Here is a 71,942-nt window from a genome sequence, read left to right on the forward strand (position 1 = left end):
ATAGGATTTGCACAAATTAAATAATGAAAATTGTTCAAAAATACTTCTTCCCTTCATAAATCATGTTTGTTAATTTCATATACAATTCATCCTTTGGCATATATATGTTGTAGTTGCTAGAATCATATTTTTATTTTTTTTCTTTGAACTTGAATAGTTGGGCTGAATATAATTTATATCCGGAAATTATAATCGACGGGCAACATTTAATAAATTGTGAATTTCTTTTAAAAGAATTCAAAGACATCCCTTGAATATGAATTTCTCAGTATTTTCATATAAAATGGGTAGATATAACAAACAATTTTGTGAAAATTCATAATATCATTAAGAATATTTGGTGTAATTAGGGATACGTTCACGTAATCTGATTATACTAATAAAAGCAATTCGATTTATGCGTACGCGCAATTTCGAGTGAATATGTAATATAAGGGATTTCTTCGAGGACGTTAAATTAATTTCATAAAACCCGAGATGTGCGGTTCACTATTTAAGAAAGACAAATATTCTTGACTCGACACAATTTCAAAAAAAAAAAAATTTCTTGTAATAAATATATTATCAAGATTATCGTGTACACGTGCGCGTGACACAATTCCGCATTTTTAAATTTACAACACGAATATACGTACGCGTAATTCGTCATAAACAATAATTAAGAGCGGTAGTAAAATCATGCAATAAGGACATATTTAGTAAAATCAAGATAATTAAGCCAAGAATGAAAGCAGTTGAGCGACCGTGCTAGAACCACGGAATTCGGAAATGCCTAACACCTTCTTCCGGATTAACAGAATTCCTTACTCAGGATTTCTGGTTCGCAGAATAATAAACAGAGTCATATTCTCCTCGATTCAGGGATTAAAAATTGGTGACTTGGGACGCCTTAAAATTCCCAGGTGGCGACTCTGAAATAATTAAATAAATCCCGTTTCGACTGTCCTTTAATTGGAGAAAACTCCCCACGCGCCCCGCGGGCGCGGTAAAAAGGAGGTGCGACAGTTGTTGCTCTACATGGAGTTCCTTAAGTGGCGTGTGTGAAGAGTTAAGCGTGGTCTGAGAGGTTATGTCTATTAGAGTTGTAGTAGGTGTTAATGTATTATAATTAGAAGTAGGGTTTGTGTGATTGGTGGAAAGGGACGGCCAATGCTTAGTAGAAATGTCATCTAGTGAATCTGATTTGGGCTTGGTCATTGGTGAATCCTTTATTGGGTCTATTAGTAAGTTAGTGTCCAAATCCATATTAGATTCATTGGATTCATGCAGATCAGCTAATTTGTCATATTTATTAACAACGTCCTTAATATTTGGGTTGTTGGTAGGGCTTTTATGTGCCTTAGTAGGCCCAGCAGTAAGCCCAATACCAGGCCCAATAATAGTAGAAGACTTACCAGGCCTAATAGCAATAGGAGACTTACTTAGATGTTGTCGTATCTTGACTGACTCCGATGCCACTCTATTATTGGTTTAATGTCGGTTAGGGTTGTATCGTGGTAGGTGTTTCTTCGAAAAATCTACAATTTTCCATGCAGACTCTTGGGCTGTTTCTAGAGTTGATGGAGTAGAGGTGGAACTAGTGTTAGACTGTAGAGATATGTGTGGTGTGTAGTAGCAGTTTATGTTTGCATGTCCAAATCTCCCACACTTTGTGCATATCAAATTAAGCCCCTCATAGAGTAGCATCTGGTGATGGTGTCCAATGAGTAGATGTGTTTTCATAGGTTTTTCGAGGGCCACTTCAATGCATATTCGAGCATACTTTCCCCTAGCAGTAGAGGAGGTAGATGCATCAACCTTTAGTAGTTGTCCTAGTTTAAAACCCACCTTTTTAGAATTTTCTCATCGTAAAATTCTGTTGAAAGTTCTGGTAGACGAACCCATATGGCTGAGTACGTAAGTTGTGTAGAGGATGCATGAAATTTAGGCTCTTATTTACGAACAGACAAGAAATGGTTTAAAACAAACTATGGACCCTCACGCAGTGCCTTAAGCATATTTTCCTCCTTTTGAAATTTGATTAAGAAGAAATCCGAGCCCAAATCTATTAAAAAAATATCCTCAATTGGATTCCATAGTCCAAGCAGTTTAGCATGCAATATTTGGTGTGTTATTTTTCGATCAAATAGCTTAACAATTACTAAGTATTGCCATGGCATATATAATCGACATTTATCTTTAGCAGTGATAGGAATAAATATGTCTTCATCTTGGTTTGTTGCAATACTCTCATCCTCTAAGTCAAAAGAGTGTCTAATACACTGCTGGATATGAGGAGTTGTTGATTGATGTTTATCGGAGATTAAGGCTTGAAGGAAGGAAGTTGGAGGATTGGTTTGAATCTTATGATTTGCATAGTTCCAATATCGGGTGGCTCGATAAGTTCTTTGGTAGAGAGACTTGGTGGTATATGATTATTCATGGCTAGTGAGTTAGTTAGTGGTTGTTGTGTATGAGATATGAAGAAAGGAAGAAGGCTAAGATGTGTAGAAGTGTTTGTCATGACCCGGTTTACCCACCCTCGGGAGTCGTGATGGCGTCTACTAGTGAAAGCTAGGCAAGCCAACCAACTGAATTATTTACCTTGTTTCCATTCCAAATCCGTTAAAATTAAGAACTAACAGTTAATAATCAATAAAATTTAATAAGCAGAAGATTTAATTTCAAGTTTTAATAACACTGCTAATACCATTCCATAACAAATCTACTCAAGACTGGTATCACAACTTCACAGACTGTCTAAGAGTACTACAATTAAAGGTCTGAAAGAAATAATACAACATTGTCTGTGGGAATACAAAAGAAATAGGAATAATAGATGGAAGGAGATGCCAAGGCCTGCGGATGCCTGCAGGACTATCTCGGGTCGGCTGATGAACGCGAAGCAGCAATCTCACTGCGGTTCGAAGTCTGCACCACTGGGATCTGCACAAAAGAGTGCAGAGTATAGTATCATCACAACCGACCCCATATGCTAGTAAGTGCCTAGCCTAACCTCGGCGAAGTAGTGACGAAGCTAGGACCATACTACCAAATAAACATGTGCAGTTAAATCGTATACAATGGAAAAGAAGAACAGTAATGTACAGTTAAGTATGGGAGGTAGCAACATGCTGTGGGGACATCGAATAATAACATAAGAACAACAAATAAGTACGAGGATAACCACAGTTCAATTGAAAATAGGAAGGGGGAGTCATGCTACGGTGTACAACAAGTATCAACAGGAAACCAACAATTAAATGTAGAGAAACTGTAACTCAATTATCAATAAAGAGCAGGAAATCAAAGACAGGTGCACGACATCACCCTTCGTGCTTTAACACTCTCTCACCGAAACAATGCACGGCATCACCCTTCGTCCTTTAACACTCTCTCACCAAAACAATACACGACATCACCCTTCGTGCTTTACACTCTTCCTCACCCAAGCAACAATCACAAGGAAAATAGGGTAAGGGAATCTATAACATCGAAATAAAATCAAGTAACAACAAAAAATCAGAAAAAAACGTAAAGGACAACATAACTCCATTATCAGCAAGAATCAGGAAAATCAAGGACAAGTTCACGGCATCACCCTTCGTGCTTTTACTCTCGTCCTCACCATAAAAATCAATATAAACTGCACGGCATCACCCTTCATGTTTTTACTCTCATCCTCACCATAAAATCAATATAATCGGCACAGAATTATACCTTGTGTGGCACAACATCACCCTTCGTGCTTTACACTCTTCCTCACAAAATCATACACGGCATCACCCTTCGTGCTTTAACACTCTTTCTCACAAAATCATACACGACATCACCCTTCGTGCTTTAACACTCTTCCTCACTCCAACAACAATCACAAGAAATAAGGGCAAGTTAATAAATAAAATCCCGGCAAGGGAACAATAGTACAACAATCAAATCCCGGCAATGGAAACAATATAAAAACAATAACATCCCAGCAAGGGAGACAATATCATGATTCTCTCTCTCCTTTCTTCTTTCATATTTACTTCACAATTCAATTCACAACTTGAGCCAATGCTCTATAATGTTCAACAATTCCATTCTTAACTTGAGCCAATGCTCTACAATGTCCAACAATTCAATTCTTAACTTGAGCCAATGCTCTACAATGTTCAGCAATTTAAATGTCAACTTGAGCCAACGCTCTATCATATTCAACAATTAAATTCTCAACTCGAGCCAACGCTCTACCATGTTTAATTAACAATAATACTTCCACAAGTCATATTCCTCAAAAGAAATTATCATAGAGAGCATGAACAATACGAAACAGAGTCACATTAATCATAGTATAAGACTCACGGGCATGCTTGACACCAACGTATATATACTCGTCACCATGCCTATATGTCGTACTCAACAAATAACACATAGAAAATAGGACACAACTCCTAATCCCCCAAGCTAAGGTTAGACCAAACACTTACCTCAAAGCCACGAGCACAATCAAGCTCCAACTACTGCTTTAACTCTTGGTTCCACTTCCAACTCGCTTGTATCTAGCCACACTTTACTTAATAACATTAATAAATGCTAAATATACCAATTCTAATGCATGAAAATAGGTTTTCTAGTGTTTTCCCCAAAAAGTCAAAAATCGCCCCGGGCCCACATGGTCTAAACCCGAGGTTCGAACCAAAACCCGATTACCCATTCACCCTCGAGTCTGGATATATAATTGGTTTTGGAATTCGACCTCAATTTGAGGTCTAACTCCCCAAATTTCAATATTCTTAGGTTTTTTCCCAAAGTTCCCAATTCCACCATGAAAACCCTAGATTCAAGGATGAAATCTTGTAAAAAGAAGTTAAGAAGTAAAGAAAATGAGTTAGAAGTCACTTACCAATATTTTGGAGAAATAAAAAATAACTGAAAATCCCGTTTTGATATACTCCTCTCAGACCTCCTGTACGGACCGCACAAAATCGAGTGCGGCCGCACAACTCTCCAGGTGGACTGCAATGACATGCTTTAGTATTGTGGCCATAACATTCTCTACAGATGTCCAAATTGTGATTTCTTTACCTTTATGAAAACTAGACACAAAGAGCTACAACTGTTGTTTCTAAATCATCTCAAAATTCCTTGTAGATCAAACGATATAGGCTTCCGAAGTTGGACTAGTGAACCTGTGCGGACCGCACAAAATCGAGTGCGGCCGCACAACCCCCACCGCAGACAACACTAAAACCAATGCGGTCAGCACTGGCGGGTTCAGAGATTTGCACTTCTCTGAACGTGCAACATCCATGTTTTAAGCCTAAGACATCCCGGAACCTACCCAAAACTCACCCGAGCCCTCGGAACTTCAAACCAAGTGTGCAAACTAACTCAAAGACATCATATGGACCTACTCGTGCAATCACATCATCAAAATAACATGTAAAATCATGAATTAAACCTCAAAACTCAATAATTTTATCAAGAACTCTCAAGGTACATAACTCATCAACCGGAAGTCCAACTCACGTCAAATAAACTCTGTTTTCACCAAATTTCACAGTTATCTTTCAAATACTATAACAAGTTTGTACCGGGCTCTGGAACCAAAATACGGGCCCGATAACAATGGTTTCAAACATGAATTCTTTTCTTCATTTCTTAGATAATTCAGTAAAATAGTTTCTTTCAAAAATTGATTTTTAAGGCTTGGACCTCGGAATTCATTTCCGGGCATACGCCCAAGTCCCATATTTTACCGCGGACCTCCCGGGATTGTTGGAACATGGATCCAGGTCCGTTTACTCAAAATATTGACCAAAGTCAACCATAATCAAATTTTAACTCTAAAAATTTCTATTTCTCATTTTCACATAGAAGGCTTTCCGGATATAGGTCCGGACCACGCACGTAAATCAGGGTAAAGTAAAAAGGAGGTTTTTAGGCCTCAGAACACTGAATTCAAGGTCATCACATTCTCCTCCTCTAAAACAACCGTTTGTCCTTGAACGGACATAAGAAGGAAGCACCTGAGTCGGGAAAAAGATGGGGTTAACGGCTCCGCATATCGGACTCGGACTCCCAGGTCGATGCCTCAGCAAGCTGACCTCTCCACTAAACACGAAATAAAGGAAAATTCTTCGACCTCAACTGACGAACTTGCTAGTCTAGAATAGCTGCCGGCTCTTTCTCATAGGACAAGTCCTTGTCCCATGGGACAGTGCTAAAATCTAACAAGTGGGATAGATCGCTGTGATACTTCTGAAGCATGGACACATGAAATACTGGATGCACGACCGATAAGCTCAGCGGCAACGCAAGTCTATAATCCACCTCTCCCACTCGATCAAGAATCTCAAACGAGCCAATGAGCCTAGGGCTAAGCTTGCCTTCTTCCCAAATCTCATCACGCCCTCCATAGGCGACAGTCGAAGCAATACCCACTCACCGACCTTGAAAGCCAAATCATGAACCTTGAGGTCGCCATAACTCTTTTGCCTAGACTGAGTTGTACAAAGCCTATCCTGAATAATCCTGACCTTGTCGAAGGCATCCTGAACCAGCTCTGTACCCAACAACCGAGCCTTTCCTGGCTCAAACCATACAATCGGAGATCGACATCGCCTACCATATAAAGCCTCATAAGGAGCTATCTGAATACTTGACTGGTAGCTGTTGGTGTTGTAGGCAAACTCTACTAAAGGCAAAAACTGATCCCGCGAGCCTCCAAAGTCAATGACACAAGCTCAGCGCATATCCTCCAAAATCTGAATGGTCCGCTCGGATTGCCCGTTCGTCTGAGGATGAAATGTTGTGCTTAACTATGAGATTATTTACCCTTAGAGCTTCAAAATTAATATAACTTTATCCCTCTTTTTCTTTCATAATAACTTGGCAATAGAAGTTTTCCTTTGACTAATCAATTTTGCGTAAAGATTTTTTTTCTCGTCATTTGTCTATTCCTTCAATTCTTACATATATGGTGATAGGGATGTACATAGATCGGGTTGGTTTGGGTTTTATAATTAGCAGACAAAACCAATTATGTCGAGTTATTAAATCTAAAGACTAAATAAAGACATAAAATCACGTAATATAAATATTGCTAATTAAAAAACCATAATAAAAACAAACATAATAAAAAAGTACTAGGTTATTCTAAAATAAGTAGACTAATAAGGAAGTATTAATTACATGAATAAACGCTATTGAAAAATATAAATAGGTAATGCCTTTTTATCTAAATCATAGCAAAATAAAAAATAGATATTCAATGCATTGTCATTCCTAGTATTGAATTGAAATGTCTTTTGTTAGCATTATTAATTGATTTGATTTTGGTTTGGGATTTTGTTAGTATTGAAATTAATTGATGTAATATTTATGTGTATATGTAGTTGAGTTAGTTAACTATGTAGTTGTGACGACCCGGCCAGTCGTCTCATGAGTTACCGCTACGTTTCTCCCATTTCTGCTTCTTATTGCTTTGTTTATCGGTTCTATATGTAACCGGGTTGGTTGGTTCGGGTTCGGAGAGGTTTTGGTAAGGTTTGAGACACTTAGTCTCTTTTGAGAGAGCTTAAGTTGGAAAAGTCAACCGGATATTGACTTATGGGTTAGAGGGCTCGGATATGAGTTCCAATGGTTTGGATAGCTTCGGGAGGTGATTTGGAACTTAGGAGCATGATCAAAATGTGTTTTGGAGGTCCGGAGTAGATTTAGGCTTGAATTGGCGAAATTGGAATTTTGGCATTTTCCGGTTGATAGATGAGATTTTGATATAGGGGTCGAAATAGAATTCCCGGAGTTGCAGTAGTTCCGTTGTGTCATTTGGGATGAGTGTGCAAAATTTTAGGTCATTCGGACGTGGTTTGATAGACTTTTTGATCAAAAGCGTAATTTAGAAGATTTTGGAATTCTTAGGCTTGAATCTGATGCGAATTTGGTGTTTTGATGTTGTTTTGAGCATTCTGAAGGTTGGAACAAGTTTGAATGATATTATGGGATATGTTGGCATGTTTTTTTGAGGTCCCAAGGGCCTTGGATGAGTTTCGAGTGGTTAAACGGACAATTTCAAGATGTTGAGAATTGCAGAAAATCTTCTAAAGTGTTGCAGAAAAATTGACCTTCGCATTCGCGAAGGGTTAGCAGGTGAGGCTGAGGATTAAGCCTTCGCGTTCGCGAGGGAGGCCCCGCATTTGCGAAGGTCTGGGTGTGTGCACGTGATTTTTGCCCTATACGAATTGCTCCCATAAATTCAAGAAAATAAAATTTTCACATTATTTGCAATTTTATAGATTTTTGTAGAAATTTTATTAATTATTTGCATTTTTGTGCATGTTTAATTTCCATTGAAAATCAAATATACCAAAAACATCACACATTTATATTTAGGACTTATTTTACATCTTTAGTTTAATTAGTAAATTAGTCGCTTTATTAAAAAATGAAAATCACGAAAATTGGCTTATTTTTGCATTTTTAGTCTTTTAATTTTAAAATTTGTAGTTTCCCTTTTAATTTAGGGATAATTATTTTTCATAAATATTTTAGTAGCTGATCAGCTTAGTTCTTCCCAAATTAATTATTTTTAGGAGTTTTAATTTAAGTTTTAATGAATTAGTATAAGGAAAGAAAATTGAAAAAAAAAGAGAAGTGAAATGGAAAGGGGCTGTTTTTTTAAAAATCAATTGGGCCAATTGCTAAGCCCAAACCCCACCCCAATAACCCAATTCTGCCCTAGCCCACGCCCACCCGTCTGTCCCCAAATCCGACCCAACCTCAAATATATACACTCAAATACAGAGCCCTAATCTCTCAAGAGCTCAAACGATGCCCTCGCTGTTCACTCGCCTCCCTCACCCAAATCGGACCCTAGATCGCTCAAGATCCATGGCGAGTGAATCCAAACTCACAACCACGCGTTCCCTCCTTCTCTTCTCTTACCATTTCTAACGGTTTCTGACACCAAAGATTCCCCCTCCTCTCACTAGCCCGATTCGAGATATAGCACGCGATTGGAAGGTCCTGGAGAACGATCATTGGATGAGTGTGAGGCGTTGGATTGATTTCACTCAATATGAGCCCCACATTCATCAAGGGCTCGTTGTCAAAAGGGACCGAATCCAATTTTGTAAGATAAGAGGATTCAGAGGAGGAATCAGAGGGGATTTTTGGAGAGAATTTTGGAAAAGAATTTGAGAGATTTTTCTTCTTCAACTTTTATTGTTCTTTTATTTCTGATACTGGAACAACAAAAAAAATCACTGAGTGTTCGGCTATTTCATTTCATGTCGATTATTGTTTAAAGTTTTTTTTTCGGAATCTCTAGAGTCCGTCTTCTTCATTTCGATTCTGGATTTTGGTTTAAAAATGGAAGTCATTTGAGAAGTTCAAGGCTGTTGATGCTCGAGAGTTGATTTTTAGCTACTATTTGCTTCCTTTTGGTCGATTTCAGTGTTGTATTAATTCTGTCTCTTAATTCCAGGTTCATTTATTTTCTTCCCTTTAGTTCTGGTTGTGAATCGATCTCTGAATGAACTATAAAATGTGTTGAAGTTTAAAGTAATAGCTGAGATTTGTCATTTTTGCTGCTCTGTTCTTCTTGTTTTCAGCCTCTTCTATGATTTCATATGTGTGCTAATGAATGTTCATATGATCCTCTAGTCTTAGAATCTATCGAAACATTGTGTGTTCGTCTGCCTCTTCGATTAGTGTCTGATCATAGTTTAATTTTTTTCTGTGTAAACGTTTAATGGTTGGTTTCCAAATAGCTTGAAGATTAACTTTGCTTGGTTTCTTCTATCATAGGCGTCAAAATTGGTTTGATTGTTAGTCGACTGATTTTTAATGGCTCGTGTATCTTTGAAGTTTCATGCTTATTCGTGTCCTAGGTGCCATACAGTCCAGTTACGCGTATTTTGTTCATTTCTTGATGCTGAAATGTACATACTATTTTGACATTTGAATCCCGAGCAATTTGTATTTTATATCTACTTAATTCCATCTCTAGTGGTTTGTTTTCACCTTTCAATGAGATCATTTCAGCTCTCACACACTGATTACTTTTAGTTAGCTGGAGAAAACTTGGTAACTTTCTGCTTCTCAGTGGTTCAGTGCAAATTTTCTTACTTGAAACGGGATTGAATTGGAACTTTTGTTGGTGTATTGCTAAACTACTTATCCATATAGTTTTACACTCGAAGGAATAGTGATATGGCGAAGAGAAAATCGATCCATGAATTAAGTTTAGCGATTACTTCTTGGTTCCTCGTTCATGCTTAGAGCCACAGAATTCTTTTAGTGTCGAATGCGTAACTGATAAATGTTTTGCTTGGATCAAGTTTGTTTCGTGTTGTGCGAAAGTTATTTGCGAATGAATCTTGTTTTTGCAAGTATATCTCAATATTAGTGTGAATTCTGATGATGTAAGACCCCTAAGATAGAGCTCAAACCTCACAGCCAACCTCCCCGAAATCAGCATCTTAAACTCGACATAACCCAGCCAAAAGCGCAGTTGAACCTCATACCAAAATCCATCGTAGTTTCAGTCACAAAACTTGCATGAGATCTCCATGAAATAGTCCGGAAATCAGTCCCTCACACCTCTAAAGGACCTGCAATCCAAGCTCCATTCTAGCCATGTAACCCTTCTGTAGTATTGCTAAGTTCTGTTGCTACACACTTTTATGGTAAATCTGTTGATTCTTAAATCAAGTAATAATGTACTATTGTGTTTAGTGCATAGATGTGTAGGGAGCATGTTGTTTTTGTCTGGTTCTGAATTCGAAATACAGCTTACATCAAATTTACTTTGTTTGTTTTTAATTTATGGAGGATCATCTGTTCCTTATTTGAGATTTAGTTAGATTAGAAGTTGAGCCTTAGTTTAAATTTTGAAGTGTGATTGTTGATTCGTTGCATTTGTGATTCGATGAGGTTTTTCTCCATTTAAGTTTTAGGCAATGGGAGTTCACGTTGTCATTTAAGCTTTAAGGAAATTGATCACCATTCTTGCACATTCGTAGTTTTGTTTTAGGCATGTAATTAAAACATCACAGCTACGGGTACGGTTCCCGTGGTGTAGTTGTGATACTTAGTTTCAAATTAGTTTTAGTTATGAATATCCGTAGTTCACTTAATTGAATGCCTTTCCTTTAATAAAATTGAGGTGTGTCCTATAATCACCTAGTTTATGACCCTCACATCAATTATCTTAACAAGTGTAGAAAATACCTTGAACTCTCGTAGTTTGCTTTAGGCGCGTTAATTAAATAAATGGTCATAGCTACGGTTACGGTTCCAGTGACATAGTTGTGACACTTAATTTCTAAAATCAGGGGGGTACATTTATGTGATCCGACCACAATTTAATCTTGTTAATAATTTAAATACGTAGTAGATCGTGGGTACGGTTCCCGTGACATGATTTGCAACGTGTAATCAAATAATTAGTTGTATAACAATTGGATTATTAAAAGCGGTTTAAAAGGAATAAAATTCATATAGGTTTTAAAGATGTTTTAAAATCAGATAAACAGGCCAATAATAACAGTTGAGCGATTGTGCTAAAACCACGGAACCCGGGAATGCCTAACACCTTCTCTCGGGTTAACAAAATTCCTTACCCGGATTTCTGTGTTTGCAGACTGTAAAACAGAGTCAATCTTTCCTTGATTAGGGATATAACCGGTGACTTGGGATACCATAAATTATCACAAGTGGCGACTCTGATTTTAAACAAATAATCTCATTTCGATTGTCACTTAAATTGGAAAAAACTCCCTATACCCCTCTCGGGGTAGTGAAAAAGGAGGTGTGACACTGGGGTCTTGTGCATCGCGTTCGCGAGGTATCAGGCGCGTTCGCGTAGAGGAAAGTTGAGCAACTGGGTTCAAGTGGATTTGTTCTTCGCGTTCGCAGAAGGGGAGTCGTGTTCGCAGTGAGTAAGAGAGCTAGGTCTTCGCGTTCGCGAGCAAGGAGTCGCGAACGAGATGAAGGAAATTTGGTCAAAGTCAGTTTGTGCTTTGCGAACGTGAAGCGTTGATGGCGTTCGCGAAGAAGGATTGGATGCCTGGGCAGAATGTTTAAATAGTCATTTGTCCGCGATTTTAGGGTTAACTTCCACCATTTTTGAGCGATTTTGGAGATTTTTGAAGAGGATTGAAGAGGGATTCAAGGGGAACACTTAGAGGTAATATCTATGGATTTAATACTCGATTATAATGTGCATTCTACCTAATTAATCATGGAATTTAAGCCTAATATTGAAGAACTAGGGCTTGTAATTGGAGACCTAGAATTTGGGATTTGAGGGGTCGTTTGTGGTTGAATTTTGATGCTTTTGGTATGAATGAACTCGGGGAGTGATAAGGAGTCTATTGATGTAATTTTTATCAGAATCCGAGACGTGGGCCCGAGGGTCGGGTTTGGCCAATTTCGGGATTTGTGTTGTAATTTGATTTCTTTCGAGTGGGCTTTGTTCCCTTAGCTTATTTTGATAGTTTTGCATCGATTTTGGTTAGATTTGGAGCATCCGGAGGCCGATTCGTGGGGCAAAAGCATCGCAAGCTAGAGATTTGGACCGGGTAGAGGTGAGTAATGATTGTAAATGTTGTCCTGAGGGTATGAAACCCCGGATTTGCACATCGTTGTGCTATATTGAGGTGACGCACACGCTAGATGATGAGCGTGGGGTCGTTCACCATTGAGGATTGTGACTTAGTCCATCCCATATGACTGTTTTACTGCGTATTTGATTGAAAACTATTTGCTATCATCATGTTTTGGACTAAATGCCATATTTGGGCCTCGTGCCAACTATTTGGACCCTTAGGGGATTTTTTCTGATTTTTCCTCACTGTTTTGACTTTAGACATGTACTCAGTCATGCTATATTCTACTGTTTTCATAACTCAGCCATGTTTACTCTGTTTTCAACACTTAAAATGATATTTTAATAATATTTTAGGCTGAGCATCATGTTTTATTATGCCCGAGTGGCTTATATGATTCTGACTGAGTAAGGCTGAGGGCCTGTGTTGTGAGGTTATTGAACTGATTCATGATTATGAGGCCGAGGGCCTGAGATTGTATGCCACGAGGTGGCTTGTTGATATGAGGCCAAGAGCCTACTGATTACGCCACGAGATGACTTGATATTTCATTTGGGCTGTAAGGGGCCCCTCCCAGAGTCTATACACCCCCAGTGAGCGTGGGTACCCATTGTGATATGAGATATAGCCCGAGGGGCTAGTGTTGTCCCATGATATTGCCCGAGGGGCGAATTTTGTTGACATTGTGCCTGAGGGGCGGATTTATATGTGTTTATCTATTCTAGCTGCTTTTTATTTAATTGTTTAACTGTTAAAAAAGGTATTTTAAAGAAGCTTAAACTGAAGTAAGGTGACTTTACATGTTTTCACTATTTCATTGCTTTTACTAGTTTTATACTACTTCTTTATAGCCTGTTGATGTGCCTTTACGTGATTTCTTATCACTCAGTCTTCATTTATTATTATTACTCACTGAGTTGGAGTACTCACTTTACTCCCTGCACGCTGTGTGTAGATTCAATCGCTTCAGGTCCTGCTTGCGAGGGTTGAGAGCTTCCAACAAACTTCGGAGACTCACTAGGTAGCTGCTTGGCATTTGCAGCCCAATGCTTCTCCCTCTATCTTATTTTCTCCTATTTTAGCTATGTAATAGTTGTGTAGACTCTTTTAGACTTGTAGTTTTTATGATAGATGCTCATGACTGGTGACACCCCGATGTTGGGTTATGTCTATTCCGCAAACTGTATTGTTTACCTTATTTTTGGATTTTTATTATTATGTTAAAGACTTAGTTTTATTACTTAATTGCTTAAAAATGAATCGAGAGTATGTCGGTTGGCCTTGTCTTCACGAGAGGTGCCATCACAACCGGGTCCGGGTTTAAGGACGTGACAAGTTGGTATCAGAGCCTAGGTTACATAGGTTTCATGAGTCATGAGTAGGTTTAGTAGAGTCTCGTAGATCGGTACAGAGACGTCTGTATTTATCCTCGAGAGGCTGCAGAACCTTTAGGAAAAAAACTTCATATTCTTGAAATTCTTGTCGTGGAAATTTGTTGATCCGAGTACTAAACTTCTGTTATTCTATTCTCTCACGGATGGTGAGGACACGCGCTACCAGTCAGGATGGACAACTACCAGTACCACCAGCTGTGGCCACTAGAGGCCGAGGACGCAGTCGTGGTCGCGGTAGGGGCGGGGGTGCGGACTGCACAGCAGCTAGGGTAGCACCTACAGATCCACCAGCTGCCCCAGTTCAGGATCAGGTCCTAGTTGTGGACGCTCCAGCAGCACCAACTCAGGCACCAGCTGTGCATGATTCCGTGGCTTCAGGAGGCCTTAGCTCAGATTCTATCAGTATGCACTGGCCTAGCTTAGGCGGTTTCAGTTGCTACAGCCGCATCTACTTCTCAAGCCAGGGGAGGCACTCAGAATCCCGCCGCTCTCACACTTGAGTAGGTCGTGCAGGGACTTTAGACACCGGGGGCACATCCAGCCCAGTCGGTTGCAGCTGCTCAAGACTATGTAGCTCCTGCCATGCCAGAGGATGAGCAACGTAGGTTGGAGAGGTTTGGTAGACTTCAGCCTCCGACTTTCAGTGGTGCAAAGGGCGAGGATTCCTAGGGTTTCTTATAAGTGTCAGAGGATTCTTCGCACGACGGGTATTCTGGAGACCAGCGGGGTCGCTTTCACTACTTTTTAGTTTTCTGGAGCTGCCTTCACTTGGTGGGAGGCGTATGAGAGGCGTAGGCATATTGGTGCAACACCCCTTACCTGGCAGCAGTTCTCTATTATCTTTCTTGAGAAGTATGTGTCGCAGCCTCATAGAGAGGAGCTGCGCAGGCAGTTTGAGTGGTTGCATTAGGGAGAGATGACTGTGATGTAGTATGAGATGAGGTTCTTCGAGTTAGCTTGTCATGCTATTTGGTTGGTTCCTACAAATAGATAGAGGATTAGGAGGTTTGTGGATGACCTCACTTATCAGCTTCGTATTCTCATGACCAGAGAGAGGATGTCTGGTGCTACTTTTGAGGAGGTTGTGTACACTACTCGTGAGATTGAGTCAGTTCGTTGCCAGGAGCGAGATGAGAGAGAGTCTAAGAGGCCTCGAGGATCTGGTAGTTATGGTGGTGCTCCTTCGAGAGGTCAGTTTCAGCACGGCAGATGCCGTCCATTCAGGCATGCTCAGCCAGCTCGCCCAGGTTATCGTGGGGCATCATCGGGTCATAGTTCTCACAGTTCTCATCAGGGCCGGTCATTACTTAGTGCCCTTCCACCTTAGAGTTTGTCCCGTGCTCCATCAGTTCAGGGCTCTTCTACGCTAGGTGCTTCTACTAGTCATTCCGGCGCTGGGGGTTCCTTTTAGTCCCCGTCTCCAGTACCCGGGAGTTGCTATGAGTGTGGAGAGATGGGAAATATATGGAGGCAATGTCCTCGTCATCTTGTAAGTTTATCTCAGCAGAGGAATCAGCCATCGGCTTCAGCACCAGTTACTTTACCACCACCTGCCCAACCAGCTAGGGGTGGAGGTCAATCAGCTAGGGGTCACCCTAGAGGGGGAGGTCGATCAGGTGGCGGTCAGGCCTGTTTCTATAGACTTCCAGCTAGACCTGATGCTATTGCTTCCGATGCTGTTATTACAGGTATTATCTCAATCTGCCACATAGATGCTTCTATATTATTTGATCCCGGTTCCACCTTTTCTTATGTGTCATCATACTTTGCTCGTTATTTGGATACGCCTCGTGAGTCTCTTGTTTCACTTGTTCATGTATCTACTCCGGTGGACGATACTGTTATTGTAGACCATGTGTACCGGTCGTGTGTGGTGACTATTGGGGGTCTGGAGACCCGAGTGGATCTTTTACTATTATGTATGGTAGATTTAGATGTTATTTTGGGCATGGATTGGCTATCACTGTGTCATGATATTCTGGATTGTCATGCTAATATAGTCACATTAGCAATACTGGGTGTGCCATGGATTGAGTGGCGAGGTTTGACTGATTATGTTCCCAATAGAGTAATCTCATTCTTGAAGGCCCAGTGTATGGTTGGGAAGGGTTGTCTTTCGTAGCTAGCCTTTGTGAGGGATGTTGGTGCAGAGACTCCCAGTATTGATTATGTTCCAGTTGTGAGGGAGTTTCCCGATGTGTTTCTTGTAGACCTGTCGGGCATGTCACCAGATAGGGACATCGTTTTTGGTATTGACTTGGTGCCAGCCACTCAGCCCATTTCTATTCCGTTGTATCGTATGGCACCAACAGAGTTGAAGGAGTTAAACGAGCAGCTTTAGGAACTCCTTGATAAGGGGTTCATTTGCTCTAGTGTGTCACTTTGGGGTGCACCGATTCTATTTGTGAAGAAGAAGGATGGCACAATAAGTATGTGCATTGATTATAGGTAGTTGAATAAAGTAACAATTAAGAACAAGTATCTTTTGCCTCGCATTGATGATTTATCCGACTAGCTTCAGGGACCGAGAGTGTTCTCCAAGATTGATCTCCATTCGGGTTATCACCAATTAAAGATCAGGGACTCAGATATTCTTAAGACAACTTTTAGGACCTGATATAGTCATTATGAGTTCTTGGTGATGTCTTTTGGGCTGACCAATGCCCCAGCAGCGTTCATACATTTGATGAACAGCGTGTTTCGGCCTTATCTTGACTCGTTTGTCATAATCTTCATTGATGACATTCTGGTGTATTCGCGTAGTCAGGAGGAGCACGCAGAGCATTTGAGAGTTGTGTTGCAGAGATTGAGGGAGGAAAAGCTTTATGCAAAATTCTCTAAGTGTGAGTTTTGGTTTAGTTCATTGGCTTTCTTGGGGCACGTGGTGTCCGGCGAGGGTATTCAGGTTGATTCGAAGAAGATAAAGGCGGTTAAGAGTTAGCCTAGACCATTCTCAGCCATAGAAATTCGCAGCTTTCTTGGTTTAGCGTGTTATTATAACCGGTTTGTTCAGGGATTCTCATCTATTGCATCGCCTTTGACCAAGTTGACTCAGAAGGGTGCTTCATTTGTATGGTCGGATGAGTGTGAGGAGAGCTTTCAGAAGCTCAAGACAGCCTTGACCACAACTCCAATATTAGTTCTTCCATCAACTTCAGATTCATATACCGTGTATTGTGATGCTTTGAGAGTTGGTATTGGGTGTGTATTGATGCAGGAGGGTAGAGTTATTGCTTGTGCTTCTTGTCAGCTGAAGCCCTATGAGAAGAACTACCTCGTTCATGATTTGGAGTTGGCTGCCATTGTGCACGCGTTGAAGATTTGGAGGCATTACTTGTATAGTGTGTCTTGTGAGGTGTTTACTAATCATCGTAGCCTTCAGCACTTGTTCAAGTAGAAGGATCTCAATTTTAGGCAGCGGAGATGATTGGAGTTGCTAAAGGATTATGATATTACTATATTGTACCATCGGGGGAAGGCCAATGTGGTGGCCGATGCTTTGAGCGGAAATGTAGTGAGTATGGGGAGTTTGGCATATATTCTAGTTGGGGAGAGACCTCTTGTAGTTGAAGTTCAGGCCTTGGCCAATCGGTTCGTGAGGTTAGATATTTCAGAGCCTAGTCGGGTATTGGCTTGTTTGGTTTTTCGGTCTTCCTTATATGATTGCATCATAGAGCGCCAGTATGATGATCCTCATTTGCTTATCCTTAAGGACAGAGTTCAACACGATGATGCCAGAGACGTGGCTATTGGTGATGATGGGGTGTTGAGGATGCAGGACCGGATATGTGTGCCCAATATAGATAGGCTTCGGGAGTTGATTCTGGAGGAGGCCCATAGCTCACGGTATTCCATTCATCCGGGTGTCGCGAAGATGTATTAGGATTTGAGGCAGCATTATTGGTGGAGGAGAATGAAGAAAGACATTGTGGGATTTGTAGCTCGGTGTCTCAATTGTCAACAGGTGAAATATGAGCATCAGAGACCGGGTGGCTTGCTTCAGCAGATGTATATTCCAGAGTGGAAGTGGGAGCGGATCACCATGGACTTTGTAGTTGGGCTCCCACAAGCTTTGAAGAAGTTCGATGCTATTTGGGTAATTGTGGATCGGCTGACCAAGTCCACGCACTTCATTCCTGTGTGTACTACCTATTCTTCAGAGCAGTTGGCAGAGATCTATATCTGGGAGATTGTTCGTTTGCATGGTGTCTTAGTTTCCATCATTTCAGATAGGGGCACTCAGTTTACTTCGTAGTTTTGGAGGTTTGTGCAGCGAGAGTTGGGTACTCAGGTTGAGTTGAGCACAACTTTTCACCCTCAGACGGACCGACAGTCCGAGCGCATATTCAGATATTGGAGGACATGTCGCGTGCTTATGTCATTGATTTTGGAGGGTCATGGGATCAGTTTCTACCGTTTGCAGAGTTTGCTTTTAACAACAGCTACCAATCGAGTATTCAGATGGCTCCATATGAGGTTTTGTATGGGAGGTGGTGTAGATCTCCAGTTGGTTGGTTTGAGCTGGGTGAGTCTAGGCTATTAGGGACAGACTTGGAGCAGGATGCTTTAGAAAAAGTGAAGGTAATTCAGGAGAGGCTTCATACAGTGTAGTTGATACAAAAGTGCTATGCTGACAGGAAGGTTCGGGTTGTGTCCAACATGGTTGGTAAGAAGGTTCTATTGAAGGTTTCGCCCATGAAGGGTGATATGAGATTTGGGAAGAAAGGTAAATTGAGTCATCGATTCACTGGGCCTTTTGAGGTGCTTCGGAGGGTTGGGGAGGTGGCTTATGAGCTTGATTTGCCACCCAGCTTGTCGAGTGTGCATCTAGTATTTCATGTTTCTATGCACCGGAAGTATATTGGGGATCCGTCTCATGTTTTGGATTTCAGCACGATGCAGTTAGATGGTGATTTAACTTATGATGTGGAGCCAACATCTATTTGGAGCGTCAGGTTCGAAAGTTGAGATCAAAGGATATAGCTTCAGTGAAAGTGCAGTGGAGAGGTCAGCCCATGGAGGAGGCTACCTGGAAGACCGAGCGGGAGATGCGGAGCAGATATCCTCACCTGTTTGTGGCTTCAAGTATGTTTCTTGACTCGTTCGAGGACGAACGTTTGTTTAAGAGGGGGAGGATATGACGACCCGGCCAGTTGTCTCATAAGTTACCACTCCATTTCCCCCATTTCTACTTCTTATTGCTTTTTTTTATCGGTTCTATATGTGACCGGGCTGGTTGGTTCGGGTTCAGAGAGGCTTTGGTAAGGTTTGAGACACTTAGTCTCTTTTGAGGGAGCTTAAGTTGGAAAAGTCAATCAGATGTTGACATATGTGTTAGAGGACTCAGATGTGAGTTCTGATGGTTCGGATAGCTTCGGGAGGTGATTTGGGACTTAAGAGCGTGATCAGAATGTGTTTTGGAAGTTCGGAGTAGATTTAGGCTTGAATTGGCGAAATTGAAATTTTGGCGTTTTCCGGTTGATAGGTGAGATTTTGATATAGGGGTCGGAATGGAATTCCAGGAGTTGCACTAGTTCTGTTGTGTCATTTGGGATGTGTGTTCAAAATTTCAGGTCATTCAGACGTGGTTTTATAGATTTTTTGATCAAAAGCGTAATTTAGAAGATTTTGGAATTCTTAGGCTTGAATCCGACGCGAATTTCATGTTTTGATGTTGTTTTGAGCATTCCGAAGGTTGGAAAAAGTTTTAATGATATTATGAAATATGTTGTCATGTTTGGTTGAGGTCCCGGGGGCCTTAGGTGCATTTTAGATGGTTAAACAGACCATTTCAAGATGTTGAGAATTGCAGAAAATCTGCTGAAGTGTTGCAGAAAAATTGACCTTCACGTTCGCGAGTAGGCCCTTGCGTTCGCGAAGAGTTAGCAGGTGAGGCTGAGGATTTAGCCTTCGCGTTCGCGAGGGAGGCTCGGCATTTGCAAAGGTCTGGGGTCTTGTGCATTGCGTTCGCAAGGTATCAGGCGCGTTCGCGTAGAGGAAAGTTGAGCAGCTGGGTTCAGGCGGATTTGTTCTTCGCGTTCGCGGAAGGGGAGTCGCGTTCGCGATGAGTAAGGGAGCTAGGTATTCGCATTCGCAAGCTGTGAGTCGCGATCGTGATGAAGGAAATTTGGTCAAAGTCAGTTTGTGCTTCGCGAACGCGAGGCGTTGACTGCATTCACGAAAAAGGATTGGATGCTTGGATAGAATGTTTAAATAGCCATTTGTCCACGATTTTGGGGTTAACTTCCACCATTTTTGAGCGATTTTGGAGCTTTTTAAAGAGGATTGAAGAGGGATTCAAGGGGAAACACTTGGAGGTAAGATCTATGGACTTAATACTCGATTATAATGTGAATTATACCTAATTAATCATGGAATTTAAGCCTAATATTGAAGAACTAGGGCTTGTAATTGGAGACCTAGAATTTGGGATTTGAGGGGTCGTTTGTGGTTGGATTTTGATGCTTTTGGTATGAATGAAATCAGGGAGCGATGAGGAGTCTATGATGTAATTTTTATCGGAATCCGAGACGTGGGCCCGGGGGAGGGGTTTGGCCAATTTCGGGATTTGTGTTGTAATTTGATTTCTTTCGAGTGGGTTTTGTTCCCTTAGCATATTTTGATGGTTTTGCACTGATTTTGGTTAGATTTGGAGCATCCGGAGGCCGATTCGAGGGGTAAAGGCATCGCGAGCTAGAGGTTTGGACCGGGTAGAGGTGAGTAATGATTGTAAATGTTGTCCTGAGGGTATGAAACTCCGGATTTGCACATCGTTGTGCTATATTGAGGTGACTCACACACTAGATGGCGAGCGTGGGGTTGTGCTCCATTGGGGATTGTGCCTTAGTTCATCCCATATGATTGTTTTACCGCGCATTTGATTGAAAACTATTTGCTATCATCATGTTTTGGGCTGAATGTCATATTTGGGCCTCGTGCCAACTATTTGGACACTTAGGTGATTTTTCCTAATATTTCCTCACTGTTTTAACTTTATACTTGTACTCAGTCATGCTATATTCTACTGTTTTCATAACTCAGCCATGTTTACTCCATTTTCAACACGTAAAATGATATTTTAATGATATTTTGTGCTGAGTATCATGTTTTATTATGCCCGAGTGGCTTATGAGATTCTGACTGAGTAAGGCCGAGGTCCTGTGTTGTGAGGTTATTGAACTGATTCATGATTATGAGGTCGAGGGCCTGAGATTGTATGCCACGAGGTGGCATGTTGATATGAGGCCGAGAGCCTACTGATTACGCCACGAGGTGGCTTGATATTGCGTTTGGGTTGTAAGGGGCCCCTCCCGAAGTCTGTACACCCCCAGTGAGTGCGGGTACCCATTGCGATATGAGATATAGCCCGAGGGGCTGGTATAGTTCCATTATATTGCCCGAGGTGTGGATTCTGTTGACATTGTGCCCGAGGGGAAGATTTCTATGTGTTTATCTGTTCTAGCTATTTTTCATTTAATTGTTTAACTGCTAAAAAGGTATTTTAAAGAAGCTTAAACTGAACTAAGGTGGCTTTACATGTTTTCAATGTTTCATTGTTTTTACTGGTTTTATACTGCTTCTTTATAGCCTGTTGATGTGCCTTTACGTGATTTCTTATCGCTCAGCCTTCATTTATTATTATTACTCACTGAGTTGGAGTACTCACTTTACTACCTGTACCCCGTGTGCAGATTCAGGCGCTTCAGGTCCTGCTTGCGAGGGTTGAGAGCTTCCAATAGACTTCGGAGATTCACTAGGTAGTTGCTCGGCGTTCGCAGCCTAGTGGTTCTCCCTCTATCTTATTTTCTCCTGTTTTAGCTATGTAATAGTTGTGTTGACTCTTTCAAACTTGTAGTTTTTATGATAGATGCTGATGACTGGTGACAACCTGATGTCGGGTTATATCTATTCCGCAAACTATATTATTTACCTTATTTTAGGATTTTTATTATTATGTTAAAAACTTAGTTTTATTACTTAATTGCTTAAAAATGAATCAGGAATGTGTCGGCTGGCCTTGTCTTTACGAGAGGCGTCATCACGATCGGGTTCGGGCTTAGGGTCGTGACAGTAGTTGAGTTAGTTAGAGTGGCATTTTTGTAATTAGTAGTCATGTTTTAATTTCCTTTTAGACACACGTGTATATACACTTCTCAGACATGGAAATAATACACAATTTCATTTTCTCCAATTCTTCTAATCTCTAGAACCTTCTCTGAAGCTCGACCTGGTTCATCAATGGAGAAATGTCGATTGTTCTGATATCCATCTTCAACATGGTATCAGAGCTCAGCTCATAATCTCCGATCCACATCCAGTTCGTATTCTATTTTCTTCTTCGTTATTTTCACCCGATATTGAAATTACAAATCGGAAGTTCTCAGTCCGCAATTTTTTCTCTGCGAATGATTGATTCACACACTCTAAATCCTTAATTAACTCAAATTCCTGACATTCTCTACTTAAATTCATGGCTGAAAACAAAGATACTCAGGATACCGCCACAATTTTGGATTCGACCAATCCACTATACATGCACCCATCGAAAAGTGTTGGGACTATTTTGGTATCGATGGCATTTGACGGCACTGGCTATATATCCAAGATGAGAGGTGTTCTTAGAGCCCTCTCTCTGAAAAGCAAAGTCGTATTCATCATAGGAAAGTGTAAGAAACCTAATGCTGGAGAGGCGACCTATGATCGATGGGCACGATGCGATGATATGGTGACATTGTGGATTCTAAACTTACTCTCAAAGGACTTGGCTGATGGTCTACAGTACGTGAGCGATGCAAAGGAGCTATGGAAAGAGCTTGAGGACATGTACAATCAAACAAATGGAGCAAAACTTTATCAATTAAAAAAGGAAATCAACGACCTAAATCAAGGAACCCTAGACATAACTGGATACTGCACAAAAATGAAAAAGATTTGGGAGGAGCTTAATACCTTGAATACACATGCCCAATGTGGATGTCAATGCACTTGTGGTGCCAAGGGAAATATGTACAAGATAGAACAAGATCGAAGGCTAATTCAGTTTTTAATGGGACTCAATGAAGACCACACAATTGTTAGAGGAAGTATTCTAATGATGAATCCCCTGCCTAGTATTGCACAGGCTTTCTCCATCCTTATTCAGGAGGAGAAATAGAGATAAATTAGACCAAATAATCGCCTAGTCATGGAATCCACCTCTCTGAATGTGAATGGACCAGGAAACAATAAATTCAGAACCATTTATACTCCACAAGACAATACTACAGGACATAACTCGTATAGAACTGCATTTTCTCCTAATACATCTAAGTTGTATTGTGACTACTGTAAAAAAACAGGGGCATACCAAGGAATACTGCTATAGGTTACATAGGTTTCCACAAGACTTAAAGTTTACAAAAGGTAGGAACACATGATCTGCTGCAAATGTCCATGGTTAGTGTAAAGAGATGCAAGTCTGCAGCAATGAAGATATTGATAGCAGGAACCATAACCAAAATCTTCAGAATCTAACAAAGGAACAATATAACCAGTTGTTGAATCTGTTGGAGAACTTCAAAGTCAACAATGCAGGAGAAAATACAAACATGATCACTAGTAGAGCTGTGAACTTTGTAGGTATTCTAGCTTGCTGTACTTATAATAAGATAGTTAAAACAACCATATGTAAATGTTCAAATTCAATTGTTGATCTATGGTTATTAAACAGTAGAGCTACAAACCACATGACATATAGAAAATTATTTCTAACCAACATTAGAATCCTACCTTATCTGTTCCTTGTTACCTTACCTAGTGGATACAAGGTGAAAGTGACAGAAATTGGTGATTCTTTCCTTAGTCCTAAACTAACTTTGGTTAGAGTCTTGTATGTACCTAGTTTCAAATACAGCCTCATTTCAATCCACTTATTAACAGAGCATCTTGATTGCATGGTTAATTTCAACAAGTATCTTTGTCTAATGCATGCCCCTTCAATGAAGAGGCCTCTGGAGATTGGTAAGGCAAGAAATGGATTATACTTTCTTTGTTCAAAGTGTCACAGCTGTTCAAACTTGAGTCCATCTACTGTTTCAATTTCTAGTTTGTCTCATTCTTGTATTTTCATTTCTAATAACAATGCAGTAAGAAAAAGGATCAAACTCATCCATCTCATTCATTACCAACTGTAAATGATCCATCTTAAAGTATCCATTCATGCAATAAAATGAATCCTTTTACTGTGAGTTCTTCTTCTATATGTTCTGCATCTTATGGAAATAATGTTGATTACTTGTGGCACAATAGGCTAGGACATGTACCTTTTGTGAAAATGATGAAAATATCTAATCAGCCAATTTTGCTCCCAAACAACCTTTTATTTGTTCAATCTGCCCTATGGTTAGACAGACTAGGCTGCCATTCCCCGAAAGAACCACTTCATCCACGAAAATCTTTGAATTAATCCATGTAGACCTGTGGGGGCCCTACCATACATTAACACACGATAATTAAAAATACTTTCTTAACATGGTTGATGATTTTAGTAGGTCAACCTGGACTCACCTCTTAAGTTGCAAAAGCAATACATTTCATGCCATTAAAAGTTTTCTATCCATGATTGAAAATCAGTTTGACACCTCAGTTAAGACCATTAGATCTGCCAATGATCTAGAATTTGTTAACAATGAAACCATGACATACTTCCAAGAAAAAGACATAGTACATCAGAAAACTTGTCCATACACACCACAACAAAATGGTGTGGTGGAAAGAAAATACAAATACCTTCTTGAAACAGCAAGAGCCCTTCTTTACCAGTCCAAACTATCCATAAGGTACTGTAGGGAGTGCATTCTGATAGCTACCTATATAATAAATAGGCTCCCATCCACTGTTCTTAATGACAAAAGCCCTTTGAACTTCTGTACATCAAAAGGCCCAAATATTCACAACTTAAGAATTTTAGCTGCCTGTGCTCCCTTGTACACAGAAAACTCATAGAGACAAGTTTGAACCAAGTGTAACACCTCATATGTTTGTAGGTTTATCCCTTTGGTACAAAATATTACAAGGTCCTAGACTTATCCACAAAAAGAATACATATATCTAGAGATATAATGTTCCATGAAAATATTTTTTCTTTTGCCGTTTTACCTGAACATTCCAATTTTCCTTCTGTACTGCATCTGATAAATTGCAATCTATCTTGCTTCCACCCTACTTCTGGGGAGTCAAATGATTGTAGCATGTATGATGAAGATGCATCAATTTCGGTCACTGATAGACCTGTAAATGATACTGTTGCACCTGTTCTTCCACCTAGTTCACCTTTTTCTCCATCTAGTTTAACAACACCTAATCAGATGTCAAGCTCACACATGTCTCCAGAAAATAACCCTGGTTCTCAGTCATCCACACAAGCACAGTCCACTGAATCTCAAGATATTGAGTCCAATAATCTTCAAATAAATCCCTCAAATCCTAGAAGATCAGGCAGAACTCATAGTACTCCTACACACCTCAAAGACTATGTGTATTCCTTGCCAACTCTTCAACATCAAAATACAGAATCTGAACATCACACCATCCACACATCATTCAATGTATTCTGCAACAATAAGCAACATGTCTCTTTTAATGTCTTGCATCTTGAGAGTCAACAATTACTTAGAAACATTTCACATGATTGTGAGTCATCTTCTTATGAGGAGGAATCTATGAATCCAGCATGGCAAATGGCAATGACACAGTAATTTGAAGCTTTATATGCTAACCATACTTGGGATCTAGTTGAAATGCCTGCAGGAAAGAAAGCTAAAGGTTGTAAAGAGTACACAAGATCAAATACAAGGCAGATAGAAGTGTAGAAAGATTCAAAGCAAGGCTTGTAGTGAAGGGATACACACAAGAAGCACGAATTGATTACATAGAGACTTTCTCACCAGTGGTGAAAATGACCACAATCAGAACATTAATCAGCATTGCAGTGAAGAGATGGTAGAATCTCTATCAACTAGATGTAAACAATGTATTTCTTCATGGGGATCTACATAAAGAAGTGTACATGGAGATTCCACAAGGTTTAATGACACCTAAAGGAAATCTAGTATGCAAATTTAGAAAGTCACTATATGGTTTAAAACAAACTAGCAGACAATGGTCTGACAAATTGACAGAGTCTCTACATTCTAGGGGCTTTAGACATTCAGCTAGTGATTACTCACAGTCTACAAACAAGGGAACTCGACAGTCTTTTGTAGCTGTTTATGTAGATGATGTAATTCTTATAGGTACCAACTTGGAGGAAATTACAGAACTGAAGGCTTTCCTACATAAGCAATTTAAAATAAAGGATCTTGGGAAGTTACACTACTTCTTGGGGCTAGAAATATTGTACAAGGCTTATGGAGTACTGATTTGCCAGAGAAAATTCATTATAGACCTACTGAAAGAGTATGGTTGCTTGACATATTCCCCTGTTAGCTCTCACTTTATTCTACCATTAAATTGAGAAGTGATGAGGAACCTTGTTGTCTGACCCAGAGTCTTAGAGGAAGCTAGTTGGGAAGTTAAATTTCTTAGCAAATACAAGACTGGACATAGCCTACAATGTCCAATATTTGAGCCAGTTTATGTAGGCACCAAGGGGACCTCACCTAAAAGTTGTTGTACATGTTCTTAGATACTTGAAGAAAGATCCTACTTTGGGGATATTTTTGTCCAACGACCCTAGCTATATTGTAAATGCATATTGTGACTCGGATTGGGCTACTTGTCGTGATTCAAGAAGATCTGTGAGTGGATACATTGTGTTGCTTGGGGATAGCCCTATTAGTTGGAAGTCAATGAAACAAACTATTGTCTCACTATATTCTGCAGAAGCAGAGTATAGGTCAATCAGGAAAGTTGTTGGTGAGTTGGCATGGATAAAGAGATTGCTAGAAGAGCTGACAGTCATGTGTACCAATCCCATAACTGTATTTTGTGACAACCAAGCAGCTGTTCATATTACAAGAAATCGTGTATTCCATGAGAGGACAAAACATATCGAAGTGGATTGTAACTTTGTCCGGGACAAGATACAAGATGGGCTAGTCGAACTACATCACATTTCCAACTATGCTCAATTGGTTGACATCTTAACAAAGGCCCTCACATGAGTTAAACACTCTGATCTTCTCAGCAAGTTGACAGTGAGTTCCACACCTCCAACTTGAGGGGGGTATTGAGAATAGTTAATGTAATATTTATGTGTATACATAGTTGAGTTAGTTAGTCATGTAGTTGAGTTAGTTAGCTATGTAGTTGAGTTAGTTAGAGTGACATTTTTATAATTAGTAGTCATGTTTTAATTCTCTCTTAGACACTCGTGTATATACACTTCTCAGACATCGAAATAATACACAATTTCATTTTTCCCAATTCTTCTAATCTCTAGAACCTTCTCTGAAGCTCGGCCAGGTTCATCAATGGAGAAATGTCAATTGTTCTGATCTCCATCTTCAACAGTTAGCATTATTTGAGTTATTAATATTAATGGTTATAATACTTATTGGAGCATTCAAAAGCTCTAAGTCCAATCTTGAAATAATACCTTAAAAGATAAAATTATGAAAAAAATTAAGAAATATTTATAAATTATATCACAATAAGTATGTTTATATATTAAATATATTTAGAATTTCTATATATAATGTCGGGTTGGTTTGGTTTCGATGTGACTTTATTTAGTTAAAACTAAACTAGACTAATTATGGTCGGGTTTTTTTTTCAACACCAAACCAAATCAAACTGAATCATAGTCGTATTTTTTTTTCGGTTTGACTCAAATTATCGGATTGGTACGGTTTGTCGGTTTCTTTTGTACACCCCTATCTGGCGGTCTTACTATTTGGTCTTTCACTGATTCAAGGACTTAAAAGCCTAATTAATTTCAATTTCCTTCATCATTTATTCCAGGATTCCAACAATCTGATCAATTAGTTTGAGTTGTTTTTGGTCTTAAAGAAAATTTTAGTCAAGCATTTTTTTTACGCGCAATATACACAAGTTCGCGTAAAAAAAAAAAAAAAAAAAAAAGGTAACTACTAGTATGAGATTAACAAGTAACACACATGGAGTAAATATATACAACCAATATTAATCTCGACATTTTAGCCGATAAATTGTATATATAAAATACACCTTTTAGCCAATAAATATAATTAATTTTGGCCGACGGTCCTATTTACATTTTGCTCATTTAACTTCACCCAAACGGTTATTTGAGCTCTTATCTGTAAATCGTCCATACTTGAAAGAAAAAGAAAAAAAAAACTTATTGCACGAAAAAAGTCGCACTTTTCCACTATGCAACATGGGTAGATTTCATGAAATCTACATTGAATGCCCAAAACAAGATTGTCAAAATCTAGAAAATTAAATTAGCAATAATTGGGCAGTCTAGCTAGTACCACTATAAAAAAGCCATAAAGTTGTAACTCAAGGCATTCAGCTAACTTCTTAGTCTTTGAATTAAAACTTTTTGAAATGAATTTCATCCCTCACTCAGCCTTAAAATTTCTATTTTAAAAAAAAGTACAAATTACTAAGTAAAACAAAATGTCAAGGAAACATGGGTCTGCAATTTTATGGGTCATGTTTTTGGCCTTGTTTACTATTCAAATAACTAATGCTGCTATTTACAATGTTGGAGATGGCAATGGCTGGACTTTTGGTGTTAGTAACTGGCCTAATGGCAAGAATTTCAAAGCTGGCGATGTGCTTGGTATGAAACTACTTGTACCCATTATTGTGCCTTTTATTTACATGTCACAATCTTTTTTTTTTTTTAAATAAAAAAAAAGTTACATCACAGAAGTGCTTATTTATCAAAGTGAGATAGTATGTTAAAGAAAAATAACTGTTTATGTCGGATTAAATAGGAGTTTATGTAGTGTTTATTACTTCCATGACATTAACAAACCTTTTTTTTTTCTTGCAGTATTCAAATATCCTAAAGGTGTTCACAATGTGGTGATAGTGAACAAGGCTAATTATGGTAGTTGTAACGCTTCTGGGAAAATACTTAGTTCTGGGAATGATAGAGTAACTCTTGGCAAAGGCACATACTATTTTATTTGCGGCATTCCTGGTCATTGTAATGGTGGCCAAAAGATTTCAGTTACTGCTAAGTAAAAAATCAAATAAATAAATAAATAAATAAATAAATAATATGTTGCTTTCTTCCCATTGTTTTTTTTATTATCTCTTCATTTCTATATTTTGAAGAATGAAATGACAACTTATAATTTAATCTCTTTTTTTTTTTAATTCAAGTACTCCACAAGCAAAAAATTATCTATATGGATCATGAAATAAAACATTCTACATCATTGGTACACCAAAGTACAACAATTGGAATGAATTAATACTACTAGATTTAATTTTGATAAATGCAGTTTAATTTGAAATAAATTAATTGGCGGTAACAGCAGCCTTGACGCCATTAGAACAGTGTGGTCCGATTGTACAAATGAAGTATTGCGTTCCTTGTACAAGTGTTACTTTGTCGTCTCCTGAACTAAAAACTTGTCCTCCAGTACCATCGCAAGCGTCAAATCCTGCCTTGCTCACTTTCACCACGTTGTGCATCCCAGCCATGTATTTAAATTCTGTATTTTAGGAAAGAAAAACGAAATAGAGAAACGATAATTTTTGTCAAATATATAGATGCACATTTTCATTATTATTTGAATATAAAAAGTATGTTTATGAATGCTTACCAATGACATCGCCAACCTTGAAAGTCTGGCCATTAGGCCAACCATTCATGTTGAAACCCCAACCATTAGCGCCACCAGCAGGAAATGTAGCTGCACTTGAAATGCTGGTTTGAAGTAAGACGCATAGCATCACAGCTGCGGCAATAATTGTGGCTCTGTTTCCTCCTGACATTTTTTAAGAATGAATATATTAAATAGATACGCAAAAGGATTATTTTATAAAAGAAAGGCTCTTAGTGTTGTTGTGCCAATTGAATGAGAATTTAGACCCTTTTTATAGGGAACTTCTTGTACCATTTGACTCACTATTCATTGGATTTGGAATATCTACTGTTTTACTATTATCTGCAAATTTGTTAACAACCTGCCAAAATCATAATCTTCGAAGTTTTTCATTGTAAAAAATTAAAGAATCTTTATTTTTATGATAAGTCAATAAAATATTAGTACAAAAGAAAATGGGAAAAAATTGATAGAGTTTCCGAAGAGGCAAAAGTGAGTAGGATTACCGAAGGAAATGTTACAGAAAGAAAAGGGGGAAAATGATATAATTTCCAAATAAGCAAAAGTGACATCATTTGCAATTTAAAGGTAATATACAGGTGTTGAAGTTTTATATACTTTTAACAAATTTTAATTTATAGTTTACTGTGTAGGCACTTATTGGATTGAGCTAACACAAGGGCTACATAAACGTTTAGTACTCATTGGATTGGCCCAAATAAATATATGGATCAATAATCCAAGTATCCAACTACGTTGAGTTGGATCAACTAGTTCGGCTACACAAAATGAATTAGAAAAATGATATTATATAGCCGCTTTCAAATAATAGTAAAATATAAATAAATATTTTTTGTATATATATATATATATATATATACACACATTATGTATGTTATATATAAAAATTATATAAGTTTTATATACTTTTCCAGTTATCCAATATAAATAATTTCTGGCGGGGATAAAGTGAAAAAAAGCTCACGAATACGTTAAATCAAGCCAAATGTCACTTGTCATTTCCAAAAGGTCAAACTTTTATCACGTGTCAAGTAACGTAGTATTCTTAGTGGACTTGATGGCTAATCAAATTCAACCAATGTAAAACGGTTGTGACGTTTTACCTTGAATTTAACTACGGTAATCAAGTCCAACGGAAAAGTTTGATCTACAAACGTTTCTCTTCTGCAATTATAAGTAGTATAACAATTACGGAGAAGTATATGCTGGTACTTTCTCAACTAATATTAGCCAATATTCTTTGTCTTATCTAATTTAGTTTATTTTGTATATAATTTGAAACTTCTTTATATCTATTAACAGAGTATTACGGAGATCAATATGTGTTAGAAATTGAATTGAGAGTAATATTCATGTTTATCATCATGCATTTAAATATTACTGGATGAATTAAAGTGAAAATTTAAAGACTTCATTGTGGGAATTTTTAAAAGAAAGCTCGTAAATGGGCTTTATGATTTGTGGAATTTTTTGACAAATTAGAAGTTGCGATTAAATTTTAAAGCTATTCAGTGAAGAGCTATTTGGTGATTGTCTTTGTGAGTTGAAGTACGTCGGAGACGAAATTCAACTTCTGTATACAATTATATTGTCACGGCCCAAATTTTTTACTGTCGGGATCGTAATGACGCCTAACATTGAACTCGCTAGGCAAGCCAACGTTACTGATTTGTTTACCTTTTTACTTTATTTTTTAGCAATTTACAAGTTAGCATAACATAAACAACGGAATAAAATGCGGAAGAACGGAATTTAACAATCTAACTGAATACTAATATGAAATCCATAATACAACTCCACCCAGAACTGGTGTCACAATGTAACGGACTGTCTACGAATACTACAAATAGTGGTCTTAATAAGAAAATACAAATCTGTCTCAGAAATAGATAAAACAGAAAGAAATATAATAGAAGGGGACATCAAGGCCTACGGACGCCTGCAGGACTACCTCGGGTCTCCACTGGACTGAAGGCAACAACCTCGAACTACGGCCTGTAGGGTCCAATACCGGAATCTGCACAAAAGAGTGCAGAGTATAGTATCAGTACAACCGACCCCATGTACTGGTAAGTGTCGAGCCTAACCTCGGCGAAGTAGTGACGAGGCTAGAACATAACAACCACATAAACATGTGCAATTAAATGATGTACGAGAAACAATAATAACAAGAATGAAATATAATAAGACGGGAAAAAGGGGAACATGCTGAGGGGGATATATGGTTATGACAATGATAAAGTAACGCGACAAAATAAATATCAAACTTGAAGCAACAAAATAATAACACAGAAACAAGTGTACGTCATCACCCTTCGTGCGTTTACTCTCGTTCTCACCATAGAAATCAACAGAAATGGCATGGCATCACCCTTCGTGCTTTTAATTTCAATAATATGGCACAACATCACCATTCGTGCATTAACACTCACATATCGGCACGGCATCACACTTCGTGCATTAACTCTCACTCTCTATATCATGCACGATATCACCCTTCGTGCTTTACACTCTTCCTTACCCAAACAAATGCAATGATAACATCCTGGCAAGGGAATCAACAATAGAAACATCAATAGAAACAATACCATCCCGACAAGGGAGCCAGCTATAACCAATATAGTTTCAACAATTAATTCACAAAATAAACCTCAACTTGAACTAATACTTAACAATGGTCAATTACCAAGAATTTATCATAAGTCTTGTTCCACATTGCTAATCATCAATTTAAGCATGATCAATACATAATAAAATCGCAACAATCTTAATATAAAACTCACAGGCATGCTTGACACCAATGTATAGATACTCGTCACCTCACCTATACGTCGTACTCGACACTAACACGTAGCAAATAAGATATAACACCTATTCCCTCAAGCTAAGGTTAGACCAAACACTTACCTCGAATTTCCACGGCCAAACTCAAGCCTCAAATACTGCTTTCTCTTTTGATTCCACTTCCAATTCAATTGTATCTAGCTAATATTAACTTATTAATATTAATTGAAGCCAAAGAAACCAACTCAAATGCAAAATTACAGATTTCCCAACATTCGAAAAAAAGTCAAAACCCGACCCCGGGCCCACTTGGTCAAAACTCAAGGTTCGAACCAAATCCCGTTCACCCATTCACTCACAAGCCCAAATATGCAATTAGTTCCGGAACCCGACCCCCAAATCGAGGTATAAATCCCCAAATTTGTAAAATCCCTAATTTCTACCCTTAAAGAAGAAGATTTAGGCTTAGAAATCTAATGGGTGTTGATGAAAAATGAAAAAAATGGTTTTAAGAACACATACCTATGTTTTGGTGTTGAAACTTTTCTTCAAAAATCGCCCAAGGTCGGATTTTAGGGAGAGAGATATGAAATTTTGAAGAAATCCCGACCTAGGTTCTGTTTTTAATTCACTGGGCAGACCTTCTTCGCGTTCGCGAAGCTTGTGGCCAGAAGGGCCTACACATTCGCGATAAGCTGCTCGCGTTTGTGATGGTCTGTCTCCCCTGACCATCGCGTTCGCGGGTCTGGGACCACGTTCACGAAGAACAACTCAAAGACTTCCTCTAGCCACTTCCATTGCACTACATGTTCGTGTGTGGGCAGTCGCGTTCGTGAAGAGCAATCCTCCCAGTGCTCCGCTTTCGCGACCAGGGCCTCGCGTTCGCGTAGAAGAAACCCCTCCCCAGACCAGCTTGTACTTCGTGTTCGCGTGAGCTGTATCGCGAACTCGAAGAACAAAATATCAGTATACTAAAAGTAGCAAAACAACAGAATTCCTTAAGTCCAAAACATCTCGAAACCTATCCGAAACTCACCCAAGCCCTCGGGCCTTCAAACCAAACATGCACTCAAACCTAAAAACATCATACAGACTTACTTGTGCGGTCAAATTTCCAAAATAATACCTAGAACTATGAGTTTAGCATCAAAATCAAAAAAAATCTCAAGAACTTTTAAAATTTCCATTTCACAACCGCGGGTCCGATTCACGTCATATGAATTACGTTTCTTACCAAATTTTGATAGGCACAATTTAAATACCATATTAAACCTGTACCGGGCTGCGGAACAAAAATACGGGTCCGGTACCATCAAATTCAAACATTTTTAAATTTTTAAAAACTCTTATATTTTCAGTTAAATAATTTCTTTCAAAAATTCATTTCTCGGGCTAGGGACCTCTAAATTCAATTCCGGGCATACGCCCAAGTCCCATATTTTTCTACGGACCCTCTAGGACTGTCAAATTACGGGTCCGGGTCTATTTACCCAAACTATTAACCGAAGTCAACTTAAATTCAGTATTAAAGGCAAAATTAGCATTTTCTCAACTTTTTACATAAGGGCTTTTCGAATATACGCCCGGACTGCGCACACAAATCGAGGTGAGACAAAAAGAGGTTTTTAAGGCCTCGAAACATAGCTTTGACTTTTAAAATAAGAGATACTCGTTTGGGTCATCACATTTCCACCTCTAAAAAAATCGTTCGTCCTCGAACGGACAAAGAAAAGTACCTGAGTCGGGGAAAAGATGAGGATATCGGCTCTGCATATCGGACTCAGACTCCCAAGTAGCTAGCTTGATAGGCTGACCTTTCCACTGAACATGAACTGAAGGATAACTCTTCGATCTCAACTGACGAACCTGCCGATCTACAATAGCTACCGGCTCCTCCTCATAGGTCAAGTCCTTGTCCAACTGGATAGTGCTGAAGTCGAACACGTGGGATGGATCGCCGTGATACTTCCGAAGCATGGATACATGAAACACTGGATGCACAGCTGATAAACTCGGTGGCAACGTAAGTTTGTAAGCCACCTCTCTCACTCTATCAAGAATCTCAAAAGGACCGATGAATCTAGGGATTAGCTTGCCCTTCTTCCCAAATCGCATCACGCCCTTCATGGGCGACACCCGAAGCAACACTCGCTCTCTGACCATGAATGCCATATTACAAACTTTGCGGTTGGTATAACTCTTCTGCCTGGATTGAGCTGTACGAAGCCTATCCTGAATAATCTTAGCCTTATCCAAGGCATCCTGTACTAAGTATGTACCCAACAACCGAGCCTCTCCCAACTCAAACTACCCAACCGGCGACCGACATCGCCTACCATATAATGTCTCATAGGGAGCCAACTGAATGCTCGACTGATAACTGTTGTTATAGGAAAACTCTGCTAATGGCAAGAACTGATCCCAAGAACCTCCAAAGTCAATAATACATGCTCGGACCATATCCTCTAAAATCTGAATAGTACGCTCAGACTGTCCATCTGTCTGAGGATGAAATGTTATGCTTAACTCGAATCGTATACCCAACGCACGTTGTACTGCCCTCCAGAAATATGAGGTAAACTGTGTACCTCATTCAGATGATAGACACGGACATACCATGAAGACGAACAATCTCCCGAATATAAATCTCAGGCAACCGCTCCGAAGAATAGAAAACCGCCACAGGAATGAAATGCACTAACTTGGTCAGCCTATCCACAATAACCCACAATGCGTCGAACTTCCTTTGAGTTCGTGGGAGTCCAACAACGAAGTCCATAGTGATACGCTCTTACTTCTACCCAGGAATCTCAATCTTCTAAAACAAACCACCAGGTCTCTAATGCTCGTACTTTACCTACTGACAATTCAAACACCGAGCTACATACGCAACAATATCCTTCTTCATTCTCCTCCACCAATAATGTTGCCGCAAATCCTGATACATCTTAGCGGTGCCCGAATGAATACAGTACCGGGAACTATGGGCCTCATCTAGAATCAACTCACAAAGTCCATCCACGTTAGGCACACAAATATGATCCTGCATCTTCAAAACTCCATCATCTCCAACTGTAACCTACTTGGCACCCCCTTGCCACACCGTGTCCCTAAGGACAAGAAAATGAGGATCATCATACTATCGATCTCTGATACGCTCAAATAATGAAGAACGAACGATTGTACAAGCTAGAACACGGATGGGCTCAGAAACATCCAACCTCACGAACTGATTGGCTAAAGCTTAAAAATTCAAAGCAACCGGTATCTCCAACCAGAATCTACGCAAGGCTGCCCGTACTGACTGACTTCCTACTCAAAGCATCAGTCACTATATTGGCCTTCCCCGGATGATACAAGATGGTGATATCATAGTCTTTCAATAGCTCCAATTACCTCCTCTACCTCAAATTTAGCTCATTCTGCTTGAACAAGTATTGCAAACTCTTGTGATCCGTGAAAACCTCACACGACACGCTATATAAATAATGCCTCCAAATCTTCAGCGCGTGAACAATGGCTGCTAGCTCCAAATCATGAACTGGATAATTCTTCTCGTGGATCTTCAACTGTCGCGAAGCATATGCAATAGCCTTGCTATTTTGCATCAACACCGCACCAAATCCAATACGAGATACATCACAATACACTATATATGGCCCTGAGCTTGTAGGCAATACCAACACCGGTACCGTAGTCAAAGCTGTCTTGAGCTTCTAAAAGCTCGCCTTGCACTTATCCGACCACATGAATTGGGCATCTTTCTGGGTCAACCTGGTCATTGTGGTTGCAATAGACGAAAACCCCTCTATAAACTGACGGTAATAGCCCGTCAAACCCAAGAAACTCCGGATCTCTGTGGCCGATGTGGGTCTAGGCCAGTCCTTGACTACCGCAATCTTCTTAGGATCCACCCGAATACCCTCTACTGATACAACATGACCCAAGAATGCAACTGAACTCAACCAAAACTCACATTTTGAAAACTTACCATATAACTGACTATCCCTCAGAGTCTAGAGAATGACTCGAAGGTGCTGCTCATGCTCCTCCCAGTTGCGAGAATAGATCAAAATAATATCAATGTAGACAATCACGAAGGAATCCAAATAAGGCTTGAACACCTGGTTCATCAAATCCATGAAAGTTGCTGGGGCATTTGTCAACTCAAATGACATCACTAAGAACTCATAATTCCCGTACCGAGTGCAAAAAGCTATCTTAGGGACATTGGATGCCCTAATCCTCAATTGATGGTAGCCAGACCTCAAATCAATCTTCAAAAATACCTTGGCACCCTGAAGCTGATAAAACAAGTCATCAATCCTCGATAATGGATACTTGTTCTTGATGGTGACTTTGTTTAACTGCCGATAATCTATGCATATCCTCATCGATCCATCCTTCTTCTTAACAAACAACACTGGCGCACCCCAAGGCTAGACACTAGGCCTAATAAAGCCTTTATCAAGCAAATCCTTCAACTGTTCTTTCAATTCTTTCAACTCTGGCGGGGCCACACGATATGGCAGAATAGAAATTGGCTGAGTGCCTAGAGCCAAATCAATGCAAAAGTCAATATCCCTATCGGGTGTCATACCCGGCAGGTCTGTAGGAACTCTGAAAAATCATGAACAACAGGCACAGAATCCATAGAAGGAACCTCAGTACTAGAATCACGAACATACGCCAAATAGGCCAAACATCCCTTATCAACCATACGCCGAGCCTTCATATATGAGACAACCCTGCTGGTAGAATGACTAGGAGTCCCTCGCCACTCCAAACGAGGCAACCCCGGTAATGCTAAGGTCACAGTCTTGGCATGACAGTCCAAGATAGCATGATAAATGGATAACCAATCCATCCCCAAGATGACATTGAAATCCAACATATCGAGAAGTAGGAGATCTATGCTAGTCTCAAGACCCCCAATAACAACCACACACGAATGATAGACTCGATCTACCATAATAGAATTACCCACCGATGTAGACACATATACAGTAGCACTTAAAGAATCATGGGGCACAGCCAGATAAGGGGCAAAACCCTGGTGAAACACCCGGTGCTAGAACCATAGCACGAGAACCCTGGTGCTGAGAACTGCTCGAAGCTCGAGGGCAAAACCTGGCAATGTGCCTCATATCGCCATAAGTATAACAAGCCCTCGGCTACTGGGACTATTGACTCTGAAACTAACCCTGACGGCCTGAGTAACCAACCTAAAAACTATGTAGCAGTGGTGCACTGATAGAAGCTGGTGGTGCACTGTAGGGAAACTGATCAGAATACTGCACATGAGAACTATGGCCACCTGGAGCACCGTGAGAAGCCTGAAGTGCTGAATGAAATGGCCTAGGAGGATCGCCCTTACCAAAAGAATCCCTGCCTCCAGATGAGGCACCGCTGAACCTACCAGAATGACGGGGCCTCTTGTCAGACCCCTAACCATTCCCCTGTAATAGAACCATCTCGACTCGTCTGGACACATTGGCTGCATCCTGGAAAGAAATCTCACTCCCTATCTCCTTAGCCATCTGCAATCTGATAGGCCGAGATAGTCCCTCAATAAACCTCCTCACCCTCTCTCTCTCTCTCTCTCTCTCTCGTCGGGAAGTAGAATAAGAGCATGACGGGCCAAGGCAATAAATCTGGTCTCGTACTGAGTGACGGTCATAGAACCCTATTGGAGACACTCAAACTACCTCCGATAGTCCTCCCTTTGAGTGATAGGAAGAAACTCCTCCAGAAATAATTGAGAGATTGGTCCCAAGTCAAAGTCGGTGACCTAGCTGGTCTAGCCAAAAAATAATCCCTCCACCAAGTCTTGGCAAAACCCGACAGACGAAAAGCATCAAAGTCGACCCCATTGGTCTCTACTATCCCCATGTTCCGTAGAACCTCATGACAGCTGTCCAAATAGCCCTGGGGATCCTCTGAAGATGTACCGCCATAGGTAGTAGTGAAGAGCTTGGTGAACCTGTCCAACCTCCACAAAGCATCAGCAAACATAGCTGCTCCATCACCGGTCTGAGCTACAACACCCGGCTGAACTACCCCAACCGACTGAGCTGCTGGAGTTTGAAACTGAGGAGCCATCTGCTCCGGAGTGCGAGTAGCGGGAGTCTATGCTTCTCCCCTAGTCTGAGAGATGGCTGGTGCTACAGGAAGTAAGCCTGCATGGGCGACAATCTCCATAAGGCCCACTAGATAGACCAAAGCATCCTGGAGTATTGGGGTAGCGATGGACCCCTCTGGGACCGGAGCTGGCCCTACTGGAACGGTCTGGGCTGGAACCTCCTCCTCAAACTCTACTTGAGGCTCCACCGCTGGTGCTGATGCTCTAGGCTGAGCCCTGCCCCTACCTCATCCTCTAGCACGGCCTTGGCCTTGTCCTCTGCCCCTCGTAGGAGCTGGCACTAAGTGCTCGGGCTGCTGGTCAGTGGATGAAGAAGCACATGTTCTCGAAAGGAAATGAAAGAACAGAGTAGAAGTTTAATTAGCATTGAGAATCAAATCGCACGACAGAGAAGAATAGATGTGAAGTCATTCCTAAACTCTGTTGCCTCTGGGGATAAGCAAAGAAGTTTCCGTACTGATCCCTCAGACTCTACTAAGCTTGTCCGTGAATTGTAAAACCTAAGCAACCTTGAGCTCTGATACCAACTTGTCACGACCTAAATTTCTCACCGTCGGGATCGTGATGGCGCCTAACACAGAACCCGCTAGGCAAGCCAACGTTACTGATTTGTTTACCATTTTACTTTATATTTTAGAAATTTACAAGTTAACATAATATAAATAGTGGAATAAAATGCAGAAGAACGGAATTTAAAAATCTAACTGAATACTAATACGAAATCCATAATATAACTCTACCCAGAACTGGTGTCACAATGTCACAGGCTATCTACGAATACTACAAATAGTGGTCTGAATAAGAAAATACAAATCTATCTCAGAAATAGATAAAACATAAGGAAATATGATAGAAGGGGACGCTAAGGTATCAACCTTAAACTATGGTCCGTCGGGTCCAGTACCTGGATCTGCACAAAAGAGTGTATAGTGTAGTATTAGTACAACCGATCCCATGTACTGGTAAGTGTCGAGCCTAACCTCGGCGAAGTAATGACGAGGCTAAGACACAACAACCACATAAACCTATGAAATTAAATCATGTACGAGAAGCAATAATAACAAGAATGAAACATAATAAGACGGGAAGAAGGGGAACATACTGAGGGGGATATCAGGTTATGACAATGATAAAGTAAAGCGACAAAGTAAATATTAAACTTGAAGCAACAAAAATAATAACACAGAAACAAGTGCACGACATCACCCTTCGTGCTTTTACTCTTGTTCTCACCATAGAAATCAATAGAAACGGCACGATATCATCCTTCGTGCTTTTACTCTCTCAAAATCATAGTACGGCATCACCCTTCATACTTTTAACTTCATTAATATGGCACGACATCAGCATTCGTGCATTAACACTCACCATATCGGCACGGCATCACACTTCGTGCATTAACTCTCACTCTCTATATCATGCACAACATCACCCTTCGTGCTATACACTCTTCCTCACCCAAACAAATGCAATGATAACATCCTGGCAAGGGAATCAACAATAGAAACATCAATAGAAACAATACCGTCCCGACAAGGGAGTCAGCTATAACCAATATAGTTTCAACAATTAATTCACAAAATAAACCTCAACTTGAACCAATACTTGACAATGGTCAATTACCAAGAATTTATCATAAGCCTTGTTCCACATTGCAAATCATCAAGTTAAGCATGATCAATACATAATAAAATCGCAACAATCTTAATATAAGACTCACGGGCATGCTTGGCACCAATGTATAGATACTCGTCACCTCACCTATACATCGTACTCGACACTAACACGTAGCAAATAAGACACAACACATATTCCCTCAGGCTAAGGTTAGACCAAACACTTACCTCGGATTTCCACGGCCAAACTCAAGCCTCAAATATCGCTTTCTCTTTTGATTCCACTTCCAATTCAATTGTATCTAGCTAATATTAACTTATTAACATTAATTGGAGCCAAAGAAACCAACTCAAATGCAAAATTACACATTTCTCAACATTCTTCGATAAAAAGTCAAAACCCGACCTCGGGATCGCTTGGTCAAAACTCAAGGTTCAAACCAAAACTCGTTCACCCATTCACTTACAAGCCTAAATATGCAATTAGTTCCGGAACCCGACCCCCAAATAGAGGTCTAAATCCCTAAAATTTTTAAATCCTCAATTCTCTTAAAATCCCTAATTTCTACCCTTAAATAAGAAAATTTAGGCTTAGAAATCTAATGGGCGTTGATGAAAAGTGAGAGAAATGGGTTTAAGAACACATACCTATGTTTTGCTATTGAAACTTTTCTTCAAAAATCGCCCAAGGTCAAATTTTAGGGAGAGAGATATGAAATTTTGAAGAGATCCCGACCTAGGTTCTGATTTTAATTCACTGGGCAGACCTTCTTCGCGTTCGTGAAGAGTATGTCGCGTTCGCGAAGCTTGTGGCCAGAAGGGCCTACACGTTCGCGATGAGCTGGTCGCGTTTGCGATGATCTGTCTCCCCTGAACATCGCATTCATGGGCCTGGGACCGCGTTCGCAAAGAACAACTCCAAGACTCCCCCAACCACTTCCATTGCACTACGCGTTCGTGTGTGGCCAGTCGCGTTCACAAAGAGCAATCCCCCTAGTGCTCCGCGTTCGCAACCAAGGCCTCGCATTCACGTAGAAGAAACCCCTACCCAGCCCAGCTTGTACTTTCATTCGTGTGATCTATATCATGAACGCGAAGAACAAAATATTAGTATACCAGAAGCAAAAAAACAACAGAATTCCTTAAATCCAAATCATCCTAAAACCTATCTGAAACTCACTCGAGCCCTCGGGACTCCAAAACAAACATGCACTTAAACCTAAAAACATCATATGGACTTGTTCGTGCGATCAAATCGCCAAAATAACACATAGAACTAAGAGTTTAGCATCAAAATCAAAGAAAAATCTCAAGAACTTTTAAAATTTCCATTTCACAACCGAGGGTTCGATTCACGTCATATGAATTTTATTTTTTACCAAATTTTACAGGCACAACTTAATTACCGTACTAAACCTGTACCGGGCCGCGGAACCAAAATACGGTCCCAATACCATCAAATTCAAACATCTATAAATTTCCAAAAACTCTTATATTTTCAGTTAGACAATTTCTTTCAAAAATCCATTTCTCGGGCTAGGGACCTCGAAATTCAATTCTGGGCATACGCCCAAGTTTCATATTTTCATACGGACCCTACGGGACCGTCGAATCATCGGTGTGGGTCCGTTTACCCAAAATGTTGACCGAAGTCAACTTAAATTCAATTTTAAAGGCAAAATTAGCATTTTTCTCAAATATTTACATAAGGGATTTTCGGATATATGCTTGGATTGTGCACACAAATTGAGGTGAGACAAAAGGAGGTTTATAAGGCCTCGAAACACAGATTTAACTTTTAAAACAAAAGATGACCGTTTGGGTCATCACATATATAGGGTAAAATTGGTTCGTACTAAATGGTTGAATGATAACATGCCATGTGGAATCGAAGGCAGGTAACAGAAGAGTCAAGTAACTACCATTACCAGGAACATCAGTTGTAGTTGGTATCAGATAAAATCCAAAGGGATCCTGGTCAATGGGAGCAGTTCAAATGGTTGCCATCGGATAACATTTAATGAAGAATATTCTCTATCATTAACTAGCAGCCGTTGCAGATAATATTTGTATTTATGGCATACCATTACACATTCATCAATTAATCTTTTATTGTTATTTAAGCGGGGCTTGTTCATAGCATCTTGTTTTCCTACGTATTGTTTTGAGAGTTCTAGCCCTGTTCTCCCATTTACTACTATTTTTGTGATTTACAGCTGTTATATGACTTAGCAGGTTAGTTGGTTCGGGTCCGGAGAGATTTCAGAGTAACTTGAGATACTTAGTCTCTTAATTGAAAGCTTAAGTTGGAAAAGTTGACCGAATGTTGATTTATGTGAAAATGACCTCGGATTTGAATTTTTATGGTTCTGTTAGCTCTGTTAGGTGATTTTGGACTTAGGAGCGTGTCAGAGTGGTGATTTTGAGGTCCGTAGTAGAATTAGGCTAGAAATAGCGGAAGTTGAAATTTAGGAAAGTTTGATCGAGAGTGGACTTTTTGATATCGGGGTCGGATTGGATTTCTGGAAGTTGGAGTAGGTTCGTGGGGTCATTTTGACTTGTGTGCAAAATTTGAGGTCAATCGGACGTTATTTGATAGGTTTTGATGTCGTTTGTAGAATTTGAAAATTTTAAAGTTCATCAAGCTTGAATTTGTGTGCAATTCGTGTTTTTGATGTTGTTTGAGGTGATTTGAGAGTTAGACTAAGTTCGTATTGGGTTATAAGACTTGTTGGTATGTTTGGTTGAGATCCCGGGGGCCTCGGGTTGATTTCGGGTGATTAACGGACTTGGAGTTTGATTTGAGAAGCAGCTGAAATTTTGATGCTGGTGGTGTAAACGCACCTGCAGAGTGGGAACCGCGGATGCGATTCTATAGACGCGGCCAAGGGAGAGGTGAGAAGAGATCGCAAGTGTGAAGATTCTCCCACACATGCGTGGTCGCATAAGCAGGTAGAAGGGCGCAAATGCAGCTGGTTTCGTAGGTGCGATGGCATTTTCCGCACCTTCGATGTGTGAAGAAGCGTTCCAGCGCTCGTAGAAGCGGAGGCAACTGGTTAAGTGGATTCCGCAAAAGTAGAGATCTAACCGCAGGTGCGGATAAGTGGCCACAAGTGCGAAAGGCCTGGGCAGAATGTTTAAAAACGAGGATTTGAGGCTAGGGATTTGAGAGAGTGAATTTTGGGGATTTGAATGACCATTTAGTGTTGGATTTCGGTAAATTTTGTATGGTTAGACTTGTGAGTTAGCTTTCGGGTTTTGTGACTTTGTCAGATTTTGAGACGTGGGCCCGAGGGCCGGGTTTGAGCCGATTTTGGATTTTGGTTATAATTTCGTATTTTTTCTTGTGGAACTGATTCCTTTAGCTTATATTAATTGTATCGTACTGCTTATGGGTAGATTCGGGAGGTTTGGAGACCGATTTGAGAGGCAAAGACATGTTGGAGTAGAGTTTTGCCCGGATTAAGGTAAGTAACTCTTTCAAACTTGGTTTTGAGGGTTCGAAACTCTGAATTATGTGTTATATGATTGGTATTGAGGTGACACACATGCCAAGTGATAGGGGTGCGGGTATGCACTGTAAAAATTATGACATGGTTTATTCCATGGCACTGTAAAGTGGTCCTATTTGTTGATATCCGTGTTTAGGCTATATACTGGTACTGTTGGAAACCATAGTGGTCGTTTCCTGCTGTTAACTTACCGATCTCATTAATATTTCGTACTCAGTCATGTTCATTCAATTCATATCATATCTCAGTCTCTGTTGTTATTTATTGATACGTCATATCATCATGTTCGGGCTAGTTTCATGACATTTTGTGAGCCTATGAGTGAGAATGGAGAGATTGATGATTGAGTGAGGCCGAGAGCCTGATTATGAGTGTGAGCACGTGATTTTTGCTCTATATGAATTATTCCCATAAATTCAAACAAAATAAAATTTTCCCATTGTTTACTATTTCGTGGATTTTTGTAGCATTTTTTGATTAATTGCTTGCATGTGTCTGTGCACGTTTATTTTATTTTATTCATGAAAATACAAAAAAAAAATACATTGCATTTGCATTTGGGATTTAATTTTGCATTTTTAAATTAATTAGTAATTTAGTTGTGTTACAAAATAGAAAAATCACAACGATAACTCATTTTGCATTTTTAACTTTTAATTTTGAAATTTATAGTTTTTTGGTAATTTAGGATTTATTTAATTATTGAAAATACTGTGTTGAGTAATTAGCTTAATTTGGTAATTTAATTTAGCTCAAGAGTTGATTTAGGATTTAAATTAATTAAAGAAAAACAAAGGAAAATTGAATTTGGAAAAGGAAAAGAAAAGAAGTGAAGCAAAGGCTGTTTTGAGCCAAATTGTAATGGCCCAAGTGAATTCCCCCCTCCCAAAACCCGCTCGAGTCTAGCCCAAACCCACACCCTAACCCGGTCCGGTCTCCATGCCTAGTTAAACGACCCCGTTTGAGCTTTCCCCATCTCAACCGTTGGATCAACAAGATCCAACGGACTGGAACTAAAGCCCTCTACGTATAAAATTGTCCGAAACAGCCTCACCCCCTTAGAACCCCCTCCTCTCAATCTTCATCGTCTCCAGCCAGTAACCCTAGAGACGCCGCCCTCAAATTCCAGCCGCCTCCGCCGGCGGCGACCACTCCAATCAACCCCATCTTAACACCCTAGAACCCTCTCACCTCCCTCTTCCCAAATCTCTGACCAGTTTCCCTCGAATCCCACCACAAATGCTCAAATGTCAAATCTGAATCCAAGATCTAAAAACCCTAAAACCACCAAATCTACCCGAGTTCACCCCAAATGACCCTTCCTGCTCCAAACACGTCCTTGTTTCCCATCAAATTATCTCGTCAATGGTGGAGCAGAAGTCCGGAATGCCCTAGGTCTCGCCCTGTGTTCTTTTCTGGTTCAGCAAGGTTGAGTGAACCCAAACCGTCATTAATCGTTTGTCTTTAGTTAAGGACAATCGATTAATGACCTTCAAAGGTTCAATTTCTTCTTCAAAAAGTTTATTCGAGTTCATGCGGGTTCTTGCTGAAGCAGGTTTGGGATAATTTCTTTGTGTCGATTATTTTCCGTTTGATCTTTTCTTTCGTTTGTTTGTTTGTTTTCCAGTTTCTTTCTTCAGAAGATTCATTTCTTGTTTAATTGAATTACATCTCTGGTTTTAAGTTCATTAATTAGCTTGTTTGCTAAATTGTTAATAACAACCAGTTTTAGAAGGTTTGAGTTGAACTTGGTTTCAATTCGTACGATTTTCTTCTTTCTGCAAGGTTTCATGCTTATGTTTGTGAATTAATTCCGGAACTGAAGCATTGAGATTGGCCAAGTATAGCTCATCGTCTGCATTAATTCCTGTTTCAAGAGCATTTTCTGAGTTCTATGTGTGAAGGATCTTAGGTTTAATTCGGGGTGTAGTTGTGTTTGTTGGTTCATTCAAGCATGTTCTAGAATCGTCAGCTTTCTAGTATTTCTGAAAGTTCCATTGTAGGGCTTTGTGGTAGACTAATTCTTCATGATTTACTATGATTCAACAATTGTTTTGAATTTCATTGGTTTTCAATCCAGATGAAGGTGTTAGTTAGTTTGTTTACTGTTTGTTGTGATTGTGAGAATACGGAACTTAGGGGGTAAGGGAATAATTAGGAACTTTAGGGGGTAGTTTTGGAGATTGGTTTAACTTGAAGAATCTTTTAATAACTGATTGGGAAGCTTCCTAAATGGGCAGTTGCCCAAAATTGTTAGGGAAAATAGGCTGCAAATTGAAAATATCTGAAGGAAATGGACAGTTGTCCAAAAATCAGTTTTAAAAGATGCCCTGTGAGGGTATTTTGGGAAAATCTGATTGCCTTGCCTTGGAAGGCACACAACAGACCCCTAGCCTTATAAATGAAGCCTTCCTTTCACTCAACACACAGTTTTTACACCCTAGAGAGACTGAAAAGATAAGAAGAAATACTGAATTTCAGAAGCAATTAATTTCCTTCTGAAAATTCCGAGAAAATGCTGAAAATTGCTTGAACTGGTTTTGGTTTCTTGGATTTGGTTCTCTGAATCTTCTGTTAATCTAGAACTTCTGAAAAACTTCCAAAATTGTGTATCTGGGTGGAAAAATGGCTCGGATTTGGGTTTAGAAGTTCGATTTGAGTTGCTGGGAGTTGGTTTTTTTTGGAAGTCTGGGTTGGTTTCAGTTGTGTAAACACTATTATATTGCTGCTGTTACTGCTATGCTACTGCTGATCCCTCATTTTTCCTATTTTCTTTGTTGTCCATGTACATGTTCTTGAAACTTGTATAATGTGATGTTGAAGTTTGAAGCATGAAATGAAAATGGATGTTCAAAGCATGGAATCAAGTTATATGTTCATAATCTAATTGTTTTTCTCTGAATTACATGGTGTTTCACTTCCAGATTCACAGTATTTCCTAGTTGCTTTCTAGTGTAATAACTGAGTTGCTGCCATTGTATCTAGTCTTGGGCTGTTAGGGTATGGACTTGATTTATTTGAACAACATATGAGCTGTATGGTAGTGCTTGATTCTAAGTTAATTTTATGGTTGTTTGTTACATTCTGGGCTTAAATGGCTTCAGAGTCTATTGTGTGGCTTGTGAGCAACAAGGGTGAAAGCATTAAGTGTCTGATGTTGGGAACTATGTTGAAAAGCCTTGGTTAAGGTTTAAAGTTAACGCAAGTGCTTGTGAGTTATTTTAGGATTGTATTCAATTAAAAGTGGCTCGATTTTGTCTCTCTGTCATCAGTACTTGAATTCATGAATGATCTTTGCTTTAGACTTGTGATTTAACTTTGTAGTATTGGGAGCCTGTTTCTCCAATGAGTATATCATTTACTTTGAGCTTGGGAATTTTAAAGTCATTTGGGAAATCAGAATTGCTTGAGCATGAATGTAAGGTTGTTTGTAAATAGGGATTGTTTTATCATATACTGCATGAGCTTAATATCATTAGTCCAGTTATACTGAATTTTCCCTTTCTCAGCAGGCTTTTCTTTTGATTTGGGCTTTATGTTGAGCCCAATTGCATTCTCGTGTCCTGTTCAAACTATTGGCAATCGGTTGTTAGGCCCATAGCCAACCTAAACTCTTTTAACAAGCAAATGTGGGTTTCGTTACCAGTAGCTCCATGGCTTTCAAATTTCAGATTAGTTTGGGTTTAAAAGTAAATCAGAAGTGCAATTAGTCTTTTTAATAAATTGACTAGACTCCTTTAAATGTATTTGGGGGCGTGCCATATTAAGGACAGTAATAATTTGTGGCCCTCAAAGTTTAGTTTGAGATTCTCTTTAAATTGGAATTGAGGTGTGCCGTGCCAAACAAAATCTCAAATGCACGGCCCTCACTTATTTAATTTTAAATCTTTAGAATTCGAGGCATGCCATTTAATTGTACTTCCATGGCCCTCGCAAAATTTAAAATGCGTAGTTGCTTTAGGCGTATAATTTAAATTACTTTCCTAAACTCGGGTATACATTTATGTGACCCAAATCCAAATCTCAACAACGTTAGATAAAACGTGTCGTGGACCGCGGGTGCATTTATGTGACGTAGTCCAAGATGTGTTTTAGATGACGTTGAATCTTTCTAAAAAAATATCTAAATAAAAGCGACTATAAAGTGAAAATGCACATAGGTTTAAACATGTATTAAAATCAGATAATAGGCTAATAATAACAGTTGAGCGACCGTGCTAAAACCACGGAACCCGGGAATGCCTAACACCTTCTCTCTGGTTAACAGAATTCCTTACCCAGATTTCTGTATTCGCGGACTATAGAACAGAATCAATCTTTCCTCGATTCGGGATTTTAAACCGGTGACTTGGGACACCATAAATTATCTCAAGTGTCGACTCTAAATTTTTAATAAAATAATCCCGTTTCGATTTTGTCACTTTAAATTGGTAAAAACTTCCTTATACTCCCTCTCAGGGGTAGTAAAAAGGAGGTGTGACAGCTCTGGCGACTCTGTTGGGGACAAGAATCCAGAACTTCTGGTTCAGGGTTCAAGAATTTGAGCTTAGAATAATTGTTATATTTGGCTTTTATTTATTATCTGGTTTTATTACATGTTTGGGCCTAATGTGCTAAATGCTGCTTTTTACCGCTTTGATACTATTTGAATTGTATACAAAACTCTTCTCTTCTCATCTTCGAGGATGTGCACGCTGGTGTGACTCCTTTTCTGTTAGTGTCATACCTTAAATTAGGAAGAGGCTCTACAAAGCCGGATGGCCTTTTGGTTCCCAGTACGTAGCCCCCCCCCGGCTCGAGTTGTCCGCTCGGGTACACAAGTCTAGAACAACATACCCAGGTTTTGAATTTAGAATAACTCAGCCTCATGTCGGATCCCTAGTAGGAACGTTTGTTTGCATCATGTGCATTTGACTTTGGAGACTCAACACGGGGTTGGGTTTGTCTAGGACAGGTGTACCCGAAATGAAAAGACCATCCTGATGCATCCTACTTGCTACTTGCGCATTCATTTTCTTTGGATTTGCATGTTGACCTGCTTATCGAATAATAGGAGAAAAGTTGAGAAGAAGAAAGCCAATGTGAGGGCTGAGAGAGATAATTGCCTGATTTTGAAAAACTGATGTCCAAAATATACTGAAACTCTGCCGGAATTTTGAAAAAAAAAGGGAAAAGGAAAAATTTTGTTTTAAAAAAAAATATGGTTGGTTTTTATTTTGTCAAAACTGCTCGAACTACGCCAGTTTGATTTTCATCGGATGTGGGATACGTAGGCAACCCCCATCGGGTCCAACTTCCCTTTTGCAAAAATAGCCCAAAAAACAAAAAAAATTATTGTTTTTATTGAAGATAAGTAAGGTGATGCTATTCTTGTAAAAAATAGCCGAATGTCCCCAAAAGGGCGTCAGAAGGCCGTTTTTGCAAGAATACCCACTTTTGGTCTCTTTTTCAAATTTTTGGCCGGTTAGTAAGCACAACCTTAATATCTTCTCCCTCGAAGTGCTGAAGGCCGTATTTGCAAAGCCAGATTTTATTTTTGAAATAAAAATTTGGAAAAAAATAGTGTTAACTTTTCTTGAGTCAAATGAGTCATGATTTTACTTAATTAAATCACCCTAATAAATGTGCAGAATGAGCACGACTCAAAATTTGCCAGTAACAGTCAGGACCAAGATCCCTTTGGAGCTGTGTATGTGGTGGGAAGATCTAGGTGAATCAGGACAAGATAGGGTCAATCTCTACTTAGGAGGTCTCACCGGGTTATTGAAGATCAGGCCTAAAGGATACATAATAAAGGCACTGGTTACGTTTTGGGACCCAGCTCACAACGTGTTTTATTTCTCGGATTTTGAACTCACACCCACTTTGGAAGAAATAGCCGGATATATCGGGAGCACAGAAGCTCCTCTGAGACACAAGTATTTGATTTCTCCAAGAGTCGTCCCTGCACACAAGTTCCTAGATTTCTTAAAGATAAGCAGGGGGTCCATTACCCAGATTTGGCAGCTGGTTTTTCCACTCCGTAGTTTATATACCAGCGATACGGACACATAGGGGGGTTTAACAATCCAGAAAGCAAAATTTGCAGCAAAGGGAATCGCCTAAAATGGGAAGAACACAGATGTTTTGCTTTTATGGTGGTATTTTTGGATCTTCTAGTGTTTCCCAGGAAAGATGGGAATATCGATATACGGATTGCTGGGGTCGTCAGCACTTTCCTTACTCAGGCCAAAAGCACCCTCGCACCCATGATAGTGTCTGAAATCTTCCGAGCTCTCACAGCTTGCAAAGCCGGAGGAGACTTTTTTGAAGGGTGCAACTTGTTGCTACAAATATGGATGATTGAACATCTATTTCATCATCCTCAATACCTGAACTATGGGTCAACAGAGAAAAGCTGCATAGAAGAGTTTTATACAAGGGTCGACAGGTTTAACATGCTAGAAGGGGTCATAGAATGGATATCACGTCTCCGTTCTGTCACTGCAAATCAAATAGAATGGACGTTTGGGTGGCTTCCTATAGATGAAATCATATACATGCCAGCTACCGGGCCTCACTTCCTCCTGATGGGTCTCAGAAGTATCCAGCCTTATGCCCCATACCGGATTTTGAGACAGCTGGGGAGATGTCAAATAGTTCCAAAGGATGAAGACCTTAGTACTCAGGTAGTCGAGATTGGTTCTAACGGTCAATTTCATGAAGCAGCAGTTCGCCAGATTTGGAGCGAGTGTCAGTACTTGACAGCAAGCACCCAAGTGCATGATCTATCCAAGGGTGAAGTCTCACCCGGTTACCTCGCATGGTACCGAAGAAGTGTTGAGTTTGGGAGACCATCCAAAAGACCCTATCTTTAAGAATTTGTCGAGGCGTCACAAGCGCAATGGGATTGGTTGGCCAAAGAAAATGAATATAGGGCTACCATAAGCAAGCTGGAAAAGCAAGTCAAGGATCTTCAATTTGAGAATGGTTTGCAAGCCGCCACAGATGAGGGTGAGAAGAGAGAGCTAGCCAGCAAAAATGATGCCCTTCGAGCCCAAATTCGGGAAATGAAAATAGTGGCCAAAAATCCCGCCAGAAGTGCAAAAGATGGAAATCTTATAGATAACCTTAGGCGGAAGGTGAGTGAGTATGGTTTTGATTTGAACAAGGAAGAGGGTGAACTAGTAAGGGCTCGAACAAAATTGGCTAAGAATGCGGAGGAACGAGCGCGCTTGGTTAAACAGTTAAAAGAGAAATATGACAATGAGTTTGTGAGGTTGAAGAAAAGGGTCACCATCTTTGAGAATAAAATGATCAAGCAGGCAAAAGACTTTAAGGCAGAAAAAAATACTGTTATGCAGCGGTGACACAGTTAGAAAAAGATCTGCAACAACTTCAAGAACAAAATCATATAACTGAACAGACTTTGGAAGCTAGGGCCCAGCAGATTGGGCGTTTGTTGCAAGAAAAGGGCGTCATAAGAGAAAGGGTCAGAAGGATCGCCGACTACATCACAATGAAGTGCAGTAAGTGTGAAGACATGACCAGATCCATAATTTTCGCCACTGTAATGACCTTTGTCCGCCAGATAATGGAGGATCTCTATCATCTCCAAGGGGATTTGGCGCATAGGCCCGTGGCAAGACCGAATGATATCCCGCGGGCTCCCGGAGCAGTTGAAGCATTGATGTATTCATGATTTTCATTCGAGTCTATTTTTTCATTTTCTTTATTGGAGTTTGTTAGTCTATTTTCGAGTCTGTATTTTCATTTTTCTTTGTTGGAGTTGGTTAGTCCGTTTTGAGTCTGTATTTTCATCTTTTTGTTGAAGTCTGTTAGTCCCTCTTTTCGAGTCTGTTAGTTTAAATTCTGTAGGATGAGTCATTGTAATCAATTGAGAACCCCAAAATGTTTTTTACACTTATTCCCAGAACTACGCTTGGTCTGATTCATGTGGGGTCATGATACGTAGGCAATCTACATAGGATTCGATCATAACCAAAAGAGAAAAAAAAGAGAAAAGAAAATGAAAAAGAGATGAAAAAAGAGAAAAAGAGAGAAAACAAGAAATTGTGTGAAGGAAACAATTGTAAAACAAGAGAGAAAATGAGAGAATAAAGAACAACGAGAAATCAAGCAAAGAAAGGCAGGAGTGAAAAGAGAGAAATTGCAAAGTGGACATTAGGGAAAGTCGGGATGACGCAAGCAACCGATAAAATACATAATAGAAATGGTTAACTGCTTAGGTGCATTGCATCCCTAACGTGTGGTTGCCTATCTGTTAAGCTCTAATCGTTAACAAGTTTGTTGTGGAAATCAGTACAGGCAGGTGGTTAATTTATTTGGCATTCTGGCAACTCATTCGTACAATACCAGGTCCAAAGACAAGTTGATCATGGCTAACCAAGAACTGGATGCAAGTGTTATTGATCCGTCAAGAGAAGGGGAAGAGTCTGATGTTAATCTAAAGGAGGAGTTGTATAAGCTAAAACAACAGATGGCAGAGATGTACCAGGCATGAGTGAAAGGGCATCCACCACCATCCTACCCCACCAACCCTGCTTTCATCCCACCATTGACTCAATCCCAGGAACCTCCCACTGTTGATTCATCTCCAGGCTTTCCCGTTTACCATCACTACCAAGGTACCACTTCCCAAACACCACCAGCTCCACCACCCAAACCAGTTCCATGCCCTCCTCCACCAGCCACCCCTGTTTTCGTGGCACCCCTTCCCACTATGCTCCACCGATCCTCCAATGAGCCTCTATTCCAGACCCAAGATAACCAATACTATCCCTCGAAGCCTACTTTCAAAGCCCCGGAACCTTACTCATATATCCCTCATTTCGACCTCCCCGTTGAGACTGAGAAACCACAAAAAAATCCAGAATATGAGGATATGTTCAAGAAAGCTAAAAGCTTGGAACAATCATTCAGAAACATGTAGGGATTGGGAGGTCAGGTGAGCGTGGCTTACAAAGATCTGTGCCTATTTCCCGATGTTCAACTGCCAGTGGGATTCAAAATGCTCAAATTTGATCTGTATGACGGGAAAGGAGACTCGGTGGCCCATTTGAGGGGATTCTACAGTAAGATGAGAGGAGCCGGTGGGAAAGAAGAGTTGTTGATGGCATACTTTAGCCTGATTTTGAGCGGCGCGGCGTTGGAGTGGTACACTCGTCAGGATCACAGCAGATGGTATACATGGGATGATTTGGCCCAAGCATTCGCTTGTCATTTCCAATACAACCTCGAGATCGTTCCAGATCATTTGTCTCTTACTAAGATTGAGAAAAAGCCTAGTGAAAGTTTCAGGGAATACGGTTTCCATTGGAGAGAGCAAGCGGCTAGGGTTGACCCTTCGATGAAAGAGAGCGAAATGATAGATTACTTTCTACAAGCTCTAGAGCCCACTTATTACGGCCATCTGGTGTCGGCCATAGGCAAGTTCTTCAATGAGGTAGTAAAGATGGGTGGCATGGTGGAAGAAAGGCTTAAGTCAAACAAAATCATGAGCTATTCGGCTATTAAGGCAACTACCCAAGCCATTCAGAACAGTACTGGGGGAATAATCGGAAAGAAGAAGAAAGAGGATGTGGCAACAATTGATTTAGGAGCATGGTTTGGACCTAGGGACCCGTCCCACCATTATAATCAACCTCGACCCCACCACCAAACCTACCCCCAAACCCCGTATAATCCACCCCAATGTTACTACCTATCATCAGACCCTCATTTTTTGTCCACCACACCCAAACATATACTCAACCTCCCGCCCACGCACAATGACGTGCGCCAGCCCCACAAAACACCTACCCAGCTCCACAAAATGCCTACCCACCCCCACAAGCCTATCAAAACCCTCCTGGATCAGGTTTCTGGCCCAATCAAGCATTTAAGAACGAGAGGTTGCAGAGGAAGAAAACCTTCACCCCATTGGGAGAGTCATATACTAGTTTGTTCCACAGGCTGAGACAATTGGATATGCTGAGGCAATTGAGTCGAAATTGCCAAACCCTCCTCCAAAGAATCTGGATTACTCTATAAGCTATGAATATTGTTCGGGGTACTCTGGGGCATGATACGGAGAAATGATGGCACTTGAAAAATGCCATCTAGGAGCTCATTGATACCAGCCGGATTGAAGTCCAAACTCCAGAGGCACCCAACATCAACCAGAACCCATTACCAACCCATCGGGAGACAAACATGATCAAAATAGTACATAAGGGAGGGGAGCCCAAGAAGCCTTCACAAACCGTCATAATGATTTGGTCCAGTGAGGTAAACCCAATTAAAAAACCAACATTTGAGAGATCAGTGAGCAAGTTGAGCGGTACAAACGGTGAACCATCTTCGGTAGTTAAGAAAGGGTCCCCAAGTGATGTTGTAGCAAAACAAGAAAAGTCAAAAGTGGTTGTACCAGGAGTGGCAAACAAGCTTGTCGTAATTGTAGAGGGTGCCCGTATGGATCCTGTCATCATCAAGCCTGTGACCCAGTTGCCGATAGTCAACAACAAAGCTATCCCATGGAACTATGAACGGGTGACAGTGACCTACAAGGGAAAGGAAGTAAAAGAAAAAGTCAATGAGGCCTATGGATTAACTCGTTCGGGGAGATGCTTTGCCCCTGAAGAGTTAAGAAAAGCTAAAACCTCCAAAGATAACCTAGTTCTAGTGAAGAAAGCAGTAACTAAAGAGGAGGCAGAGGAGTTTTTGAGAAAAATGAAGGTACAAGAATGTTCCATCGTGGAACAGTTAAGAAAGACGCCTGCTCAGATTTCATTGTTGTCATTGTTAATCAATTTAGATAAGTATCGTCGCGTTGATGAAAATTCTGAACGAGGCTCACGTTCCCAACAAAATCTCAGTGAACCATCTGGAAAAAATCACCAACAAGATATTTGAGGTGAACAAAGTCACTTTCTCTGATGATGAGTTGCCTGTGGAGGGTACCGAGCACAATAGAGCCCTCTATCTTACGGTGAAATGTGAAGATTCCATGGTTACCAGGGTACTGGTTGACAATGGTTCTAGTGCGAACATTTGACCCCTCCCTACTTTGAACAAGTTGAAAGTGGATGATGAGAGGATTCATAAGATCAGTATCTGTGTTCGGGGATTTGACGGCGTAGGGAAAGATTCAGTTATTGATATAGTGCTTGAGTTAACGATAAGACCGGTTAAATTCACCATGGAATTCCAGGTGCTGGATGTAGCAGTTTCCTACAATCTTCTATTAGGTCAACCTTGGATTTATGCCGCCAGAGCAGCCCCGTCCACTCTGCACCAGATGGTTAAGTTTGAATGGTATAGATAGGAAATCATTGTGCATGGCGAGGATGATCTGTGTGCTCCCATTGATGTCGTTGTCCCGTTCATTGAGGTTGAAGATGACAAAGGGCCTTGGGTCTATCAGGTTTTTGAAGCCGTGTCAGTCGAGAAAATCCCAGAAGGGAAGTGCGTTCCAATTCCAAAGGTAACCGCTGCATCAGTCATGATGGCCTTTGAAATGCTGAAAAATGGTTTATTACCTGGTAAGGGTCTAGGTGCATCTCTGCAGGGTATCATGCAGCTGGTGTCTCTCCCTAATAACTTAGGTACATTTGGTCTAGGATTCAAACCCACAACTACAGATATGAAAAGGGCTAGAAAGTTGAAATAGAGGGCGTAGGCACTTCCAAAGCCTATCCCGCGTTTCTCCAGGTCGTTTGTCAAGACCGGTACCAGGGAACGCCCAATGACAATAGTTCCCAGTTCTGTGGTCGACATTGATGAAAAGTTAATTGAAAGGTTCGAGAGGTTGTTCGACTATGTGAACATGGTGGAAGTTGGAGAAGGCTCTAGCAAAGCAGATGTGTAGTTTGTTGGGCTGAGTGCAAAGCTTAACAATTGGGAGGCTACTCCTCTCCCTACACGGAAGGAGTTTTAGTAGTTTGCTTTGATATTTTTTCAGTTTATCTGGATTATTCCAGGGTTGTAATTTAGATTCTATGTTCCATCCGTTTGGATGTATAAACCATGTTATCTTTTAATTTCAATGAAATGCAATTTCCCTTTTCCATCATTCCTGATAGTTTTATTTTTGTTTTTCTTTTCTTCCTTGTACAGTTCTTTTTATGCTAGTTTCAATGACATGACATGCACGAGGAATCTTCGGTCCAGTCTTAAAAGTCAATCTAATTCTGAAATAACAAATCAAGAAATAAAATGTGATGATGAATTAGAATATGATGAGGATGAGGCCTTTGAAGAGATTAGTAAGGAGTTAAATCATTTTGAATAAAAAATCAAGCCTAACCTGAGTAATACAGAAGCAATCAATTTAGGGGACCCAGATAATGTCAGAGAAACTAAGATAAGTGTCTATCTTGAACCGCAAATCAGGGAAGAGATAATCAAAGCATTATTTGAATATAAAGATATTTATGCATGGTCATATGACGACATGCCGGGTCTAAGCACTGACTTGGTGGTTCACAAATTGCCCACTGACCCAGCATTTCCTCCCGTTAAGCAAAAGTTGAGGAAGTTCAAAACCGACATGAGTGTGAAGATAAAAGAAGAGGTCACAAAGCAGTTTGATGCAAAGGTCATTCGAGTCACGCGATATCCCACTTGGTTAGCTAATGTTGTACCTATGCCAAAGAAGGATGGTAAGACCAGAGTGTATGTTGATTACCGTGATCTCAATAAGGCAAGTCCAAAGGACAACTTCCTACTGCCAAATATCCACATTTTGATTGATAATTGTGCTAAGCATAAGATTGGATCTTTTGTGGATTGCTATGCGGGCTATCATCAGATCTTAATGGATGATGAAGACACAGAAAAGACGGTATTCATAATGCCATGGGGGACATATTGCTACCGGGTAATGCCATTCGGTTTGAAAAATACTGGGGCAACATACATGAGGGAAATGACGACCATATTCCACGACAAGATACATAAGGAGATTGAGGTTTATGTGGATTATGTGATCATAAAGTCCAGGAAGCAGTTTGACCACGTCAGAGATTTGAGAAAGTTCTTCCAAAGGCTCTGCAGGTACAACCTTAAGCTCAATCTTGCAAAGTGCGCATTCGTTGTGCCATCTGGAAAACTGTTGGGATTCATAGTCAGCCGTCGAGGCATCGAGTTGGACCCGTCAAAAATCAAAGCTATCCAAGAATTGCCACCTCCAAGGAACAAGACTGGGGTGATGAGTGTTTTAGGGAGGCTGAACTACATCATCAGGTTTATTACTCAGCTCACAACAACTTGTGAGCCTATCTTTAAGTTGCTGAAGAAGGATGTTGCGGTCAAGGGGACTGATGAGTGTCAGGAAGCATTCGATAAGATAAAGGGGTACTTGTCAAACCCACCTGTGTTGGTCCTACCAGAACTGGGGAGACCTTTGATTCTGTATTTGACAGTCCTAGATAATTCATTTGGTTGTGTGTTGGGTCAGCATGACATCACCAGCAGGAAGGAGCAAGCCATCTATTATCTCAGCAAGAAGTTCACATATTATGAGGTTAAGTACACTCACCTTGAAAGGAAATGCTGCGCCCTAACTTGGGTAGCACAAAAGTTGAAGCATTATTTGTCATCCTACACCACTTACCTCATTTCTCGCTTGGATCCGTTAAAGTATATCTTTTCGAAGCCTATGCCCACAGGGAGACTTATGAAGTGGTAGATTTTGATCACAGAATTTGACATTGTCTATGTGAGGACTGTGATGAAATCCCAAGCATTGGCCGAGAACCCGATGGATGAAGAATATGAACCTTTGAGGACTTACTTCCCTGATGAAGAGGTGATGCACATTGACGAGTTGGAACAGGTTGAAAAGCCAGGTTGGAAACTTTTCTTTGATGGAGTTGCTAACATGAAAGGCTTTGGGATAGGAGCTGTACTTATTTCTGAAACAGAACATCACTACCATATTACGGCTCAAGTTCATTTCTACTGCACCAACAACATGGCTGAGTACGAGGCATGCATTTTGGGTTTGAGGTTAGCTGTAGACATGGGTGTCCAGGAAGTTTTGGTCTTGGGAGACTCGGACCTTCTGGTGCACCAGATTCAAGGAGAATGGGAAATACGGGATTTAAAACTCATGCCATACCAACAATGTTTGCATGATCTTTGTCAACGGTTTCGATCAGTAGAGTTCAGGAATATTCCAAGGATCCATAATAAGGTGGACGACGCTTTGACTACTCTGGCGTCAATGTTACATCATCCAGATAAGGCTTATGTTGACCCTTTGCATATTCAGGTTCGCGATCAACATGCTTACTATAACATGGTGGAAGAAGAACTTGATGGTGAGCCGTGGTTCCATGATATCATGGAGTATATCAGGATGGGGGTGTATCCGGTGCATGCCACAGGTGATCAAAAGAGAACGATTCATCGCTTGGCAGGTGGATTTTTCTTCAGTGGAGGAGTTTTGTATAAAAGATCTCCAGATCTTGGATTGTTAAGATGCATAGATGCTAGACAGGCCACGACTATCATGACCGAAGTACATTCCGGAGTCTATGGATCGCATATGATTAGGTATGTTCTAGCAAAGAAGATTCTCCGAGAAGGTTATTATTGGCTCACCATGGAGCGAGATTGTATCAGTTTTCTGCGCAAATGTCATCAATGACAAGTACACGGAGATTTGATTCATTCTCCGGCATCTGAATTGCACACAATGTCTGCACCATGGCCCTTCGTTGCTTGGGGAATGGATGTCATTGGACCAATTGAGCCAGCAACGTCCAATGGGCACAAGTTCATTCTGGTGGCCATTAATTATTTCACCAAGTGGGTTGAAGCTAAAAACTTTCAAGTCTGTGACCAAGAAGCGGTGGTTGATTTTTATGCACTTAAATATCATTTGTCGGTTCGATATCCCGAAGGTAATCATCACAAATAATTGTGCTAATCTTAACAGCCATCTGATGAAAGAGGTATGTTAACAGTTTAAGATTACGCATCGCAATTCCACCCCATATCTCCCCAAGGCGAATGGAGCATTCGAGGCATCCAACATGAACATAAAGAAGATACTTCGGAAAATGGTAGAAGGTTCCAGACAATGGCATGAGAAGTTGCCCTTTGCGTTGTTGGTTTATCGCACTACTGTTTGCACTTCAGTAGGTGTGACTCTTTATTTGTTGGTATATGGCACAGAAGCAGTGATACCACCGGAAGTTGAAATCCTATCTCTTAAGATTGTTGCTGAAGCCAAGAGTTATGATGATGAGTGGGTCAAGGCCCGTGTAGAGCAACTAAGTTTGATTGATAAGAAGAGATTGGCAGCAGTATGTCATGGTCAGTTGTATCAAAAGTGAATGGCAAGAGCATACAACAAGAAGGTGCATCCCCAAAAATTTGAAGTGGGCCAGCAAGTATTGAAACACATCCTTCCATAGCAGGCTGAAGCAAAAGGCAAGTTCGCCCTAAATTGGCAGGGGTCGTTCATCGTAACGAGAGTGTTGTCCAATGGTGCTTTGTATTTAACAGATATAGAAGGCAAATGTATAGATATGGCTATCAATTCTGATGCAGTCAAAAGATATTATGTATGATTTCTTTGGTTAAATTGTGTTTGTTTGTACTTGGCATGTTTTGAAGATTGGAATGACGAAGGCATTTTGTTCTGCTACCTAAATACATTATCCTTTGTTACCCCTTTTTGAGCTTTATTTATTTCCTTTCATATCCCTCTTTTGGAATCAGTAGCAAAGTTCGAAAACGCAAGCGCAAAGATAAGTAGAGAAAAAGAGAAAGAAAAGAATGAAAAGAGAAAAAAGAAAGAGAAGGAAAAAAAGAGAGAAAAAAACACAAAAACAACAAAAAGAGAAAAAAAGGTAGAATAAAAGAAGAGAAAGAAAAAGAAAAGAGAAAATCACAACAAAACAAAGCAATTCTTATTTCATGAACTATGTTCGACCTGATTCCTTTTTAGGGATACGTAGGTAACCTCACAGTTCGGTCCCATCAAAATAAAAATCCAAAAGTCCCCAAGCAAAGAAACTGGGGCAGAAATTGTGGTTGTTGTAGGAAATCTGATTCCGAAAGTTGTAACTTTGAACTCATTTGAATTGTTTTAAGCCTTTTGATACCTTTTCTTTCTAACCTTATCCAAAAGCCCACATTACGGTCCAAAGAAAGATCTTTCGATTAGTCTTCGAGAGATGCCAAGTCGAGCAAGTAGAGGTGATTCATATCAGGGGCAACATTCCGGTCCAGGTAGGAAAAATGAAAAAATGAGAGTCTTATTGGTGAAAACCCTCGCGGGTACCGTAAGGCAGCGGAAGCTGAGAGGAATTGAAACGAGAGAGTCTTATTGGTGAAAACCCTCACGGTAAGGCGACAGAGAGTTGAGAGATGAACAAATAAGAGAGGTTTCTTGGTAAAACCCATTCAGGGCACCGTAGGGCGAACAAGGTCAGTGATTTGGTGAAAATTAGGTTCTGAAGGTCTCGGGGCATAAAGTATGACATCTAAAAGTTGATTGGTTGGATAGACTAGGCTGATTATTCCAAAATGCATGTCATGATCATTGATACCAGCTGCTTCACTCAGATAAGTCTCTTTTATTTTTCCCCTTCAAACATTCATCCAGTTTTGGATTTTCTTCCTTACTCCTAGATCTCAAAGTCATTGCATTTCATTTCTTTTAGGTTTATTTCTCTAAGATGTTTCCAATGTCAGTTCTGTTTAAGCAAATAAGAAAGGATTTCAAAGCTCACTACCAACTTCCAAAATTGCACAAAGCACAGTGCGACCATAACATACCAAAGATAGTATGATGTAAAGTGGGAAATAAGGTGTCAGGGAAAGTTCTATTGGTTGAAGGGTTTAGTAATCTTGTGGGAGATACAAAGGTTCAGGTAGAAAGGTCAGAAATGTAAAACAACAGTTTGGGTGTAGAACACTCGGGTCATCCAAGGTCCTGTAGTTGAAAGTCAGTTAGAAAGTCAAGCGGTTCTTGGCCAGTTTGGGAAAACCAGTCAAAGCAGAGCACGATAGCAGAGAGGCCACCTTCAGCAAGAATGCCACAAACTAACCACCACATTTTAAACTGACAAGATTTTTCTTTGATTTGAAATAGGGGTGGAAAATTTCGTTTGTTTTGGAGAAACCCTCCGCAAGGAAAGGCAAGCACCAGACAGGTTTGACCGTAAATTCTCAGGACCCTCCGGAAAATGAGACCTAGTTTAAAAATTCAAAACATTCATGAGTAGCGAGATCTAGCATAAGTGTACCCCTAAAGAAATAGAAGTCGGCTTTGAAGTTTTCATTCTTAAGATAGGATTCGATTAGAAATTTTCAGGACCCTCCTGAATAATGGGACTTAGCTTTAAGATTTCCATTAGATAACAAGATTTAGCGTAAGTTCTGCTATAGGGGAGTATAATTCAGCCTTAAAAGTTGTCACTCTTAAGATAAGATTTGATTTTGATTTTCAGGACCCCCCTGGATAACGGGGTGTAGTTTTAAGACCTTCTTAGATAACAAGATTTAGCGGAAGTCATACCTTTAGGAGATATAATTTAATTTCAAAACTGTCGTTTAACTAGTAATTTTCAGGACCCGCCTGGATAATGGGATCTAGCTTTCAAATTTTTAGAGATATTTGGTAACATGATTCAATTAACACTCATAGATGCGCCCAACTACCAACTGGGGCAGAAAATTTTCTTTGTTTTGTCTATTTTGTTTAAATCAGGAGCCTACCTAAAGAACGAAGGGAAGCATCAACTCAAGTGTTGGTAATCAGGAGCCCACCTGAAGAACGTTTGTTGAAGCAGATTTGAGATAATTTCTTTGTGTCGATTGTTTTCCATTTGATCTTTTCTTTCTTTCGTTTGTTTGTTTGTTTTCCAGTTTCTTTCTTCAAAAGATTCATTTTTTGTTTAATTGAATTACGTCTCTGGTTTTAAGTTTATTACTTAGCTTGTTGCTAAATTGTTAATAACAACCAATTTCATAGGGTTTGAGTTGAACTTGGTTTCAATTTGTACGATATTCTTCTTTTTGGAACGTTTCATGTTTATGTTTGTGAATTAATTCCAGAACTAAAGCATTGAGATTGGCCAAGTATAGCTCATTGTCTGCATTAATTCTTGTTTCAAGAGCATTTTCTGAGTTCATGTTTATTTGTGAAGGATCTTAGGTTTAATTCAGGGTGTAGTTGTGTTTGTTGGTTCATTCAAGCATGTTCTAGAATCGTCAGCTTTCTAGTATTTCTGAAAGTTCCATTGTAGGGCTTTGTAGCAGACTAATTCTTCATGATTTAATATGATTCAACAATTGTTTTGAATTTCATTGGTTTTCAATCCAGCTGAAGGTGTCAGTTCGTTTGTTTACTATTTGTTGTGATTATGAGAATTCGGAACTTATGGGGTAAGTGAATAAATAGGAACTTTAGGGGGTAGTTTTGGAGATTGGTTTAACTTGAAGAATCTTTTAATAACTGATTGGGAAGCTTCCTAAATGGACAGCTACCCAAAATTGTTAGGGAAAACATGCTGCAAATTGAAAATATCTGAAGGAAATGGACAGCTGTCCAAAAATTAATTTTAAAGATGCCATGTGAGGGTATTTTGGGAAAATCTGATTGCATTGCCTTGAAAGGCATACAACAGACCCCTAGCCTTATAAATGAAGCCTTCCTTTCACTCAACACACAGTTTTTACACCCTAGAGAGACTGAAAAGATAAGAAGAAATACTGAATTTTAGAAGCAATTAATTTCCTTCTAAAAATTTCGAGAAAATGCTGAAAATTGCTTGAACTGGTTTTGGTTTCTTAGATTTGGTTCTCTGAATCTTTTGTTAAACTAAAACTTCTGAAAAACTTCCAAAATTGTGCATCTGGGTGGAAAAATGGCTCGGATTTGGGTTTAGAAGTTCTATTTGAGTTGCTGGGAGTTGTTTTTTTTGGAAGTCTGGGTTGGTTTTAGTTGTGTAAACACTGTTATATTGCTGCTGTTACTGCTCTGCTACTGCTGATCCCTCATTTTTCCTATTTTCTTTGCTGTCCAGGTACATGTTCTTGAAACTTGTATAATGTGATGTTGAAGTTTGAAGCATGAAATGAAAATGGATGTTCAAAGCATGACATCAAGTTATCTGTTCATAATCTAATTGTTTTTCTCTAAATTACATGGTGTTTCACTTCCAAATTCACAGTATTTCCTAGTTGCTTTCTAGTGTAATAACTGAGTTCCTGCCATTGTATCTAGTCTTGGGCTGTTAGGGTATGGACTTGATTTATTTCAACAACATGTGAGTTGTATGGTAGTGTTTGATCCCAAGTTAATTTTATGGTTGTTTGTTACATTTTGGGCTTAAATGGCTTCAGAGTCTATTGTGTGGCTTGTGAGCAACAGGGGTGAAAGTATTAAGTGTCTGATGTTAGGAACTCTGTTGAAAAGCCTTGGTTAAGGTTTAAAGTTCAACGCAAGTTCTTGTGAGTTATTTTAGGATTGTATTCAATTAAAAGTGGCTCGATTCTGTCTCCCTGTCATCAGTACTTGAATTCATGAATGATCTTTGCTTTAGACTTGTGATTTAACTTTGTAGTATTGGGAGACTGTTTCTCCAATGAGTATATCGTTTACTTTGAGCTTGGGAATTTTAAAGTCATTTGGGAAATCAAAATTGCTTGAGCATGAATGTAAGGTTGTTTGTAAATAGGGATTGTTTTATCATATACTGCATGAGCTTAATATCATTAGTCCAGTTATACTGAATTCTCCCTTTCTCGGCAGGCTTTTCTTTTGATTTGGGCTTTATGTTGAGCCCAATTGCATTCCCGTATCCTGTTCAAACTATTGGCTATCGGTTGTTAGGCCCATAGCCAGCCTAAACTCTTTTAACAATCAAATGTGGGTTTCGTTACCAGTAGTTCCATGGCTTTCAAATTTCAGATTAGTTTGGGTTTAAAAGTAAATTAGAAGTGCAATTAGTCTTTTTAATAGATTGACTAGACTCCTTTAAATGAATTTGGGGGCATACCATATTAAGGACAGTAATAATTTGTGGCCCTCGAAGTTTAGTTTGAGCTTCTCTTCAAATTGGAATTGAGGTGTGCCGTGCCAAACAAAATCTCAAATGCACAGCCCTCACTTAATTAATTTTAAATCTTTAGAATTCGAGGCATGCCATTTAGTTGGACTTCCATGGCCCTCGCAAATTTTTAAATGCGTAGTTGCTTTAGGCGAGTAATTTAAATTACTTTCCTAAACTCGGGTGTGCATTTATGTGACCCAAATCCAAATCTCAACAACGTTAGATAAAATGTATCGTGGACCGCGGGTGCATTTATGTGACGTGGTCCAAGATGTGTTTTAGATGACGTTGAATCTTTCTAAAAAATATCTAAATAAAAGCGGCTATAAAGTGAAAATGCACATAGGTTTAAACATGTATTAAAATCAGATAATAGGCCAATAATAACAGTTGAGCGACTGTGCTAGAACTATCGAACCCAGGAATGCCTAACAACTTCTCCCAGGTTAACAGAATTCCTTACTCGGATTTCTGTGTTCACGGACTATAGAACATAGTCAATCTTTCCTCGATTCGAGATTTTAAACCGGTGACTTGGGACACCATAAATTATCCCAAGTGGTGACTCTAAATTTTTAATAAAATAATTCCGTTTCGATTTTGTCACTTAAAATTGGAAAAAACTTTCTTATACTCCCTCTCGGGGGTAGTAAAAAGGAGGTGTGACAATGAGTGACATTTTTGGGATCGGGCTGCATGCCGCAACGGTTATACTGATTTTATAATAGCATTTGGGATGTAAGAGCCCTCTCGGAGTCTGCGCACACTCCCAATGAGCACAATTGATATTATTGAGGGATAGATCTTCCCTGGACATGGATCTTGTCTGAAGCATTATATACCTGGAGATGGATCTTCTTCATTGACCCTAGTCGATAGTAGGTGACTGATGGTCAATGATGTATATATTCCGGGATGGATCTTTCCTAGGTTGTATGGCCATATATAATACCGAGTGATTAAGCATTTGAGAGTTTGAGCATATGAGGTTGTCGGCATGGTGCATCATATACAACATGTGCATTGGCATGTAGAAGTAGAACAGTTATATTCTTCATATCACTCAGATTTGTTCTATTTTACTATTTTGAGTTATTTATTTAACATGAAAGCATGCTTATGTTTCTAACTATTAATTCTATATTGATCTATGCCGGTTGAGTTCGCCACTACCTTTCAGTTCATATTTGGATTTATTACTTATTGAGTTGGTTGTACTCACGCTACACCCTGCACCTCGTGCGCAGATCCAGGTGCTTCCGATTACGACGGCTGCTGATTGAGGAATCAGATCCCGGAGATTATCGAGATAGCTGCATGGCGTTCGCAGGTCTTGACTCTCATTCATTATCTCTATTTGTATTTCATTTCTTATTCCTTAGATATTGTAGCAGATTGTATTATGGAATAGATGCTCATGTACTCAGTGATACCTCGATTTTGGGATAGATTGTATTGCATTTCGGATTTATTTCTATTTCAAAAAGGCTTTTCTTAAATATTAATTGCTTCTGTCTTTATTTTCAAAGCTTTTACTATGTTGATATATTGAGTAGTGGCTTGCCTAGTTCAATGATAGGCGCTATCACGACAGTTGGTTTTGGGTTGTGACAAGTTGTAAAACAAGAAATTCTTGGCAAAACTTATGTTGTATTCCACATTCACTCTCAATTAAAACAACCTTATTTGCTCTCTTATTTTGTTCTCATTTCTGTCCTCGGAGACGCTGCTCACATAGGCAGGCCCTTCACCTTTTTCAATTTTAATCGCTAAGTCTTACTTTTAATCTTGTTTATCAAATTAGTTCGCTTGTCTATAAACCACGTAATAAATTCAACTGTACCATTTTACGGGTAAACAGTTTGGCTAGGGTTAGATAGTTACGTAAATTATTTGATCGTTGCATTTGTTACTAACTTGTTTGATTTTTTCCTTAGCAAGAAATCGAAAATGGCAGCTGATTTTGGCATTGATTTGTTACCGGGCACTCAGCCCATTTCTATTCCTCCGTATCGTATGACTCCTCCTGAGTTGAAGGAGTTGAAGTATTAGTTACAAGAATTGCTTAATAAGGGTTTTATTTGGTCCAGTGTATCACCTTGGGGTGCTCCTGTCTAGTTTGTGAAGAAAAAGGATGGTTCTATGCATATGTGTATTGATTATCGCCAGTTGAACAAGTTTACAATGAAGAATTGTTATTCTTTGCCTCGTATTGATGATCTGTTTGACTAGCTTCAAGGCGCACATGTGTTTTCTAAGACTGATTTGCACTCAGGTTACCATCAGTTGAAGATTCGGGAGCCAGATATTCCGAAGACTGCTTTCAAGACTCGGTATGGTCATTAGGAGTTCCTTGTTATGTCATTTGGACTGACCAATGCCCCAGCAGCCTTTATGCATTTGATACACAGTGTGTTCCGGCTGTATCTTGACTCATTCGTCATTGTCTTTATTGATGATATTCTAGTGTATTCTCGGAGTTGGGAAGATTATGAGCAGCACCTAAGGACTGTGCTTCAGACTCTAAGAGAGAAGAAGTTATATGCTCAGTTATCGAAATGTGAGTTTTGGTTGGATTCAGTGGAATTCTTAGGCCACATGGTATCGAGTGAGGGTATTCAGATGGATCCAAAGAAGATAGAGGTCGTGCAGAGTTGGCCCAAACCATCCTCAGCTACCGAGATCCGCAGTTTCCTTAGTTTGGCGGGCTACTACCTTTATTTTGTGGAGGGGTTTTGATCGATTGCAGCCCCTATGACCAGGTTGACCCAGAAGGGTGCTCCGTTCCAGTGGACGGAGGAGTGTGAGATGAGCTTTCAGAAGCTCAAGACAGCTTTGACCACAACCCCAATCTTGATACTGCCTAAAGGTTTGGGGTCTTATACTTTCTATTGTGATGCCTCAAGGGTCAGCCTCAGAGCAGTGTTGATGCAGGATGGTAGGGTGATTGCCTACGCGTCCAGACAGTTGAAGATATATGAGAAGAACTACTTTGTTCATGACCTTGAGTTAGCTGTCATTGTTCATGCCCTGAAGATTTGGTGCCATTACTTATACGGTGTGCCTTGTGAGATTTCTACTAACCATCGGAGCTTGCAGCACCTGTTCAAGCAAAAGGATCTAAATTGGTGCCAGAGGAGGTGGTTAGAGTTGCTGAAGGACTATGACATCACTATTTTGTATCACCCGGGCAAGACCAATATGGTGGCTGATGCTTTGAGTCGCCGGGCAGAGAGTTTGGTGAGTTTGGCTTATTTACCAGCATCGGAGAGGCCTATAGCGATGGATATTCAGGCTTTAGCCAGCCAGTTTGTGAGATTGGATATTTCCGAGCCCAGTTGGGTTCTAGCTTGCATGGTTTCTCGGTCTTCTTATTTGATCGTATCAGGGAGCGACAGTATAATGACCCTTATTTGCTTTTTCTCAAGGACAAGGTTCAACACTGTGATGCCAGAGATGTGACTATTGGTGATGATGGGGTATTGAGGATGCAGAGTCGAATTTGTGTGCCCAATGTTGATGGAGGAGGCCCATAGCTTGCGGTATTCCATTCATCCGGGTGCTTCGAAGATGCATCGGGATTTGAGGCAACACTACTAGTGGAGGCAGATGAAGAAAGATATAGTTGGATTTGTAGCTTGGTGCCTCAACTGTCAGTAGGTGAAGTATGAGCACTAGAGACCGGGTGGGTTGCTTCGGTAAATAGAGATTCCGGAGTGGAAGTGGGAGCGGATCACCATGGACTTTGTAGTTGGTCTCCCACGGACTTTGAGAAAGTTTGATGCTATTTGGGTGATTGTGGATCGGCTGACCAAGTCCGCTCATTTAATTCATGTGTGTACTACTTATTCTTCGAAGTGGTTGGCGGAGATTTATATCTGGGAGATTGTTCGTCTGCATCGTATTCCGATTTCCATCATTTCAGATAGAGGTACTCAGTTCACATCACGGTTCTGGAGGGATGTTCAGCATAAGTTGGGTACTCGGGTGGAGTTGAGTACAACATTTCACCCTCAGACGGACGGAAAATCCGAGTGCACTATTCAGATTCTTGAGGATATGCTCTGTGCGTGTGTGATTGAGTTTGGAGGGTCTTGGGATCAGTTCTTGCCATTGACAGAGTTTGCTTATAACAACAACTATCAGTCCAGCATTCAGATGGCACCGTATGAGGCTTTATATGGGAGACTGTATAGATCCCCGGTGGGTTGTTTTGACCCGGGTGAGGCCAGATTATTGGGCACAGACTTAGTTTAGGATGCTTTGGAGAAGGTTAAGGTGATTCATGATAGACTCTGCACAACCCAGTCCAGATAGAAGAGTTACGTGGACCAGAAGGTTCGTGATGTTTCCTATATGGTTGGAGAGCGGGTTCTGCTTCGGGTTTCACCTATGAAGGGCGTTATGAGATTTGGGGAAAAAGGAAAGTTGAGTCCGAGATTTATTGGCTCTTTTGAGATATTGAGTCATGTTGGGGAGGTTGCTTATGAACTTTCCTTACCTCCCAGCTTGGCAGGAATTCATCCGGTATTTTATGTTTCGATGCTCCGGAGGTATCACGGTGATCCGTCGCATGTGTTGGATTTCAGTTTAGTCCAGTTGGACAAGGATCTATCCTATGTTGAGGAGCCAGTGGCAATATTGGACAGGCAGGTTAGAAAGCTGAGGTCAAAGAACATTGCATCCGTGAAGGTTCAATGGCGGGGCCAGCCAGTCGAGGAGGCAACCTGGGAGACCGAGCAGGATATGCGCAGCCACTACTCTCATGTTTTCACTACTTTAGGTATGTCTTTATGCTCGTTCGAGGATGAACAAATGTTTAAGTGTAGGAGGATGTGACGACCCATCCGGTCATCTTAAGAATTAACGCCCGATCCCCTATTAACTACTTTTCCCAAGTTTATTTCTGCTATTTTGATTTGTCGGGACGTTCGGTTTCGAGTTTCGGTAATTTTTGGGACACTTAGTCCCTAAATAAGAGCTTAAGTGTTGGAAAGTTAACCGTAGTCGGAACAATATAAAGATGACCTCGGAATGGAAATTCGATGGTTCCGTTAGCTCCATTGGGTGATTTCGGATTGTGTTTTGGAGGTCCGTAGCTAATTTAGGCTTGAAATGCTGAAAGTTGAATTTTTGAAGTTTCCGGTCTGATAGTAAGATTTTGACCCGAGGGTTGGAATGGAATTTCAGAAGTTGGAGAAGTTCCGTAGTGTTGAATGTGACGTGTGTGCAAAATTTCAGGTCATTCGAACGAGGTTTGATAGACTTTTTGATCGAAAGCGTATTTTGAGAATTTTGGAGTTCTTAGGCTTGAATCCATGGTTAATTCGATGTTTCGATGTTGTTTTAGGTATTTTAAGGATTGGTGCAAGTTTGGACAGTGGTTTGTGACTTGCTGGTGCCTTTGGTTGAGGTCCCGGAGGTCTCGGGATGAATTCGGATAGTTGACGGAAAGATTTTGGAGTTAGAGTTGCAGCTTCAGCTGCTAGTTCTCTCATAACCGCACATGCGGTTTGGGTTCCGCAGGTGCGGCGCCGCAGAAGCGGCTAAGAGGCCGCAGAAGCGAAATTGAGGGAAGTCAGCAGGTTCCGCAGATGCGGGAGATTTTCCGCAGAAGCGGTACCACATCTGCGAGTTGGAGACCGCAGGTGCGGAAATTGGCTTTTAAGTGAAAGTCACATAAGCGGGACCGCAGATGCGGTCTCAGGGCCGCAAATGCGGAAATCGCTGGGTAGAACATATAAATTCTTGCCTTCGCGAATTTTAGCCATTTTTTCATCTTTTCAAAACGGGAAGGAGCTTGGGGAGCACTTTTCAACAAGGATTTTCAGAGGAGTTCATTGGGGTAAGGTCTTTGGTCCCTAAACTCGTTATTGGAGTGATTTTGATCAATTTAAGCATGAAAAATTAAGGAAAATCAGTGGTAATTGGGAGGTTAGGGCTTGTCTAATTGGAGACCTTTGAGTGATGATTTTAGGGACAAATTGAGGTCCGATTTTGATATTTTTGATATGACTGAACTCGTGAGAGTGCGAGGGTTCTGGAAATATAAATTTTACCCGATTTAGAGACATGGGCCCCAGGGGTGTTTTGGTTATTTTACATAATTTCGCGTATTAGCTTAGAATTTAATTGTAGAATCAGTTACTTGAAGTGTTATTTACATTATGCAATTGAATTGAATAGATTTGGGCCATTTGGAGTCGAGTACTCGTGGTAAGAGCGTGGTTTTGGATTGATTATTGAGCCGGTTCGAGGTAAGTGGCTTGTCTAACCTTGTGTGGGGGACCTTCCCCTTGGGATTGGTAGATTTGGTAATTGAAATGCCTTATACGTGAGGTGACGAGTGCGTACTTATGCTAATTATTGGGAATCCGATTTTCTTTAAGTAATTACTAGTATGTTTCCTTTCCTGTCTCTATTACTTGCACTATGAAGCATGTTGTTAGCTTAGGAAAGCAAGTCTAAGTGACTTAATTGCTCTATTTGCTCAACATGCCTTACTTGAGTTCTGTGCAACATGCTAGGCTAGAATCACTTGTTGCCTTAATATGAAGTCTTGCCATTTTTGTATATTCTCCTGTTACTATTGTGTATTTATTTTGGGACTACGGATGTGGAATTCCTGTAGCTCCCCCTTGTCTGTTTATTTTATGACTACGGATGTGGGATTCCGGTAGATCCCCCTGCACAATTATATGGAACTATGAGAATGCACCCGGTAGATTTCCCCAGTACTGGGTATTTACATTTGGGACTACGAAACGGGATTCCGGTAGATCCCCGCGCACTATGAGTTGGACTACGGGACAGGGTCCCGGGAGATCCATTGGATATGTACACATGGGACTACAGGACGGTATCCTGGGAGATCCTCGATCGTTATTATTGGTGTTGAGTTGTATTTCTTTTCCGTGTTTACCTTGTTTCTATATAGTTGTTGTTGTCCTGTACATCCTGTGTTATTTTACTTCTGTACTTATATATATTGTTCTGTTCTATACTATTGATCTTTATATTTTATTCAACCTCAGTAGGGCCCGAACCTTCCTCGTCACTACCCAACCGAGGTTAGGCTTGGCACTTACTGAGTACCGTTGTGGTGTACTCATGCCCCTTCTGTGCATGTTTTTCATGTGCAGATCCAGGTACCGCTATTCAAGCCTACCATCCTTGAGGGAGGCGACTGCTCCAGAGACTTCGAGGTACAACTGCAGCGTCCGCAGACCGAGAAGTCCCTTTCTATTCTAGCTGTTAAACATTGCCCTTCTGTATTTTCTTTCTTGTTAGATATTCTGGAGTTAGACTGTTAGATATTCCAAAGGCTTGTGTTTCCGTGAGTTTTCGTGTTTTGGGATAGTGTATTAGATTCTGAGAAGTTGCGTTGCATATGCCAAGCGGCATTTTAAATATTGTTTCATTTGGTTATTTTTGGCTTTTGATTATTTCTTCCGCAAGTTTCGTTTATTTTCCGTATTTGTTAGGCTTACCTAGTCGTAGAGACTAGGTGTCGTCACGATGGTTCACGGAGGGCGAATCAGGGTCGTGACAATTAAATAGGCAACCGTTATAGAGAATATTTGAATTCATGGCACACCGTTATATATTCATCAATGGCTCCTTTATTGTCATATAAGCGGGACTTGATATTAGGATCTTATTTCCCTAAATACAGAGGCAGAGTTAGGATTTTAAGTGTACGGGTTCTAAATTTTAGAAAGGATCGTGACCTATAATCAAAGATTAAAAATCAAATTTTATATAAATTGTCAAATATGAAATACACTAGGCAAACATGAAAAAAAAGTAGAAAATAAGAACTGAAGAAGGAAGAAGGGTTTAACTTATAAAGAAAAAGAAGATCTGAAGAAGGAATAAGAGTTTAACTTATAAGGAAGAAAGGGTATACACACCAGAGAGTTTACGGCATCCAGCAGACGGTGGCATTGATAATAGGCTAAATTATTTAATATAGCCTATGTTTTAGCTCAACTTAAGGATGGTTTACTATTGTAAATGTTCAAATAATGCAAAAATTGGCTCTAATCATGACTTTAATGTCTCACAAGAGTTCAATAAACAAATGAGGATTTAT

General features: G+C 40.1%; 5 protein-coding genes across 5 annotated transcripts; 4 read left to right on the forward strand and 1 right to left on the reverse strand.

Moving 5' to 3' along the window:
- Positions 1-22,439: 22,439 nt before the first annotated feature.
- Positions 22,440-23,123, forward strand: LOC138873696 (uncharacterized). Its single transcript, XM_070152176.1, has one exon. It carries the CDS (start codon positions 22,440-22,442, stop codon positions 23,121-23,123), a length of 684 nt encoding a protein of 227 aa, XP_070008277.1.
- Positions 23,124-23,418: 295 nt separating this feature from the next.
- On the forward strand, positions 23,419-25,704 carry LOC138873700 (uncharacterized). Its single transcript, XM_070152178.1, has 3 exons — positions 23,419-24,093; positions 24,581-24,786; positions 25,197-25,704. Exons 1-3 carry the CDS (start codon positions 23,419-23,421, stop codon positions 25,702-25,704), a joined length of 1,389 nt encoding a protein of 462 aa, XP_070008279.1.
- A 2,769-nt stretch (positions 25,705-28,473) lies between these two features.
- On the forward strand, positions 28,474-29,164 carry LOC104248489 (basic blue protein-like). The gene is made up of 2 exons (XM_009804750.2): positions 28,474-28,718; positions 28,935-29,164. The coding sequence occupies exons 1-2, from the start codon at positions 28,553-28,555 to the stop codon at positions 29,126-29,128; spliced, it is 360 nt and encodes a 119-aa protein (XP_009803052.1). The 5' UTR covers positions 28,474-28,552; the 3' UTR covers positions 29,129-29,164.
- A 112-nt stretch (positions 29,165-29,276) lies between these two features.
- Positions 29,277-29,950, reverse strand: LOC104248490 (basic blue protein-like). The gene is made up of 2 exons (XM_070160128.1): positions 29,716-29,950; positions 29,277-29,604 (listed from the first exon to the last, which is right to left on the reverse strand). The coding sequence occupies exons 1-2, from the start codon at positions 29,885-29,887 to the stop codon at positions 29,408-29,410; spliced, it is 369 nt and encodes a 122-aa protein (XP_070016229.1). The 5' UTR covers positions 29,888-29,950; the 3' UTR covers positions 29,277-29,407.
- A 26,276-nt stretch (positions 29,951-56,226) lies between these two features.
- Positions 56,227-59,116, forward strand: LOC138873711 (uncharacterized). Its single transcript, XM_070152191.1, has 5 exons — positions 56,227-56,357; positions 56,775-57,226; positions 57,476-57,582; positions 57,850-58,047; positions 58,745-59,116. The coding sequence occupies exons 1-5, from the start codon at positions 56,227-56,229 to the stop codon at positions 59,114-59,116; spliced, it is 1,260 nt and encodes a 419-aa protein (XP_070008292.1).
- Positions 59,117-71,942: the final 12,826 nt, after the last annotated feature.

The sequence above is a fragment of the Nicotiana sylvestris genome, chromosome 1 (assembly GCF_000393655.2).
Source record: "Nicotiana sylvestris chromosome 1, ASM39365v2, whole genome shotgun sequence".
NCBI classification, from domain to species: domain Eukaryota; kingdom Viridiplantae; phylum Streptophyta; class Magnoliopsida; order Solanales; family Solanaceae; genus Nicotiana; species Nicotiana sylvestris.

Bases quoted from the DNA above. Each gene is read 5' to 3' on its own strand.
- LOC138873696 (XM_070152176.1), top strand. From the start codon at position 22,440: ATGGCTGAAAACAAAGATACTCAGGATACCGCCACAATTTTGGATTCG.
- LOC138873700 (XM_070152178.1), top strand. From the start codon at position 23,419: ATGCAAGTCTGCAGCAATGAAGATATTGATAGCAGGAACCATAACCAA. The intron at 24,094-24,580 runs GTAAGAAAAAGG...ATTGAAAATCAG, and splicing joins TCATTTCTAATAACAATGCA to TTTGACACCTCAGTTAAGAC. The intron at 24,787-25,196 runs GTACTGTAGGGA...AAATGATTGTAG, and splicing joins CAGTCCAAACTATCCATAAG to CATGTATGATGAAGATGCAT.
- LOC104248489 (XM_009804750.2), top strand. From the start codon at position 28,553: ATGTCAAGGAAACATGGGTCTGCAATTTTATGGGTCATGTTTTTGGCC. The intron at 28,719-28,934 runs GTATGAAACTAC...TTTTTCTTGCAG, and splicing joins CAAAGCTGGCGATGTGCTTG to TATTCAAATATCCTAAAGGT.
- LOC104248490 (XM_070160128.1), bottom strand. From the start codon at position 29,887: ATGTCAGGAGGAAACAGAGCCACAATTATTGCCGCAGCTGTGATGCTA. The intron at 29,605-29,715 runs GTAAGCATTCAT...CCTAAAATACAG, and splicing joins CAAGGTTGGCGATGTCATTG to AATTTAAATACATGGCTGGG.
- LOC138873711 (XM_070152191.1), top strand. From the start codon at position 56,227: ATGCCGGGTCTAAGCACTGACTTGGTGGTTCACAAATTGCCCACTGAC. The intron at 56,358-56,774 runs GTTTGATGCAAA...CATAAAGTCCAG, and splicing joins AAAGAAGAGGTCACAAAGCA to GAAGCAGTTTGACCACGTCA. The intron at 58,048-58,744 runs GTTCGCGATCAA...GTATGTTAACAG, and splicing joins TTGACCCTTTGCATATTCAG to TTTAAGATTACGCATCGCAA.